The following is a 70,052-nucleotide window of genomic DNA, read 5'->3' on the forward strand; positions in this document are numbered from 1 at the left end:
CTATTTAGACATTATGGTGACTAAATAAGGAATTACTTAATTAAAAAACAAACAATAAATCAGTCAACAAGTAGTGGCATGGCTAGGGTTTTTGACAAACGTGCGTCACACAGCTCAGGGAATTTTGTATTTGACATCTTTGACACCACTACTCTGAACCTTGTCTCTGTTGAATGGAATTTTTCTTGGAAAGAGAGTAAAGAAAATCAGCAGCTCACTTTCGAGACATATTTCAGCCAAATTGTCAATCCTACTACTCCTATGTATTTCTCTGCAGCTTTTTTTTGGTTTGTATTATTTATGATTACTTTTCTTTTGTACATTTGAGTCTGTGTTCTGCTGTACCAATTGTAAATCAGTGTCCTCACCCCCACACAGCTCCACAGCTCAGCGATTGTGGTTTCAGTGCCAGGGGTGATAGCTCCCTGGTTAGCAGGATCAGTGGGTGAGGGGGGGGGGGGGGGGGGGGAAATGGAAGAGGAACTAGAGGACACCTGGCCTTTTCTCTCTGGGCGCTCAGACATGTCATGGCTTTGCCTTTTGACCAAATCCGGATGCAGGATATTGCCCTCCCACTGATGAAGCTTTTCAAGCCAGGATAGTGTATCAATACAACATCCAACAACACCCCCAGGATATCTGGTCGCAGTAGACTGTCCTGCTTCAACCCTGTGAGTGATTCTGATGCTTTTATATTTAACGGATGATTAGCTTTAAACCCAAATTAGGATCCTTCCCCCCAGGGTAATTTAACACCCTAAAGTGATTGATTTAAACCGTGATGAGAAGCATGGAGCTCTGTTGAAACATTGCTTTTGTAAGGTAATGTCACCATATTAAGACTACCTGAAAACCTTTAGATAACGTGAGAGTTAAAGATCAATATTAGGAGATAAAATGGTCGAACGGTTTAGCCCTATAGTCAGACGTCATAAGTCAAATGAGTCTCTCTTTTCTTTGCCTGCTTCATGTCTCTCATTCTCTTTGTGTTATAGGCTGAACGATTGAGTGCTTTAAGAACATAGCGGTGATTTGTTTTATGTACAGAAAAGTAAGAGCACCGGCGGCCCCTTTGAAGCCCCCTTCAAATTTATTGTTGTTTTTCCAGGGGAGGCGTTTTTTAAATTACGGCTCATTGTGAGTGGATCTGCTCCTTTGCTGTTTTTGGACAGGGGATTACATTTTATGTCTGGAAACAAGTATTAGAACATTTAAGGGAGAGAGTTTATAGGGATAACGTATTTGTCTTGAAAGGTCAGAGATCGTCTTGTGCCGGCACCTTGTTCTTCTGTATTTGATTATTATAAATTGTCCCAAAGCCAACTGTCCCCTACAGCAGTAACCATACATCATCCTAGCTTCTCCTGTGTGATGTGAAGCTTTGCGTTAACTCTGTCCCTGTGTTGCTCCTCCAGGCCATTGGTTTCCAACAGCTCTGGTTTATTTCCAGTTTTATGTTAAGGCAAGCTGGTAAATCACCTCTGCTGGTCGCACTGTTTTCATGCCAGAGAAACAAAGAACCCAAATTGGCTCTTACAGAATAAGAGACACCTTGCAGCGAGGCACCCTGCCGTGTCTCCTATTGACCGTGAGGGTTTACCTTCCCTCCAGCAGAAACAGGTGCTCCTTCAAAGTCTGAGAGTGAGAAGCAGCATCGGTGCAACTCTTTTTCTCTTTTTTTTTTAAATGAAACATTCATGTCAAAGATCAAATAAATTATAAAGGGCAGACCTCGAAATCTCAAAGGTTGTGGTTCAGGATTTGTTTGAAGTAAATCGCTGTCAAATAAATCGTACTAGTGGAGTTTGCTGCTAAAGATCTTGCATAATTCAAGCTGATTTCTTTAGAGTAGAGGACCAAAAAAACGGCATCAACTGATCAATCATGTTTGCTATCCTCCTGCATAACGTTATTAAAGCCACTGGATCGAGTTACCAGCACGTAGTGTTGGAACTAGCTTTTCAAGGTTCAAGGTTCAAGGTTCTTTATTTGTAATACGAACACAGTAGTGTCTTTGAAAATCTTAGGTCACAGGCTTCTCCAACAGTGCAACACAATAATACAGATAAACAGAAAAATATAGTGCAAGTAAATATTAAAAAGTAAAACAATTTTTAAATAGTTTAAAAAAGTGAAATAAGACTATATGCAAGCAGAATGATATATTAGATAAATAGATAAATAATTACTAAGTAGCAGATGAATGTTATGGATGTTGTTTCAACAGTTCAGGTGTTTAACAGTCTTATTGCCTGTGGGATGAAACTGTCTCTGAATCTGGTGGTTTTTGCTTGCTTGCTTGGAACCGAAGCAAGCATTGCACATTTGAATGATTGCTCCTGATGTTTAGCATGGTACAATGTTTACAATGTAAACATTCAGTACATTAGCATGCTAGCATAGTACATTTCTAACTACTGACGCTGATAGAATTGTCAATAGAAGTGCGAGAATTTAATCGATCCATCTTTTTTGACCTGGTGATTGGCAAGTATGAACGTTTGTACCAGATATCTTAGCAATCCATCCAATACTTTTAGAGACATCTCACTCAAAACTTTAAATGTGAACCTTATGGTGGCCATGGGGGAAATCAAGGGTAGGATTAACCCCTTTAGGAAACATTCATATTTGTACAAAATGTACATAAGCAACCCAGAATGTATCATCAATATCCAAATATGTCAGTAAAATCCCAAAATATCAATCTTATGGTGGTTCAAGACGAAATGTCAAAAGATTATCTAAGTCGAAAGTATTTCTCCTCTGGTGACCGTACATGTCTGTACAAAATTCCATGCTAATCCATCCCTTAGTTGAAGAGATATTTTGGTCTGGATCAAAGTTGTGAGCCGACCTAGTACAAGTGGAGTGATGAGTCCCATACCTGTAGCAGAGTGTGAGCCAATCCCTTTACTTTGAACCTGTATCACAAGGGATTACCGTTGAGATTTGCACTACACAGCAGACAGGAAGCTGTTAAAGACGAAGACCAACACTGCATCCTGACCTCTGACCCCTACATCCTGACCTCTCCTTCAATCTGACATGAGCCCTTGTCTACATGAAAGCTGTCCTGTTGACTCACCAGGGCTAATTTAGAGTTCCGGTGCCCCCGACCACTGTGAGGACAGACAGTCAACATGCCGGCCTTGTGGAGAACACTTGGAAGACAGACTTGTTTTCACCCAATACTCTTAACTCGTGTTTACTCTGGCACCTTGACATTTGTGTTAATCAACAACAAACACAGAAAGAGACGATCAAATGCAAAGCTGTGCAGAAGCGAAAAACAAGCTTGACCTCAATACTTCAAATTTGACATCAAAATGTAGTTGTAGTTTGCCCTTTTTCACCAATTTTGTCCAAACAATATGTTTTGTGTTATTGCAGTTAATATTAGCCAGTTGCCAAGGGCTTCAAATCTCTGCTGATGAAGTCTTAAACCTAGTCTAACAAAAGCCAACCTCACACTGTGCCACCTGCCACAGCTAAAGAGATTTTGGTCATTACTTGCTCCTTTTTAAATATCACCAAACATCGGCCCTTTCATCGTTCTAAGTGCGTGACCTCCATGTTCACAGCTTCTCTAACCGTGACTGACAGATCTTGTGAGGGTCAGTGCAGGACTAATTTTATACCACTGCTTTTAATGGGACCTAAAAATAGAGTGCTTCGCTGACCTCCTGTTCAGTCGGGTCTTGGCGGCTCATTTGAGGTCCACCTCCCCTCACACACACGTCACCTTGAACAAACTGCTTCTTTATTTTTAGACGCTCCCGAAATTAATTGAATTGTCTTGTTTCGTTCAATTTGTGCAGTGTTACGTAAGGGGATTACTCGGTTGTTATCACCTATGCCCTGACCATGGCCACCACACGGAGGAGGGAGGTAGAGACAGACTTGGGGTGGAAGAGGAGGGTAATGTAGTTAAGGTAGTTCCAGAAATAACCCAGCTGCGGGCCTAATTGTACATCTCTCTCGCCCCCTCTTCCCTCTTCAGCTGCATGCCAAGGTCTCTGACCTTATCATACACCTCACTGGTTCCGGAAGAATCCTTTCCGCCCCCTGCAGCTACCAAAGGCCCGGCCGATACACGGAGCACAGCAGCAGACCATCTCCAGCCTCAGACTAACAGCCAAGCGCCACAACCAGTTAGCAGTGATCCTAGCAGAGCGCCCAAGTGGCTCAAACTGCCAGGTATGTTCTAATCATCCCCGGTGTGGGCCCCGTGGCTCCTTAACAAAGCTTAGCCTTAGGACCCCAGGCCCCTCAGAGAGACCGGGGCCTCCAGGAAACCCTCATGTCACAGCAGTGTATACAGTCAACATGCTGACTCTGTATTTGCATCCTCTCCACTCATGCAAGCTTTCTGTAAAAAAGAAACATCACGCAGACCAAACACGACCATGTTTTGTTGTTTTTCTGACAGCGCCGTAAATGTTTGTTACTTTTCATGTGTGCGTGAGTTGCGTGTGGAGCATCTAAGAGGAATTCACTCGCTCTGTGTCCCCTGCAGCATTCCTCCATGGTTAGAAAGCTCCAGGGGCCACAAGGGCCTCTTGTCTCTAATGCATCACAGCCCTAGATCAAGCACAACGTGCATGCGAGCACATACATGCACACAAACTTCTGAGAACAGATGCATGCCATCAGATATTTATTATAGAAATACTCAAAAACAAATGTAATTGAAATGTTTGGGGTAGAAATTACACAAATGGCAGATGACGCCTGTATCGTCAGTTGGAGATTTCATGTCATATCCTGTCTTTCATTTAATTATTCTTGCTTGCGTGACAGAATATCTTGTTTTTATTTCCCTGACTTTTATAGCATAAGCCTTCGATCCTAAATGTAGCTGATGTGCAGGTTTTTACAGTCATTGTGATCACTCAACATAAACAGGACTTGAGTTTGGGCCAGAAAAGATAGGAGCCTTTACATGGCAGAAAGTTAGATATTTGGGAGAAGCTGTGTCACTCTAATAGAAAACAAGAACCACAGACGAATGAGTCGGGAATTAAGGAGTGAAATCTGACATAATCATCACTTAAAGGACTCTCAAGAACAGATGCAGACGACTCCACCCCAGACAAGCATCACCCTTAACCTTGATTACTGCAACTACATCCAATTCCATTTTTCTTTTCATGGATTAAAAACCTACAGTACATATGACAAGTACTCCCAGAACCGGAACATGCCTGTTTTTAGTTTATCATCAAGAATAATCCTGCCAGTCAATGATGCTTCTATAAAAGCAGTATTGATATTATTGGCTACAATAAGGCAGATATCTTCAAGTGATATCCTCATTGTCCCATGCGCAGTGCTGTCCAAAGAAAAGCCAGAATGGTGGAGACAGATCAGTGTGCTTCTCCTGGGAAACGCTTCTCACTCCAGAGCTTCTCCAAAGCGTCTGGACTGGCTGTCGACACTCCCTGCCTTTAATGTATGATCAAGAAAAAGCTTTAACTCATTACTCTCTTCAATGCCCCTCCCCATTCTTGTCCTAACTGCTTTCGTATGTTTAATAATACTGCTTTCAGTTGTAATTTGTTCCACTAAGATGCATAAGGAGAAGAGTTGCACAGTAGTGCCCTTAATTTACCAAGACTAAGACGTTCCAACAACCTGTATTGTGGATAAGAGAGATGACGGATCCAACTGGGTAATATGGAGAAAATTCAGTCATATTTCTCATCAAATACTTCAATTTTAATATTTCAACAATATTGGAAGGTTTACTGTTGGTGCTTTCACAAAATATTCAAATGATTACGTTTTTCATAGTCATTAGTTATGTGGATATAATGGCTGAGTTGGTCAAAGCAAATAACAGTCTAGAAAAATCTGAAAATTACATCCATTTACTATGCTATATGAATATATCCAAATGTAAGAGGATATTTATTCTCATATCAGGAAATCAAAATGAAATAGATGTTTTTCCGAGCCGTAGATCCAACAGAATCACTGTTTTTATTTAATCTACAAGGATTGATATTTATATTTCATCTCTAAAATGCTCCAGAAAGGCTTTATAGTGAGACACATCTTTAACACGTATTGCTTACTGTGGTTAAGTGGAAATGCAGTTCCAGTAAGATCATTTGGTGTCATACTTCATAATAAATAGTCATCTGGGTTAGCGTGTTGTCAAAGCGGTGGATCTGCATTTGTATATTGCACCAAACTGTACCTGCCGCTGTGAATGACTAGTTATAAACCCAACAAATTATTTCTTTACTGTTTTTTTTGCGCTCATGGCATCATTAAAATAAACTTAACTCGGCCTAACACACCTTCATGAAGGCCTGCTGTGGAAGTTTCTCCTGGGAAACACAAATTCAGTCTGGGCCCTACTAAAAAAGGTGCTGGGTCAAACTCCAGGTGCTGTGTCCTTGAGCACCTATCGGAGCCTGGACTCTTGAATTTAGCCGGAGTTGCTTCCAGCTGTATGTGAGCCATGTTTGTAAGCGTAGTGACTCACTCAAGAGACACACAAATAAATAGTGTGAGGTGTTGTACAGCTATGCTGACTCATAGTGAAGACATGTTGGTCAAATACACCACGGGTGGAAAACCATCTGAGGCCCTTGGGTTAGAAAAGCCCACATTACCCTCTCCCTTGTAGGCCTGACTCCCCCCTCTGCTGTGGTGAAAGGAGAGAAAGCACCTCTACTACTCGCCTCTTTGTTTATTTACCTTCAGAATTACACCCTGCTCCTCTTGGACCATGTTCCAATGTGTTTTGTTATGTTTCCTTTCAAACAGAATATCTATGCGTGTGGTCTCTGGCCATGTTTAGCTAGCACGCACACATTCGTGCACGCACACTCCCATTCAACTTTCCCCCTGTGCCAGAGGTCCCCTTTGCCCTTCCCCCCACCTCTAACTAAACATCGCAGGACAGCAAAAGGGAACTTCAAAGTGGCCGGAGGGGGTACTCCTTTTTTCCTGGCACTTGTCATCATCTAAGGGACTGGCTGCTCCCCTTATTACTCTAATTGCTTCCAACTGCTCCAGGAGGCTTTGATGAAGGGCACTATGGAGCATGCTGGAAGCACCTGTTGTTGCAGAGGAGCACAGGTGGGCCTTATTGGTGGTGGCATGAAAGGGTGTGCACAGTACACGCTGCTTTCTATGTAAAATCACTCGACTCAAATACATACAGAATGAAAATCTGGATGTAATCTCAGATTTAAGTGATTATGAAATTGCAGTCGTACAAAGAAAGATTAACATGTTGAATTGAAGTTGTTGGATTTAAACAGGAACAAGCAGGCAACACTCTGGCTCCATCTTGTGGCATCACCGTGCTAGAAGTCCATCAGCTGTGTTGGAAAAAAGAGACAGAGATTAAGCTGTGCATTGAAGCTATATGTCCAATTTCCAATTTTGAGTAGAATTGTATATGACCATCAGCTGCTACAATCAACTACTAGCAGTTTGAGCTGGTTTTGCACAGTATTTCAGAAACATTTGTTTAACTTCTCTTTAAATCTGTAAAGACAGATCAATAGACAAACAAATATCTCCAACCATTTTGATAATTTTAATGTATAAAGAATGTTTTATGGCAAAAATAACTGAATGTTACAAACCTCTAAAATACGGAGATTTTTTGCTTTCTGTTTATGCTATATTGGCTTTTGGAATGACAAATACATTTAAAGAAATGATTCATCACTAATACAAATGTAGGTAGGGCCTATATTTATTCTTATAATTAGATGTAATCATACCGTATCATTTGAAAGACCGAGGTTTGTCACAGAAATGATTCAGAATTCAGTACGTCCAAATAAGAAAAATAATATAAAATGCCCTGCTGGTCTAATAAACAAAAACATTACACGGCACACTGCAGCAGTTTATGATTATAATGTATAGCTCTTGAACCCCAATTTGATCGAGCTACTCACCAGCTGAGGCAGGATCTTTTCAAAGTGCTCGATGTCCACTTGGTCACAGTCCTCAGAAGCAGCTTGTTTCTGTGATCTCACAGCAGCCTCTGGAAAGAGATACCACATTCAAGGCTTCATCATAACACAACCTGTGCACAAATGTACCCAACAAAACTTCTTACCTCGGACAAATACTTTGAGTATCTCTGCCACGAGCAGCGCAGCATCCCCACTCACTGTAAGAGAGGGAGGGTTTTTGAGTTGTCAAGTCAATAATAAAAGTTTTGGGATATGTTATATCAAGACATTATATCCAACTCACGTCTGGTTTTGTCCTCCTTAAAGAAGCTTGACAAGAGTTTGTTTACTGTGTCCTGTAAATGAGGAGAATAGAGAACATTGTGCATGTGACGGACAAGAGAAGGGAGTAAATTGCCAAAATACTTGTCTTTCGGGATTGTTTATACCACTCATGGCAATTATTATAAAACATGTACACTTTAGGCAGTTTCTATAGCCCCTGATGTAAAGGAGGAGGGAGAAGAAAATTGTATTTTACCTGCCTCTTATTTTATCACAGCTGCTTACAAAAACTTACAGTAACGTGAAACCAAAATCACAATCAAAAGTCAACACAACAATCGACCATCAGCAAAACAGGTTACCCGACATCTTCACATTGTCTAATTATTCTTTCCTTATACCTTTTCTTAAACCTAAAGATGTTCATACACCCCTTTAAACCCCCTTGTGTGAATGTCCCCGCTGTACAGTGGGACCTTTATATACAGTCTATGTGTGGGACTGGTAAAGGATTTCTGATTCTGAATCTTTAAATTATGATAATCTATGTTTACAAATAAGATTAATACTAAGTAAAGTGCGCACTGTCATTAACACAAACCAGGCATACATTTTTAAAATGTCCTACTTGGTTTTCTGAAAAACAAACGGAGAACGTGAAAAACGAATAATCGTGTAACTTGCTGCTGCGTTCTTCCTCATGCCAAACTACCTTTGGAAAAAACGGCATTTTAATGGGATAATACACCTAACACAGTGCCATCCCTGAATATTGACAACAGATACGAATATTTTATATAACTTTGAACCGCTTTTCCATTCGGCATACATTTAACTAACTGAATATTATTTTAGCAAGGACTAAAGTGTAATCGTCTGAGAATAAAAAACAATGTATGAGCTACGTGCACAGGGTCAGCCTGAATGCTTAATTAAATCAAACAGATGCGGCAAGTTACAAGCAATATTCGTTATTATTTAACCCCAGCAGGTGAACAGCCGTTGTCTAAACATATTCTTCTACCTTTTTGAATCCAATGTCTTCGTTCTTCTCCGCCATGTTTACTCCGCTGTGAGAAACTTGGCGCTCTGCGTAGGGATTGGCCATTGATCTCTGACGTCATTTACCCCGCCCTCCGTAGACCGTAAACGAAATGTAATATTTTTATATTATTTTATATTTATATTATATTTAATTTAAGATTAGTTTGGATTGTATGATAGCTTTTCATACATATATATATATATATATTATTATTTTTTATAAATGGTTCTACATTATAATAAATATAGAAAAAGATTAGTTATTATACAAGTTATATTTGTTCAATAGTCATTAGTATTTCATATTATCTGTAATACAAGAAAAAGACAAAACTGAAACTGTAAAACCCATTTATTCAAGCGCAACAATGTTAGTCAACCATTAGCGTAACTTTTAACTGTGTTTTGCATAGAAATATAATTGATTAATGACTAATCATAATGCATTCATTAACAGTCTCTTTACACAGGGAGATAATATTCAAGCTATATTTGAACAATGCATACACCCTTGACAAACATGAAACAGATAATTGAATACAACTATTATCACCCATGGTCTATAGTTATCATAAGACACAACATAGAATCAAAGCAGTATGTATCAGAGCAACTCAGAATAAAAAAAATAAAAATAAAATAGGTGCAGTATATGTGTTTGTATGTAGCTGAGTATATGCTATCCTTGTGATGATTTTCTTTTGTTATCTAACTTCAGGCACAGAAGGCTACAGACAGTTAAACAATAAAAAAAAACGTTCGTCCTACAAGTTGCATTGCAGGTTTTACTCCATCTTGTCATCTAACCACTGAGCGTCTTCCAGGATGTAGCCCAAGCCCATTGATCGCCGTGGTCGAGGGAGAGCAACAGCTAAGGCAGCCTCCTTCTCTGAATCCTCGTCCATCTGAAAGACAGATTTTTATAGTTGGCCAATGAGGACTCAGTCAGCAAATCTTCACTTTATAAATCAAATATTGCTCATCAACTCGTCTTTCTATAAGATTTCTTTATGTCCGTAATAAAATCAGGCATGAGACCAGCTCTTCTCCAACAGAGACAAAAGACTCACCTTTGGACTGACAACACGCCTGACTTCGACATCGCCTCCAATGTAGTGAGGTCCAGCCCATTCTGCTCTGTCTGCTTCATCCTCTGTAGAAAACCTCACATAGGCCATTGCATTTTTTTCCCCCAAGTTTGGGTTCTTCTTAACCTTGGATTAAATTAAACAGGTGAAGGGTCGTTGTAAAAGTAAGTGACAATGTCCTATATCCAAAACATAGTTAAAAATATACATCAACTATGTCACAAAATTGTTTCATATGTCCATACCTCACACGCTGTGATGGTGCCCCATTCTCTAAAGTAAGCCCGTACATATCCTTAATTTAAGTAGGGAATCAGGTCTTTTACAATCACCCCGTGGTCCTGTAAAACAATAGGAAATCATTATCCTCATGGCATATTGCAGCAAATTAAAATTAAAACGTATTCATGTTCAATATGTTTTCAGAAAACATGTTTACCAGTTGATATGTTTGAGCCAAAGCCGCCATGTGTTTCTTTGGAAGGCAAATGTAAACTCTTTTTGGAGTCTTCATGTTCATTTTATCTGGAGGGAAGGTGAGATTTTGGAGAAAAAAAAGAACACAAAGTAAATACAATTAGAAATAAAAGGATTTCAAAAAGTACAAATGTGAACATTTTAGGAAATTAGAACATGAGAATATAGAACCCTTACCTACCAGAAGTAATTCCTGAGATGTTCAGCAACCTACTCAGACAGCTCAAAGTCCCCTGCTGTGGAGTTGGAGTCCTTTTAAGTCACAACAAGTTAATCTCTTGCCGGTCATTTTCTTGGAAATCCCTCTAGAAGTTACCAAACTTGTTCAGCAGCCAGTGGGGAAAGCATTTTAACTCCAAAATATGTTACAAGATAATGACATCACCAGAATGGATCCATAGGGTTTGCAAACTGCATTCTAACATGCTTTAAATGGTAGTAGATATATATATATATATATATATAATTGTTCAAACTCAAACTAGCAATTAAAGCTATCTTAAATGGTTTGCTTTTTTCTAGATATACTGTATGTACGTTTTATTGAATAAACAAACATACTCTTCAAAAGCAATTAACAGTGGTTGACATATTACTGTATAGCTTTCATTTTTGACTACATCTCCCTTTTTAAAACACCAGATTAATCACTTTTTGTTACCAAAGCATTAGTCGCGTAAAGTTCATAGATCACTATTCCGATTGTTTTATTCTCCGCATACATTTACATAATATGTTGAATGTGTGTTTTGTTTTAGAAAATCTGTTAAATACTAGAATAAAAATGGTGATTTGGAATGATCAGATATTTTAAAATAAAAGGATAATTGCTATGTCAAAGTTGCCAAAAAACATATCAAGATGTGTTCAAACTAATTTATTTTCATACAACATATTCAAGATCATTATGCATAAACTTCAACAGAATCTAACATAAAAGTATGTTTTGACATATATTATGCTAAATATCATATATAGTGCTAACAGCCGGTGTTAGTTCATGTTCTTCTATTAACCACTGCAAACATTGTGGAATATATTTGAAAATAGCACACATATTACTGGTTTGGCTTTTACTTGTGTTCTCATTGCTTGTACTTGAGTTTGCTTAACACCAGTGAGTTCATTTCTTTCAAGTGGTACAGAATGGTGTAAATGTTTAGAAGTAAGAAAGTGGTCGCACAATTTCCTTTCCAGCTTGAACGTGAGGTCAGTAAAACAAAAAAAGCGTGCGAACCAGAACATGTTACGACCACAAGGAGGAAATACAGCATTGCGAATACCTTCCTTATCGGTTAGGGGAAACCAGATTACTCCGTTCATAAAGGGCTTGCAAATTGGTGATGAGGAACTTTTTGTCTTTGCCCTCCTGCACACAAGAAAATAAAGAAGATATATTCAGAACAAGATTAAAATAGTCTATATGTATCTTTGATTCTAAGGCATGTAAGATAATGTCTAAACTACTATACAGTATGATGGATTTCCATGAAGTTTGGTAGAGTCATTCATTGTGCCTAGACGCTGAATAGTACAGACTTTGCTCATTGAACCTAATTCTTAGTCTTGAATACAACATGGTCCATGCAGAAAGACATTCCCAAAGGAGAATGGATGATTTATACCTGATTTAGAACCATAATCAGGTCTTTATTGAAATGTGATCTATTGACATTCACGTCAGCTTCAGTTGTAAGTTGTCTTATTAGCATTTTAATATGCTGGTAAACATCAGCATGTTAGTATTGTCATTGTTTGTGTGTTAGCATGGTAACGTTAGCAGTTGATCAAAGCCTAAGTACAGCCTCGCAGAGCCACTAGCACGACTGTAGCTTATTGACTTTAGTTTGATTATGCATACATTTTCAATTTGCTTTTGTAACTGACTGACGATCCTCCTTTGGCCATCGACAACTTGACTGTGAACATATATCATTATTCTGAAAAAAAATGACATCAGAGGAGATTATCATTATTCAGACAAGTTTGCAGCAAATGATTTGAGAGGGCATGACACATGAAATATTGACATCATCTTGTCACCACTTACAGAAAGACTCCATTGACGAGGAACAAGAACAGTGGGTGCTCCACCAGAAAGTCGTAGGCCTTGCTGAGCCAGAACAGGAGCGTGTTGGAGCTCTCCAGCTGCTGGACCCACAGCTTGCCCGATTGAAACATTGTGGTGAGATTCCTGAAAGGGCCACACTCTGTCGAGGGTTTAATCCTGTTGGCATCACACATGGATTCTTAATATATAGTGCAGTTTGCAAGTATGTGGACAATAACACATCTCCATTTTGTTTAGGTTTCAAACTCAAGCACACTGGATGTAAAAAAGGTGTAATATTTAACATTTGCACATTAAAATGTCCTGTGGACTACAATTTACATATTTTTGTCTACTGACATTTTACCAGATGATTCCAACAATTCTCAAAACCTGGATAAACCTGTAGTTTTATATTAAGGTAACAGTTTATTCATGTTTACAATAAATCCACATTTTATCCAGTTTTTAAAAAAAAAAACGTTTTCTTATTGACTGTTTTAAACAGAATGAAGGATTTTAGCCACCATACTATATTATCCGGATATTACTAATAATCACTGAATTTCAACTTGGTACTACTTTTAGTGTTATTATCTTTTACATTACCGAGCACATTTTCTTTTGGAGAGGAGCAACGGACGCAACCAAACTCATTGTTTTGTTATTGTGTTTGGACTAATGCTGGATAAGGATTTATTTTTTACCGTCATTATGTTCAAAGCCTGTTCAAAAACATGCATCCTTGAGGTCGGGTAATTCACACATGCCTTTCAGGAGGCAAACTGCTTGAGCATCACAGTCAATTAGAGTGTGGACATTGTGTTACACTCACATCCAAATGGTATAAGTGACAGACACAGCAGCGCCGAGATATGAGGGGAAGAACAAAAGACAAACAAACAGTGTTGTCATCTGACTGGCTCTCCAGGGCTGTTTTGATGCCTGACAGTTAAGCAATAAACTGCTCTGGGGAAGAAACCAGAAGAAGAATGTGAAGTTTGACATGCAAATCCATATCTGTATGACATGTACTGTATGAAATTACACCTGCTATACAAACCTTCTTCATGTAAAATAGCACAAAGAGTTTTAGGATCTGTACTGCAGGAAGCAGTGGAGCAAACAGCACCCCAAGCCTGGGAGAAATAAAGACCATTCATTTTTAATCAATATTGTTTTGGTTAAGTACAGTGGGGCAAAAAAGTATTTAGTCAGTCACCAATTGTGCAAGTTCTCCCACTTAAAAAGGAGAGGCCTGTAATTTTCATCCTAGGTATACATCAACTATGAGAGACAAAATGAAAAAAAAAGAAAAGAAAATCCAGAACATCACATTGTCTGATTTTTAAAGAATTTATTTTTGAAATTATGGTGGAAAATAAGTATTTGGTCACCTACAAACAAACACGATTTCTGGCTCTCACAGACCTGTAACTTCTTCTTTAAGAGCCTCCTCTGTCCTCCACTTGTTAACTGTATTAATGGCACCTGTTTGAACTCGTTATCAGTATAAAAGACACCTGTCCACAACCTCAAACAGTCACACTCCAAAATCCACTATGGCCAAGACCAAAGAGCTGTCAAAGGACACCAGAAACAAAATTGTAGAGCTGCACCAGGCTGGGAAGACTGAATCTGCAATAGGTAAGCAGCTTGTTGTGAAGAAATCAACTGTGAGAGCAATTATTAGAAAATGGAAGACATACAAGACCACTGATAATCTCCCTCGATCTGGGGCTCCACGCAAGATCTCACCCCGTGGGGTCAAAATGATCACAAGAACGGTGAGCAAAAATCCCAGAACTACACAGAGGGACCTAGTCAATGACCTGCAGAGAGCTGGGACCAAAGTAACAAAGGCTACCATCAGTAACACTACGCCGCCAGGGACTCAAATCCTGCAGTGCATGCCAGACGTGTCCCCCTTCTTAAGCCAGTACATGTCCAGGCCCGTCTGAAGTTTGCTAGAGAGCATTTAGATGACCCAGAAGAGGATTGGGAGAATGTCATATGGTCAGATGAAACAAATAGAACTTTTTGGTAAAAACTCAACTAGACGTGTTTGGGGGAGAAAGAATGCTGAGTTGCATCCAAAGAACACCATACCTACTGTGAAACATGGGGGGGGAAACATCATGCTTTGGGGCTGTTTTTCTGCAAAGGGACCAGGACGACTGATCTGTGTAAAGGAAAGAATGAATGGGGCCATGTATCGTGAGATTTTGAGTGACAACCTCCTTCCATCAGCAAGGGCATTGAAGATTAAACGTGGCTGGGTCTTTCAGCATGACAATGATCCCAAACACACCGCCCAGCCAACGAAGAAGTGGCTTCTTAAGAAGCATTTCAAGGTCCTGGAGTGGCCTACCCAGTCTCCAGATCTCAACCCCATAGAAAATCTGTGGAGGGAGTTGAAAGTCCGTGTTGCCCAGCGACAGCCCCAAAACATCACTGCTCTAGAGGAGATCTGCATGGAGGAATGGGCCAAAATACCAGCAACAGTGTGTGAAAACCTTGTGAAGACTTACAGAAAACGTTTGACCTCTGTCATTGCCAACAAAGGGTATATAAAGTATTGAGATGAACTTTTGTTATTGACCAAATACTTATTTTCCACCATCATTTGCAAATAAATTCTTTAAAAATCAGACAATGTGATTTTCTTTTTCTCATTCTGTCTCTCATAGTTGAGGTATACCTAGGATGAAAATTACAGGCCTCTCATCTTTTTAAGTCAGAGAATTTGCACAATTGGTGGCTGACTAAATACTTTTTTGCCCCACTGTATATCATGGTTTTTAAAAGATGTGGCGTACTGTTGTGTCCATTACCAGGTAAGGGTTTGTCCATATATGAGTTCCAGCACATTACGGGCAATGTCAAACACTGGCTTCCTGTTCCTCCTCAGCACGTGCTTGAAAAAGAGCCTAGAAGATGCATTCAGTGAAAAGTTTTAAAGCAAACAACAGGATGAAGTCACGTGAATTGAAGGTGAAGTACTGACTTGCCTCCACAGGAACTCTCCCAAGAAAGTGTAAAGCACAGTGAAGACAAAGTCCATGAGGAGCAAACGATACAGTTCTTGTCCCACACAGTTCTCCCAACACTGAGGACAACAGAAATATTAATGTAAGAGTCACATTATTAGAAGTAAAAAGGACAAACAGGAAATCACTTTTTGTTTCCCAATACTTTAGGAATGAAGAACATATGTCAGTTTCACTCCAGAGCTATGATTATGACAAGGATGCTTGTTACCTGTAAACCATGGTTTACTGGTTCCACAGCTATTCTCCCCAGCCAGCGGAAACATAGCACTCCAATAATACTGACTTTCAACATCAGGTTCCTGAGAAAACAATACGCAACATTTCTATTAGGCAACAACTATGCAAATAACTAGAAACTAAAGACAAAAGGGGAAATACAAGCCACAAGTTAAAGTGTGACTGACAGTAGATGCTGGGTCACTGCATGAATGTTGGACACTTTTACAGTAAGTCGTTTTTATGCACACACTATGTACAAATTACACACAAGTAATGTTGAAACTGCAGTGCACAAACATTGAGAAGTGGAGGGGATATTTAGTGTGCAGCAGTTTAATAAAAGTATGATAGAAGTTTTTTTTAAATAATTTTCCATGCTGTAATTTAACTTTTTTGTGACGAACTACAGAGACAATTTGTGCATTTCTATGTATTTTAAACATGTCTGGTTGTGATTCATTTGGGTGGTATACAACAGGAAATACAATCCAAAACTTGAAATGAATATTCTCACAGTAAAAACCAACGGGTGGAGGATTCAAGCTGAATTGAAAGCTCCAGATTGAAAAAGACTAGTCAATGATGTAGTGCTCTTTTTTTTTCCCTTTTTTTTTTTCTTCTTTTCAGTTATACAATAAACAGACATTGCTCCAGATAACAAACCGTACATCAAAACATGTAACAACAAACTACTAAACAAGACGTAACGGGGGAGGGGGAGGGGGTGGATGCAAGGATGACTTCCTAAGACAGCTGATTGTGACATACACAGGACATTACATACACAATACATTATACATTACACAGGAGGTGCCATATTGACAGGGTTAGATAGGAGAGCTGCGGACAGTGAACCGCAATCCTCCTGTCTCCCCTCAAAATCCCCCAGCAGAGAAGCTGCACGCTCTATGTTCAGTAGGTCCAGATACTCCCTCAGCCATGAGTTCCTAGTAAAGCAGGCTGGTTTGCGTTCCTTCCAGTTTAATAGGATGAGTCTTTTTGTGGCTAAACAGCCCAATGTCCAGAGCCGATCGGTAGTCCTTGCAAGATTGCCATCTGGCTTGAGACCCAGTAGACATGCAATGGGACATGTAGGGAAACTAACTGTTAAAGATTCAGACAATAAGGATATTACTTCTGACCAAAGTTTTTTTACCGCTGGGCATTCCCAGAGTAGGTGCAACAATGTACCTCGCTTGCCACATTCATGCCAGCATAAGTCTCTGTGTTTATTGTCCATCTTGGATTTTGTAACAGGGGTGATGTAAGCTCTAGACTATTGAGAATTTTGAACTGTATGATCCTGAATCTTACACATTTAGAAGAGAACATAGCTGACTGCCAAATGGAGTTCCATTGCAAAGCAGACAGAGAGATATTCAAGGCATGCTCCCAGGACAGTTGGACAGGAGAATAGGTATTCGGGGCAGCCCTAGATAATAATTTATAAATGTTAGAGACCACACCTGATGATATGATTGCTTTCTTGAGGCGCTGGTCCTCTTCCATACATGAAGCAGGCATGGCTCCCTCCTTACATTTTGTACTAATAATAGATGCTAGTTGTGTATATGATAGAAAAGATGAGCCTGAGAGACCATACTGATTTTTGAGTTGTTGAAATGGAAGGGTTTGGTCTCTATATATCTGTCCAATTGTAGTAATACCAGCCTTCTGCCAGATATTATTAATTAAGGTGCCTCCTCCTGCAGAAATACAGGGGTTACTCCAAATGGGGCAAGATGGTAAAGAGAGCCCCTCTATGTTGAGTCTCCTGTGCAGTTGTTTTACAATAGAGCATGAAAAGCAGATGATGGTATTATCCATTGAGGGTGGTGGTTTTGGGCATTACCACATTGATGCCAGAGATATGTTTTGGTTTACAGACATGATGGATTGCTCCACCCATTGCCAACTGCCTACCGAAGAGGCACTTTTGTACGCCCACGATAATGGATACTTTGCATTGAAGGACAGATAGTACTGGAATACATCTGGGACTCCCAAACCTCCCATTGATCTTGGAATGATCAACTTATTATGTACGATTCTGGGTTTTTTATTATTCCAAAGGAACTGAGTGAATAGGGATTTGATATCTTTAAACCATTTTAGTGGGAATTCAAGAGGGATAGAGGAGATAATATGAGAAAGCCTTGGGAGAACATTCATTTTCAAGGTTTCTGCTCTGCCCCATAGAGATTAGGCAACAACCATGCAAATAACTAGAAACTAAAGACAAAAGGGGAAATACAAGCCACAAGTTAAAGTGTGACTTACAGTAGATGCTGGGTCACTGCATGAATGTTGGACACTTTTACAGTAAGTCGTTTTTATGCACACACTTGGTACAAATTACAGACAAGTAATGTTGAAACTCCAGTGCACAAACATTGAGAAGTGGAGGGGATATTTAGTGTGCAGCCGTTTAATAAAAGTATGATAGAAGTTTTTTTTAAATAATTTTCCATGCTGTAATTTAACTTTTTTGTGACGAACTACTGAGACAATTTGTGCATTTCTATGTATTTTAAACATGTCTGGTTGTGATTCATTTGGGTGGTATACAAAAGGAAATACAATCCAAAACTTGAAATGAATATTCTCACAGTAAAAACCAACGGGTGGAGGATTCAAGCTGAATTGAAAGCTCCAGATTGAAAAAGACTAGTAAATGATGTAGTGCTCTTTTTAACTTACATTTTTTTTTAAAACACACATTGAAGAGAACATTTAGTAGACATACTCAAGCAGTTTTGAGCACTGTGTAACACATGTATTTATCAGTAAATACCAAAACTGTTTCATGCTTGTCCTATGTTTTTACATGCATTACGTTGGTTCCAAATGCATGCGAATTATCTTTTAAAATGTGTCTTGTCATATGTAGGCCTATTGTTGATTGTGTATTTGTTTTTCCACAGTTCTCCTTCTCACCTGAAGATGGAGACATAGACGCATACGCTGGGTGAGTCGTAATTCTCTACCCAAGTGCACAGGTTGAAGAGACCGGGCAGTAAGAGGTTAATGGCCGACACCACTGCAGGCAGCACCAGCTCCGTGTCTTTGAAGGGACTCTGAGTGATACAAGCCTGTGAAAGAATGGATAAATAACAGTGAGAGCTTTGGACAAACACATGGGCAGAGACTAAGAAATCCTTTATCCGTCCTGCAACGGGGACATTTACATGATTACTACAGCAGACAGATAAAGTGAGGGGAAACAAATTAAATGGCTGCATGCACACGTTATTAATAACACTATAAGTAAAACACAAAAACTAAATAGCATATATGTACACCATGGTAAAAGAAAAAAAATCAGCGGTGTATTTGTTTTTAAGAAAAGTGACTATGAATTAAAGAGTTAGCTGGTACTGTATGCCAATTGTAAATAAACAGCTAAATAGATATATAAATGTGAACCTGCAGGACGAAAATATGTTTATGAAAACATTTTTTTAAATCTGTATTCATATATGAATCACTTCATACTGTTTGATTTGTTTGCCGTTATTGAATAATAAAAAATCATCCCTGCATTGTTTTTGCATTCACAAGTTAAGTGGTGCAATTTGAGAATGTATTGCCCCAGTCTTCTCTGATGTTACACTGCAACCTGCGTGTGTGACACAAAGTCCAACCATACACAGTCCTGCAAGGCATAATGATATAGCTCCCCAACTGCTTCACTGTTTGTAAAAGTAAATAAATAGTATTTACATTTAAAGAATGTGTGCTCTGTGTTCGCTACATTTCCAGCCCCCACCCCTGTCTAACAGTACAGAAAGGCTTTAGTGTGTTTTGTGTCTGGCTTTGAGGGCAAACGTTGCAATGCATATTATTAGCACATTAAAATCATAAGAAACCATGCGTGAAAAAATAAAACTGCAGTTTGTCCTTTTTGATAACATGATGTCAGGGAAATACAACTTGTAATATTTCCCTCAGTATTTTGCCAGTTGATCAAAGTCAAACTGTTTTTTGGGAACCATTATTTTAGACAATCTCTTTCTCATCAGTGCAGTTTTTGGTGATGACAGAGACATTGCAGTTTTATTGAACATCAGTAGAGAAAATGTGTTAACTCTACCAGGAAAGCAAAAGGAGAAGTAAATAAGACTGCGTGAGAAGGTGCTTTTTCATCAGAGTTAATTTTGTCATAGTTGTGAGAGAATGCTAGACGGGCACGCACAAGCACTTATTTGAACGTGTTCTCTAACCTCTGATAGGTAGTGGACTGCCATGGCGCTCACGACAATGCTGATAAGACATATAACCCATGCCACCACGTGCACCATGAGGCGAGAGAGACGCTGCTTGTAGCTCTTTGCATCCTCTCCACTGGTCAGCTCAGACATCAGCTCCTGTTGGAAAAGCAGGAGTTTGTAAGGTCCGGATATCAACGTTTAAAAGAACTTCACCATCTGTTAAAACCTGGAAGAGCTCTGCTGTCGATTGTATTTAGAACAGGTTATTTATTTAAAACATGCCTTCATCAGAAGTGTGACAAAGTTAACCAAAACTTCCTGTGTGTATGCAAAAACTGAGATGGTGTGACTGAGAATGTGAAAGGGAACTCTACCATGTCAATTATAATCAAAAAACATATTATTTTGAAATAGACCAATTTACATAATAAGTAATTTTACTTTTGGTACTTTAAGTATATTTAGACGCTAATACATTTGAACTTTTACTTGAGTAACATTTTGAATGCAGGAGTTTTACTTGTAACAGAGTATTACACTCTGGTACTTCTACTCAAGTACAAGATCAGAGTACTTCTCCCACCTCTGCCTATTTCATATAAATTATTTCTTACTTTGAGCTGAGTGCTGATTTTCTCAGATTGCAGTCTGACAGACGTGTTCTTGCTGACTTTAAAGTCCCAGATACAGAAAATGTTTCCTGCCAGATTGCTGTTGGACTTGAGGACTTGAAAACTTCTCCCGAAGGACTTGGACATGCTGCAAGAGAACAACACAGCCGTAAAATACACACCACAGAGTAAATTAGATAAAAGTAACTCTCTTGTAGACCAACCTGTACACAAGGATGATGCAGATAATGAAGAAGGCGATGGCGATGGTAAATAAATATGCTGCAGGTATGCTGTATGGCACCATGTGGGGCTGGTGGGGGTCACAGATTGGCAGATCAGCTGTGTTAGTTGCATTGGAGTTAGCAGCCCGGCACGTTGTGAGGGTAGTGTTGGTGTAGAAGCCGTAAAACATCACACTCTGAGAGAGGTAACCCTGCCAAAAAAAAAAAAGGTGAATTCATTCAAGAGATGCTTCCCTGGACATCTTCAAGTCACCATTAAAATCTCACCTGTTCACCATGGCCTTTGACCCCTAACCCATTCCACTCCTACTGCTATTTATTTAATGTTTTGTATTCGGGATTGTGGGAAACAGTATTTCGATCTCTCTGTCTGTACACACAAACTGAAAGATTGACAATAAAGTTGACTCTGACTTTGATGTATCCTACCGTGCCTGTGAGCAACTCAAGGCCAGTGAAACTGTTGGAATGAGGGTCATGAGGAGGAGGGTTGACTGCTTGTGGAAAGACCAGGAACAGGCCATTGATAGTGAAGAGGAAGAGGTTAAAGAGCAGGAGGGTCCGGAGAAACAGGAAGTAGGATAGCACCCCGGTTCCAAAACGTCCGCTAAGTATCTTCATCGGTGAATGCCACAGCTGGAAGTAGCTGAGGACGGAGAGGCAGCTGAACATGCAGTGACTCCAAGTCTGAGGGGAGAAAAAAGTAAAGTGAAGGACTGATACACACAAATAAAAGTGGTTTTATTTAAGTTTGCACTCACCCTTGAAATGTACACGCCTAGACGCCTGTAGCATGCACTATTCCTTCTGATGAATGAACTCTCATCTATGTCCCTGAAAGCAAGTCGCCTGATTCAACAACAAAAAAATGAGAAAGAGTTATCACAGTGGCTTCATTTGAAGACAGTTGACAGTTCTCAGTGCCACATGTACCTGACTCTCATCTTATCTACCAAGCTGAGCGGCGTGGCTCGCAGCTTTCGCATGGCCTCGCTCACTGAGAGGCATCTGAGGTTGGACACCAACTGCTTTTCTGTAACCCAAAAGTAAGAAAGTTATTGAAGTTTCAGAGTTGCTACAGCCAACGCTGGCTGTCAGTTTGGTTTTTGTTCACCTTCAGCACTTATTTCCTCCATTTGTTTCTGAACAAAGTCAGCCTGGATTGGTTTGGAGTGGTGAGAAGAATCATGGGAGGAAGTCTGAGGTTGCTGAGATGAGTCTCTCGCATACTTGGGAATAACTGCATTTATCCCTGTGTGGACAAGAAGCAATATATTCAAATTTCTTTATTAGGATAAACCCCTTGAGGTGAATCACCTCGTTTTCAAGAGGGTCCCAAGAAAACAAATAACAAACAAGTACAACATACAAACAACATTCACACACATACATCGGAAGAAATAACCAAGAAATTACAAACATTCAGCCTAAGCATACAGCACATGGTAATACATTATAGGCGGTTACATTGAATGCATATCATTGGGTAGAGTAAAGTAGAGTAGCTGTACTATATATACAAAATCATAACAATAAAGACTTAGAAATAAAGACTTAGAAATGGGCAATAGGTGGGTCATCTCATGAGGAGATGGTGAAATAAGATGGAGCCTCAACAACCCTTAAACAATAAATAAAGTACTTCAGGTCATACAAAAACATTCAACCTTGAGGTGAGACGACAATGCACGCTTGAACAAAGTCAGAGTAGGGAGAGATCTGATGGTAGCAGGTAAGTTATTCCAATCAGCAGGAGCTTTAAATTTGAAGGCTCTTTTGCCAATGTCCTTTTTAACTAGAGGAACGGTGAAGAAGAGCTGAGAGGTATGTCTAACTTGGTGGATTGATGTAAAACGAAAGAGATACTGTTTCAAATATGGGGGATAATTAAAGTTGAAACTTTTATAAATGAACTCAAGCCAGTGCAAATGTCTTCTCAAATCAGGAGAAGGGAGATTGAGGTTTAGGTACAGTGCACAGTGGTGTGTATGGAAATCACAACCGAGAATAAATCTACACATTCTATTGTAAGCAATGTTTAGCGGGGCTAGAACAGATTTCGGAGCATTGAGATAAACAACGTCACAATAGTCTAATAAGGGAAATAGCAGTTGGGTAGCAAGTTTTTTCCTAACTTTTAAGGTAAAACAGTGCCGAGAGCGGTAAAGAGTACCGAGACCAAAGTTTACTTTATGCAGTATATGATCAATATGAGGTTTGAATGAAAGGTTAGAGTCAAGCCATACCCCTAAATATTTAAAACTGTCAACTATATGCAGAATTGTACCATCATTGCAAGAAATATCACATGAGCCAGTCAAAGATTTGAGTTTGTGTCGGGTACCAAAGATCATAGAGAAGGATTTAGTTTTGTTCAAAAGTAACTTGTTCTGGAATAGCCAGTCTTGCAGGAGGGTGAAATCTGACTGGAGTGAAACTTGAATTTGAGAGAGATTTGGTTTTGATGTGTAAATAACGGTATCATCTGCATATAGATGAACATTACAGTTTTGAAAAATGGAGGGCAAATTGTTTATATAAATGGTGAAAAGTAGTGGTCCAAGTGTAGAGCCCTGAGGTACTCCACTATGCTGTATAAGGAGATCAGAACTTTTCCCATTCAAAATAACACACTGTTTTCGATTATGTAAATATGAGCTAAACCAAAGTAATGCACTTCTAGAAAGTCCAATAGCATATAATTTATCAAGTAGTAAATATCAATCAATGGTTCACGACTTCACGTGTGTATATGAATATTGTCAACCCACAATAAGACACTGGAAGAAGATTACATCTCACCAACAGTGCGACTGGGCATCGAGGAGAGCACCTTTAAAGTAGCAGCTGACCAGTGATGCCTCAGCAGAGACTTCCTCTGCCCTGTGTCAAGTGTCTCGTCTCTCATGTGGCCGCTTGCAGTGAATGGAAGATCTTCTCTATTTGCACCTGTGCATTCCCTAAAATCGTCCATCTGTAAGGACTCAGGACACCTCTGGGTGCTGGCAGCAGGCTCTCTTATAAACCGGAAAGTGCCTTGACCGGCTTTGCTTCCTCCCATGTCTCTGAGGGAGAGGAAATAATGACCTTCATTACAGAAACATGTATACAGTATAAGACACGTTGCATCTGAAATGCATATTTTTTACCCGGAATTACCATGTAGAGATTCTTCATTTTGCTAAACAATTTTTCTACATCTTGCTGGGAAGATACCGAAAACTTTCAAGTGCCAGATTAAGAGTAAAAAGCCTCAAATATATCACTGAGTGCATGCAAAGATGCTTCAAACCTAAAGGCACTGAAAGCTGGGCCAATGAGGAACTGAACATGTTGTCATCTAAAACTTTAGAGCAATTCTCAACGCACTAACATTGAGGGGAAATCAAACTAAATATACTTTAAAAGTAAAACAATTTAATGAAGGACACTAAGAATTCCATTAATGTGTTAAGGTAACAGCTTTGTGTGCTTCTTAAGACAAAAATAAAAAACAAAGTTGATCAACCTGATATAGCAAAAAGATGCAGAGGACATTTCAGGTACAGCCAATAATCGCAAAGTAAAGCAATTCTGAAATGAAGGCTTAAAAAGAGGACTTACTCAAAGTCAGACTCAGAATCAGAATCTGTTTGACTAATGTTCACATTGTATGCCATGGTTCTTGATGATCGCTGTTGCAGCTACCAGCATCGAGTCTTCACCCTCAGTTACAGAGACGACCACAGAGCAGTGTTGCACTCTATTCTAGACACACCCAACACGTCAAAACACATGATACAGACTTCCTCTCTCTTTCTCTCTCTCAGCACAGCTGTGCCTAATTTACATTTGGTGCAAAGTGTATCTGTCTGAACCTGATGAAGTGCAATCAATCAAGCGTCTCTGACACGCCATGTACAGGGTTCATAGGGAAATAGTACATACAAAAAGAGTAAATAATTACCTTTAATTTTTTAAGTGCCTTTTCGAAACACAAGTCACAAAGAAAATAATAATTTAAACAATAGATATTGATGAAACACTGAGAAAACGAAATATAAAAGACATAATTGAGCAGGTATCAAAAACGCTTATTAAAACTTCCCTATTTATCCAATTATAATTGGAACAATTTGGATTGGTATTGTGGGGTTGATGTTTGACCTGAGTGTGTTGGAATCATGGGTGTATACTGCCATCCAATGGATACACTGAGAAACTGCAACGCTACATTACATTGGTCAAACACTCCAAAGTATTGGAATAAACTTTACTTTTTTATTCTGAGAGCCCAACTTTATGATGTAAAAATGTCTGTCATCATAGTAGGAGAATGCACCCACACCTGCTTTAATTGAAATACATTGCAGTGCATTAACACTTATTAATATTTAGATTATATTATTATTTATTCATATGCAGTGAGTATGAATACTATTAACATAGCACTCATTTTCATAGTAAGCCTATCTGCCTTTGCTGTTGCATTTTTGGGGCCATTCCAGTGATGTTTAACTTTGCGCCCTGTAAAATAAGAGGCTCTGCAACCTACTCGGCATGTTTTATCTCGAGTACCCTCATGCATCGTCCCATTTGTATATTATAAACTAATTCCCCCTCGGGTTACATAGACACTTTTAAGGTTATTTTTCACCAAATAATTCAAGTTAAAACACCACGAAAATCAAGACCGTAATTATACCTCCACTCTGAAGCTGCTGTTTACGAGGAGCACTTGAACACATCAGAGCAGGGGCGGTGTTTGAAAAGTTTTCAGGAAGCTGTTCTCACAAAACGAAACTGCCCTAACTTTGACAGGAACACCTTCCAGCTCGTCTTTTTTTTATCGCTTGAAGGATACTTTTTGTTGGGGAAAAAATGCAGAGCAGTGCTTACGGGGCGTCGTTGGCTGGCGGTGCTTTTGATGTAGTACATTTTGTAAAACAGCCTCAAACCATATTGCGATGCCTGAGCTGGGTGAGTGACTCCACGGAAAAGTTAGCATCAAAGTTAGCCAGCTGTCACGTCAATGTAACAGATGTGGGCTGCCAGGGTCGACACAATCAAAACAAAATGCTTCGTGTTAGCCTTACAAGCTGCTAACAGTGGATATGAAGTGGGCTTTTTGCTTAAATCATAAATAATAGTTAGAGAAAGCAACACAATTGATGATTTTCTGCACCACTTGTTGACATAAGCTAATGTTAGCTAGCATGTCCAGTGCTGTGTCACCACAATAACTGTGTTTTCCACGTGATGATGGACGATTGGTGTGCATTTGTGTTGCTTATTCTGCTCTGAAAAGTGGACATGGTTGAGATTAAACCCACAGAGGATGTGGCTCCTTTTTTTCGGGCGTGTTTTTCAGTTTGAGATCATGGATTCAAACTTGTACAGCGTCATCAGTTGCCCTGCAGAGTAGTTTTTATATCCGTAAAACTTCATAGGTCGATTAAAATCTTAGCCATGTTGTAATAATAATACTTTTTATTTACATCACACTCTTTACTACACTTGTGCTTTACAACAAGACAACAGGCAACAGACAACAAGTGACAACAATGTAAATGCATTACTAAAAATACACTTTTATAGAGGTTTTTAAAGAAGATGCAAAGTTTGCTGCCCTTGTCTTTTTGAGTAAATAGGCAAATTCAATTTTCCCTGACAGCAAAGGCATTGTCACCCTTGTGTTGACTCTAGATTAGTGCAAAAGACAGAAGAAAATCAGTTAAAGATCTCTCAGAGGGTTAGGATAGGGGGGTCCTAAGGCAAACAAGGGTCATAAACATCATCAGTAAGATTTTTTTAATGAGTTGAAAAACTGGTACAATGTATGATCAATACTGTTGACTTTTTGAAATATCTTGTTTTGTCTGACAAATAGTCCAATTTATAAGAGAACTCAGCAATTATTAAACATAGAAAAAGCATGAGAATCTTGAAACGAGCGTTTACCTTATTTGTTTAACTATTACTTATTAACCTAAATGGTTTCTGAACAAGGATCACTTTCAAAAGATATGTTACATTTTCTTATGCCATGTTTAATGTTTAAAATAGAATATGCCTCCTTATCTGAACTGGTTTAACAGATGTTATATTATAACTTTTGATGGTGAATTATTTCTTGTAATGGGCATCATGTGATGAGAGTCACACGGCTGCTTCACTTGAACGTGCATATTTCACACCCCCACCCCCCCCCCCCCTCCCCGGCTCCTAGCTTTAACCCTGTGTGTCTCTTCTTTGCAGTTATTCTCCATCGTGGTCTTTGCAACCATCACAGCAGAAGGCTACATCAACCAAACAGCGGACCAAAATGCCAAATGCATATTCAATGAGCACGACAGCGCCTGCAGCTACGGCGTGGGCATCGGAGTCCTGGCTTTCATGGCTTGTGTTGTCTTCCTCATAGTGGACGCCTACTTCCCACAAATAAGCAACGCCAAAGAGAGAAAAGTCATTGTTTTAGGAGATCTGGTCTTCTCAGGTGAGAGTCATGTTTCTCTCTAGACTGCTTGCACACAATACAGGAACCATGGCTAAAAACAGGAAGTGCAGCCTAATTGAGTGCAGCCTTAATTTAGTTTCATATTTCCTCCTATGCCTGACTATTTATTTCTCTGGTTTCATCAGAATCAGAAACAGGTTTATTACCAGGTAGGTTCACACGTGCGAGGAATTTGACTTGGTGTCGTGGTGCATACATAAAAGTAAAACAAGAATTAAAAACACAGGTAGAGAACTAGAGAAATATTTTAAAAAATAGTAAAATATGACAGTATTTACATTTGAATGGAATAAAATATGGAATACAAATTGGCAGTAATAGACAAAACAAAACAAGAACAGATATTGACATTGATATTGTGTATTAATGTAACGCATAGAGTCTGCATTGTGGCTGAGGTAAAGCGTCAGTGGGGTGGGGGGGGGGCGGGCCTTGTGTATGAGGCCGGTAGCGGAGGGGAAGAAACCATTCAGGTTGCCAAAAAACATTTTCCTCCTTTCTACAGGGGTTTGGGCGTTCCTATGGTTCATCTGCTTCTGCGTCCTGGCCCACCAGTGGTCTAAAACCCTCGACTCCACTGAGGCTATGGCTGGGGACGCCGCCCGGGCCATCGTGAGCTTCTCCTTCTTCTCCATCATCTCCTGGGTGAGCCTTTCATCCCCTCCGAGTGTTACCAGCCTTTGACTGACAAAATCCTATAATAACACACCACTCAGCTGGAGGAAAATGTGCCAGAGAGTAGTGTAAAAGCTCCCTTTACTAACTCTTAACTTCTCCCAACAGGGTCTCTTGTGCTACTTTGCACTTGAAAGGTATCGCCAAGGTGTCAATGAGTTTGAGCAGGAGTACAGAGACCCAGCCAATGACCAAAGTACTCCATACCCGCCGTCTCCGTACGCCAGCAGCGGCCCCACGGGCTACCAGCAGTCGCCTTTCTCCAACAACCAGGAGCAGCCGGGGGAGTACCAACCTCCAACCTACTGAAGGACTGAGACTCAAACGCATGAATCAGAACAGGAGAGTTTGCTTTTTAAATAAACATGTGTGCCACTGGTTTCATTTACAACTCAGACTGTTCTCTGCACTCCCACTTCCCTGCAGAACTTGTTTGCACATGTTTGGGTGCACTGAAGTGTTTTTTTAGTTAATCTCATTGTTGTAACATGTGTGGTGGGGTTTGTGCCACACAGAGCAGGTGGAATTATAGTACTTTTTTTTTTATAAGAGAATGTTTTGGCAAGAGAGAGTGATAGTGCGGTTGTTGTCTTCGTACCAAACCAACCACAGTTTGGACAGTGCCCTCTTTTGCTTAGCTTTATGAGTGCAAAGTGTCAAAGCAATAATTAGCCAACAGTTTAAGATTGACTCTGCTGCCGGGAAATTGGCTTTGCATTTTTGAGATGGACAATATTGTTTTTTAGTTTAATGAATATGTTACTGATTAGAACATATATTTTCTAAATGTACACAAGTTCAACAACAGTAGATTAGTGTAACACTCTTGTACATATTGATCTTTGACCTCAAAACAAGCCCATGTTACTAAACCAATGGGTGCAATGAAAACTCTGTAACTAGTGTAGTCATGTTTTTTTCCTTTCTTAAAAATCAACCACTGTAAAATGGCTTTTATGCACTGAAAATCACTTCTGTTAGGCAGTTGATTGCTCATTTTTGATCTTAGATTGTTCATTTTAATGTTAATTCTGCCACAATTACTATTTAGTATTAGTATAAGGGTGTTTTGTTTATATATGAAGGTTGCCAATACATTGAATTGCATCAGCTATCTCTGTAGAAGTGTAATGTGCCTTTCTTGAGTTCAGTTACAGTTTAAAAGAAAACCCTTTCACAAATGTTTAGCCAAAATGTGGTTTCAGGAATTCAGTGATGTTTTGCTTATTTGATATATTTATTATCTAATTTAATCTTTTCAATCAGAGAACATGACAATCAGACCATTCTTTTTTTTAATCACTTCTCCTCTTGCTTTTTCTAAACTGCAGTTGTGCCTTTGCATGTTTTGCAGTTTCACTGTTGTGCTCACGGCTTTACAATACTTCCCTGTTAAAGTGCCTTTATACAGAATTCTGTATCACACGCAGAATAAAAAAAGTTTTTGCTTTGAACCTCTGCGTCAGCTCTTAATTTATGTCCTCTTCTTGAGAAAGACCCGGATTCTGTGTAGGGCTGTGCTCCTTGGGCAAATATTTGAATAGTGATAGTGTTCGAGAATGTGGAGGAACTGTGGACAGTGTGCAGTGCCTATAAGAATGTAAAGAGTAAAAGGTATTATGTGTTTCAAAAGAAAATTAAAAACAAAAAAGGTGTATTCTCACATTATATATAACCATATGATTTTCAAAGTGTAAGGCGGGACTTCAAAAAGATTCATAGGAAGATCAGTTATGATTTTCAAAGTGTAAGGCGGGACTTCAAAAAGATTCATAGGAAGATCAGTGATTGGAAATAAAGAAAACACATTTTATTTAAATAAGTAAGCCAAGACACTGTACTAAGAGAATATGTGAAGAACCTGAATCAATGTTTCTTATAACACCAAATATTGTCAAACCTTTGTTTAACGATTGGAAAAAAAAGATGTGTAAGTTATTTTTGATGTATCGTGGAAACCAGATAGTTCACATGTTTTTCCGGCATAACTCGGTTAGTGATGGAACAATTTGATAATTGAAACTGTCTCAGTCAAATCCATACAGCTGTAATATCAGAGGTGGGAAGTAACTAAGTACATTTATTCAAGTACTGTAGCATACTTAAGTACAATGTTGAGATACTTGTACTTTACTTGAGTATTTCAATGTTGTGCTACTTTGTACTCCACTACAATTTAGAGGTACACTGTGTAGTCCGCTACATTCATTTAATTTACCTTTAGTTACTTTACAGATTTGCATACATTATGTGAAATAATCAACACTTTAATAAGACTTTAGTTACACCTGGAGTAAATTCACAATCTACCCTGCAGTATACAAAGTAATTAAAACTACCAGCTTTGATAACACTTTAATGCATCAATAATAATAATCAAAACATAGATTATATATTATTGTGAATTGGACCAATCTGCATAATGAGTGCTTTTACTTTTGGTACTTTTGATGCTCATACTTTTCTACTTTTACTTGAGTAACATTTTGAATGCAGGACTTTTACTTTAAACGGAGTACTCCTACACTCTGGTACGTCTAATTTCACTCAAGTACAAGATCTGAGTACTTCTCCCACCTCTGTGTAGTATGTCCATTTGCACATATTTTCCTTTCAAAGGATTAAGTTGACGACGCGTGGTTCTCAAATTTCCAACAGCACGTGAAGCCACCGCTTGACAAACCCTCTTCCACCCACCGCGCGCATGCAGTGCACGCTGTCGTCGTCATCAGTGCATACAGGAAGTAATGAACGGCTGTCGGATAAACGGGACACGGAGGAATGAGGAAAAGGCAGCCGAGGAAAAAAGACTTAGAATAATGACATCTGAGCTGCAACCACCGGCGGACTGCGAGCTGAACATCTAACACCCGCGGTGAGTAGAATACATGAGGGGGGGGGGGGTTCTCTGAACGCAGCCATTTGTGATGGCATCTGTGTTAACCTCTGCGCTGCCGGCAGGACAGGGTCATGAGCTGATAACAAACAATCAACACACACACACACACACACACACACACACACACACACACACACACACACACACACACACACACACACACACACACACACACACACACAAGAAGTTGCTGTGTGAGGGAGAGGAGGGAGAAAACCTGCTGCATCCCTTAACAACATAACTCTACTTACAAACTGCTGATCTTGTATTTAGACTACTTTGCACTGAATTTGAGTGGTTTGTGAAGTAAAGGCATGCTGATAGCAGGGTCCCAGGGCCACCTAGGGACTCTGGTGTCTCAAAACCAAATAAGAAATACTTAAATACGACTATTGTGGTTACCTTTATTATTCAGATGCTTCTGAATGTATAAATGCAACATAAAATCAACGTGTTACCCTAATGCACATCTGTTTGGGGGCGCCTTGACATCCAGAGGATTGGGAATCTGCCCTACGGTAATAAGTGAACTTTTATGGGCCTCACATATTCTCTCTGTGTCCTTGATCTGTTCCCTTTGAAGCCCACCTCCCCAGATGTCATCCTTTTGGGCAGCACAAAGCAGATTGACTCACATTTTTACATCAAGGAACCACCTGTTTTACAATTGATTATGTATTGGGACAGTACTTGTGCATACTGTGACAGCTCTTCTGTATTTTAGATGATGTCATGCTATTGTGAAAAATGACTATTAGAACAACTTTGATAAGCTCAGACATGTTCAAAAATGTATACTTAAATAGAGCTGAAACATTATTTTATTAATCAATAAATTGATCAAAATAAGATTAACTGGCATCCCTTTTGATAATCATTTACTTTAAAACATTTTAAGAATAACTGCAACTACTGATTGTTTTCATTATCCTATAAATGTAACCAAAATAATCGCAAAATATTGGGTTGGTTTCACAATCATTGAAAAGCAACCAAGTCATCTTTCTAGCTCTATTTTCAAGCAAAAAAAGGCCCCAAAAACGTCCAACTGCTACTATATCTTTAGGTGTTTGCACTGTCACTGCTGATGAAGTCGCCAGGTTTTTCTGGTTTATCCAGTTAAATAAATATGTATCTATTCATTATTAAATGGACGGCTTCCTCAGAGCAAACTGTTTGGCAACATCTCTGAGTTGATTCATTTCTAATGTGTCATGTTGTGTATGTTGTCACATCTCCTAACCCTACATTTTGTATTGCGTCGTTCCTTTAACTGTGCAACATTCAACATTTCTGTTGACTTTTAAACTTCTTATTGATTTTCCATTAAGCCTAGGAGTAGTTACACACATTTTACATCTAAAACTAAGTTTAGGGCCCTGTGTGCGGAACCCTGTTATTATCAGGCTGATCTCTGGCCTCAGTCCAATCACAGTGCTCACACAGTACTTATTGCTTCACAGATGTTGCATTCAAGCTCTCGTAGTGACCGCAGGTTTTTTTTTAGGAAACTTCTATTCAGTCTGCAAGGGTCAAAGCTTTCCACCTTTTTTGCAGATAAAGTTATTGTGCTGTTAAGAAAGGTTTTTCTAACCTCTGATACCTGGCCCTTTGTCGGCTACGATGAATGATAACTTCATGTATTGTGTTGGCGCCCTGAAAGGTTTGCCCGTTTGGACTGGAGCATAATCCAGGTCCAGCTAAAGTCCACCAGCATGGTAACAATCCTTAGTCATGGTTGAACTGCAAATAATCAGTGATCAGAAAGAGCACAAGACCGATTGTGGAGGTCTGCTTTAAGGAGAGAGAAGTACTCCTAATGACTCAGGGTCGGCTTTCAAGCAGCAGGAGACGGAGGGGTAAGCCTTTAATTAATTTGTTTCAGTCAAGGTTATTTCTGGGAGTATTTCAGATAGGATAGTTTCTTGCCTCAGAGTGCGAGGCCTGATGTCGCTGCTATAATGGGCTGCCGTTTGGCTCGGGAGGCCCCTTTTATGAAAGGGTCTTTCACCTCCCGTGCTCCTTTTCGAAGAAACGCAGCCATGTTTAGGCCACAGGAGTGCAAAGCTCCTGAGGTCGAGTTAAGAGGACCCTGGAATTTGTTTGGGATTAATTACACACATTCTGTATTTTAGTATTCCTGGTGGGGACCCCCGAGACACGTCACACTGGTCTGTTGGGAGTTTAAGCAAATATCAGTGTATGAAATACAGTTTGCTCTACCTCTGTAATGTCACAAAATGTATTTTATCCACGTTCAGGTGCAAACCTAAGTATCAGCACTACTTCTTAACTTAAACTTTTATCAAAAGAAGAAAGAAAACTAAGCAGCACTACTTCAATTTACTATTATTTGAAGATGTTTATCTTTGGATTGATTCTTCTTCATTGATCAACTAATCACGGACAGCATGAAAATAGTCCCTTAGATCTTCCTGGATCATTCATCTCTACTCTTCTTGCTTTGCCACTCATTATATGTAATGTAAAACAAACTAGAAACATCACATTTTCCTAATGTGTCTTTCATGTCTTTTTAGTTTCTCCTCTATGCTTTATTTTCACTTGTCTAAGATGTAAAACAGAAAGAGTTGTGGCATTATTAGAGATGTTTCCTTGAAAGACTACTTGGATAAGTTATTGCTTGTCATAATGGTTAGTAAATAACGCTTTAAGTGCTTGGGAAAGTGGTATGTGTGACATCTGCTGGTTTATTGTGTATATCCTGATGTACCTGTTCACAGCCGCTTCCCTTTTATATTCACTGAGGCTCCTCCCATTCTCCACGTTAACAGATCCCCCAAGTGGCCAGTGGCCACCTGATATTAACATAAACTGAGCTGCTTCCTGCTTCTTGTGTAATGTTTAACCCGGCATACACTCCTTTGTGTGAGCTCTCACCAGATATATCATGTATCTTACCAGAGTTTAAAATATAGAAGGATTTCTCTGGAATTAAGGATTTGATTGTCAAACGAGCAAAGGATTCTTCTTATGGAAAGTATGTGAGTACATTAGATTGATGAATCATGGACATGTCTCGTTGTAGGCTCAGCCAGAGGTGAGGTTTGAAAAAAAATGTTTGGTCTTCAGATCAATTATTAGTATGTTTTCTTTAGTCACTGATGGTTTGTTACAACTGTGGAAAATAGTTTTACAGATATATATTTTTTTTTTGCTCATGTAGGTATCATACAATTTGATTTTATTCAACCTTTGTTTAACCAGATAAAAAGCATTGAGATAAAAATCTCATTTACAATGCTGACCTGGCCAAGAAGGCAGCAAGGTTACACATAACACTGAACAGCAGCTGGTGGTAAGGACCTCAGACAACTCCCATTTAAAAGAGGCTATTGGGACAAGTGCCGTCAGTTTGAGGCGTGATTGAAGGTCCTTCCAAGACCAAGGACCATATAAAAAAGACTCCTTTTTCCAGCCTCAGTCCGCACAGCAGGTACCTGAAACCGTAGCCAGGCACTGGATCTGAGGTTGTAAGAGTAACAAACTGGAGCAAATCTGGCACATATGTAAAGTGGAAGTTTACCTGAAATGGCTTTATACAATAATAAAAACCCATGCTGCATCCTACGCATACTAAGTGAGGACCATCCAGTTAGGCTCTACAGTTTGCAATGATGAGTCCTATAGGGTGCATTTGATGTAAATGTAATTAGATCAGGGGTGTCCAAACCTTTTTCACAGAGTGCCACATACAGAACAATCTACGAAGGGCTGGGCTGCTCACTAGAGGTGAGGTTGATTACATCATAAGTTAAGTTAGAAGTTAGCCAAATCAATCAAATGTAGGTAAATGATGCCATGTACTTGAATATGCTTTAAGAATAAACCGCCTACATCACAGATCTACATTGGGTTTCATTTATTTTGTTGGCAGCTCATTCCTTAAAACAGAAGCCTCAAATTATGATATTATAAGATTATAATGAGGGGAAATATGAAGGGTATTTCAAGCTTGTTATAGGCTATTGGGCTTTTTTCTTATCAACTTAGATTTGTTAGAAAACATTTTAAAACTTCAATTGACTGAATTTATTTGAAAAGTGGACTTATTAACACATGAATACTACTGAGTAATATATGTTTACATATATGTTGAAGAAGTACAAGACGAGCACAAGTTTCATTTTGTGGGCCATATTCCATTATACCTTTACAATCTGCTGAGGGCCGATTCAAAATGGCTCATGGGCCGCATTTGGCCCCCGGGCCGTAGTTTGGACACCCCTGAATTAGATTGAGCCCTTGGGTTTGTTTTAAGTATTTCCTGACTACTGCAACTGTATAGCTGTATATCCAGTGGTATACAGCTGAAGTTACTTGCTCCTGGTAAAATATTATCCTGGGTAACCTGAATTGTGACCTATATTTGAAGAGAAATAACCATTATTAACCAATTCAATTTTTAAAGAACAAATAACATTCTTCCTTTGCAAATTTAAAATGTAATTCATAAGCAACAAACACACCAATGCTCAATGTAATCCAGTCCTACACAGCCCTACTAGTGTCCTATATGACCAGTAGTTTTGGTTGCACAATGTTTGATGGATATCTCTACGTTGACTGACTTTATGACTATTCTCCACTGTTGCTTTTGTTATTTTATGTTTTACCATTATTCCATTATGTGGGATATGAGTGGCCTCTGTTCAGAAAATGTAACAAGTCTCTCTTTGAGATAAAGGGGAATTGAAAGTTCAACCATATTCTTCTTCAGTGATTAAAAGGAAAGCACACCATTTAAACAAAGAAACACACTAACACCTTATGTAATTGCTGTGTTTTGTGCTTTTGCTGTCGCTAAGTGGCCAAAACAATCAGTTATTGCAGGTGTGAGGTACATAGACATTGCAAAACCATTGAGTAAAGTTGAAGAAAGGGAAGAAGATGAATCACAGCTGAGCCGATGTTGTAAAAAGTACGGTCACAGTTACCACTACAGTGTGGCCTTAGGTTGAGGGTCAGATAGAGGTCAGTCCAAAGCGGCTCAGCCTCACAGCTATCTTATTTACATTAGAGAAATACAGGAATGTTAACACTTGTAACACAATTAATCAAACTGTTTCTAAAACCAGTCCGATAAAAAAACACTCTCAAAACAGTATTTGTGTTTTTGATTTTTTCTTTTGTATGTTTTAAACAAACACGATAGTTTTCAAGATGTGTTTACTAGTGTGCTTTAGAGGTGCTGGTAGACATGTTGTTACTTTTTGACGGGCTATGTTTCAATCTTACATTTCCATTACAAAAATAGGAAATCATCTTTTTTTTTGTAGTCTTGGCCATAATACAACTAATTATATTTAGCAAAAATGTCTAAGCATTACTTTAGATTGTGTGTCTATGTTCATGGCTTCAAGAAAAGGAATCATGGTGACCCCTCTGACTTGGTGACACACACACACACACACACACACACACACACACACACACACACACACACACACACACACAGGGAGAATATTGTTATATTTCAGAGGACAAAAAAGAGAGATGTTGATATAAAAATACACTAAAATGACTTTCTTACACATTTAAAGCATTAAACAAGATTGAAATAATGCATTTACATGGACATTAGAACTTGAGATAAAGTTACCCTATTTGCATATTCCAAACTGTGATTTTGACAATGGATGTATGCTTGGATGGATGGACAACAAAATGTACCTGTTTAAGTATCTCTGGTAGGAGTAAAATATAAGCTATTATAGACTAGTATAAACGGAAAACCATCAGTGTATCCAGCAGTCAATCAATAAATAACTGTCTTTTTATTTGTGCTGTCCTGCTTTGTGTTGTACAAGTGGACTTACATTCTCTCTGTATCTTCCTTCAGGTCGATCCAGGCCTCCGTCCCCCATGCCTGCTCCCCCAGGCTTCACACGACTAGAGCAGGATGAGCCTATGAGCCCACTGCGTATCTCTGTCGGAGGCCTCCCTATGTTGGCGTCCATGGCCAACACCACTGACCCTCGTTTCCGCCTTAAGTGGCGGCCCATCGTGGCGGTGGCGCTCTCCCTGGGCCTGCTCCTGCTGCTCTTCATGCACCTTAGCGCGGACTTGCGAGCCCGGTCCTACGACTCCCACAGTTGGAAGAGCGGTCACAGTGACACGCAGCAGTCCAATGTCGGTTACAATGACACCTACCCTCTCAGTCCGCCTGAGCACACGCCGCAGGGCACTCGCTACCGCGTTGGGGTCATTGCCGACCTAGACACAAGCTCTCGCAGTGACAAGAAACTGACTTGGTTCAGCTACATGCGGCGGGGACATCTGTTGGTGTCCCAAAGTGGCGACAAGGTAGCAGTTGAGTGGGATACGGACAAGGTGGTGCTGGAGAGCCACCTGTCGGAGAAAGGGCGGGGTATGGAGCTGTCCGAGCTGGTGGTGTTCAACGGGAAGCTCTACAGCGTCGACGACAGGACGGGGGTCGTCTACCGCATTGACGGCGACAATATCGTGCCGTGGGTCATCTTACCTGACGGCGATGGCAGCGTTGCCAAAGGTCAGCATTACCCTCCTCTGATGCTGCTAAACGATATTTTACATTAGTATTTCCATTTTATGCTTTTTTTAATAATTCAACTCCACTTCAGCGAGACTAAGCCGATACTTTTTACCCCACTGCATTTTTGTCAAGGCTCTTTAATTAGTGGTTGTCTACAAGTCGTGAATAGCCAGATATGCTCAGAGGATTTCATTTGAACGGCTCTCTGTAGCCCAAAGAGGTAAACTAATCCATTATTGCACAAAACAAGCAATAATTGAGTAAAAATCATCTCACGATTCCTCAGATCTATGTGTTGACCCTCTGAAGGGGCTAGAGACCTAGTTTGGATACTAGCAACACCTCAACCAGCTACAATGGCAAAAAGGCTACAATGTCAGTCTTACTACTCCAACAATATGTATATTATTTATATTATTAACACTGAACCCTAACAGCAGCTGCTTTTTCCGGATAATAACAGCTTTCATTTGTACTTAAAGTATATTCCACTGATTTTTATTTTGTGCTTCACCTTAAAAATGATCTTGACTGCAGGGCTTTTGTTTTTAATCGAGTGTTTCTGTGTTTAATTGCTACTTGTTTTATTTCTCCTGAAAGGGTTCAAAGCGGAGTGGCTGGCGGTGAAGGACAAGCACCTGTACGTCGGTGGTCTGGGGAAAGAGTGGACCACCACTGAAGGCGTGTTTGTCAACAACAACCCAGAGTGGGTGAAAGTAGTGGGCTTCAGAGGGGACGTACAACATGAGAACTGGGTTCCCAAGTACCAATCTCTGAAGTCTGCTGCAGGGATAGAGCCTCCAGGTGAGGATGTCAATCAGATCTCACTCTCTATTCCTTTGTGTATTTGTCTTTGTTGACACTATACCGTATATCTCTAAATCCTTACAGGGTATCTCATCCACGAGTCAGCAGCGTGGAGCGACACCCTGCAGCGCTGGTTCTTCCTCCCTCGCCGCGCCAGCAAGGAGCGCTACGAGGAGACGGCAGACGAGCGCCGCGCCTCGAACCTCGCTCTCAGCTGCTCGCCAGATTTCAAAGACATCATTGTAAGTCGGGTGGGTCCGCTCAACCCCACTCACGGATTTTCCTCCTTCAAGTTTGTCCCGAATACCGACGACCAGATCATCGTCGCTCTCAAGTCAGAGGAAGACGCGGGAAAGGTTGCCACGTACATCGTGGCCTTCACGCTTGACGGACGCATCCTTCTACCCGAAACCAAGATCGGGGATGTTAAATATGAGGGGGTGGAGTTCATATAGACTGAGATACCTGCCACTGCACTGTTCTATTTAGTTTACAATCCAGTCAATGTTGACGTTACTGTACTCACCGGTCCTCGATGAGGCACAACTCCAACCCTAAAGGAGCGTCTTCAGTACAAACAGACAAACTATGGGCTGAGATTGTAAAATATGGTTTTGGGTTTTGAGAAATTGCCAATCAACACAAACAATGCCAGCATGTCTTGAGATGGATCATCTTTCTCCCAATACAAATGTGGTTCCTCAACAGTACTGTAGCCTTCTTATAATGAATGTACAAAATATCGATTTACTAGACCCTGATTTATTTTCCATGCACATAATACTCTCAAAGGGTCGACGACGGTGTTTGCCCTTTGCTCCATGTTAAATATCATTGTGTACACACCCGTCATGTTATTTCCAATGAAATAACTAAAGGCCTGCTTTTATTCTTCATAAACCTCAACATGATTTGAAGGACGTTTTGTTGAAAAAAGGAATTATGTAATGTTTTTGTTGGGATGACCTTAGTAAAAACCTTGATACTTATTTTCTGAGTCTTCTTTTAGTTACACTGTTTAAACTGTTTAAACTGTTGCTTGTTTAAACAAATAAGTCCCACAATAAGTTAGACATTGTTCTCAAACAAGTTGAAACTGGTCCAAAAACTGTTATGCAATGCAACAGCCCAGACTGTCAGCTTTAATTTGAAACGAAACTTGGGGAAAAGAGCGGGAAAGGAGAAGTGAAACCTGTTTTTGGCAGGACTTAAAAAGAAGTGAAATTGGTGTGACAGACGCCAGACGAGAGAAGCACATTTTGAGACAACATCACTTCATAACGAGGGACAAAAGGTAAATAAGTCTTATTATATTCAGAATCAGAATACCTTTATTCCTCGCACAGAGGTGAAATGTACAATAGTTACAGCAAAGAGCTGTAAACAACTTCATTAAAAGAGTTTTTCTAGTAAAATTTGACCTTTTCATTTGTGATGCACACATTTTAAGTTAAGAGTGGGGGGTGGGGTACAGGTGCTATTTTCACTCTTTCAACAGTAAATAGATTGATATGCACAAAAAACGACACTAGTTTCACTCTTGGAGCTTTGGGTTAAGGGTTATTAAGTTAAAATCTTAAATTGTGAAGTACAGTAGAGCATATTTATTTGACTGTCATCCTCTATGTCAGAGTCCCACACTGGCGGTTTGAAAATGCTCGCACATCGAAACTGTTTCAGTCTGTGGCTTCTGCTGCTTCTCTATGTCTCTGGAAGTGCAGTGAGATTGAGCATGTTCGGTGACGGTGAGTATGTGAACTTAGCTTTTAGCTTGTTTGTGTAAAAACTATTTAAATGCTTTTACTTTTGCCTGGAAACATACTTTATTAGTTTTAAATGCAGAACTGTAAACTGTTTAACATTATTAGAAATATATTATTTTCCCTTCACCCTCAACACAGACTGTAGGACGTCATCCAAATGTTTGTATAGCCTCTCTGCCTCGTTTAATATTCTACAGAAAGCAGGAGAAACCCCGCGCCACGGGAGGGTGATGTGAGGCTGTTTGGAGGCGGTGTCTCGGAGGGCCGGGTGGAAATCTACCACGATGGGAAATGGGGAACGGTGTGTGACGACGGCTGGGACATGGCTGAGGCCCAGGTGGTGTGTCGTCAGCTCCACTACCCCGGAGCTAACTCTGTTGTCATTGGGAAAAACTATGGAAAAGGTGACCTCTATTTCCTGTTATCCGCCACCAGAGGGCGGTGAAGTGATTGTAATGAGTGGGGAGATGTGATACCACCACACATTCAGAACATGTCACTTACAGCTCTGGAAAAAATGAAGAAACCACTGCAGCATTAGCAGTTTATCTGGTTTTACTATTTATAGGTATGTGTTGTTGTGTTGTGTTTTATTCCATAAACGACTGACAACATTTCTCTGTTGGAATTCAAAAGACACTGGAATGGAATGGCTGCCATACATGTAGAGATTGAGATTTCAGAAAGATTTGTATCGGTCTCTTAATTTTTTTCAGAGCTGTATAATGTGTTACTGCTAGACCAATTAACAATGTATTTCCTTTCATTTTACTTCATAGTGTCTGGACCTATTTGGCTTGATGACTTGTCATGTCAAGGCACAGAGAGCTATCTGTCAAAATGTACTTTCACAAGCTGGGGAGCAACTGACTGCTCCCACAAAGAGGACGTTGGAGTTATTTGTGAAACAAGCAGTATGTATCTAAACTTTATCAAATGTGCATGCAGTAAAAACAATTTGGATAGTCCACTTGAAAATAGTTAAGAGTATTTTTATTATTTTTATTTTTAAATGTAGCAGCGTTATTAGTTGAGATTCAACAATTCTGCTTTGTTTAACAGATTATAGAGTAAAGGTTGGGTCACTAGATCAAGTATATGTAGCAACCTTTTTTCCAGACACAGATATTCAGATAAAAATCAGGTGCTGGAGAAAATAATATGTAAGAGACAGGAAAAGTATAGTCTGCAAACTTGATCAAAGTTTCTCAATTGTTACTTTATTAAATATTCATTCCAGTTATTTGTGGTTCCAGACTCAAGCCTGACGAAAAGTGATTCTCTTCACTCGCTGGACAACAGCATCAGTCTCTCTGATGAGCGCGGCCAAATCTTTGACAGCAGTAACGGCTGTGACTTCCTGATCTTAGTCCAGAGTGCTTCTGAAAACTTACAGGACGACGGGACCCAGGAGGTGGTTGAGACACAGATATGTGCGCACAAACATATACTTTCACAATTCCCGCTCTTCAATGCTTCGGAGGGGATCAATAACATCACGGTGAACGTCGGCCAGTCTTGCCAACCTCATGTCACCACCTTCATCAGGTATGCTGAAATGACTATGGCTTGTATTGATTCAAGATACAAAACTCATATTGATATCACTAATTTGTTTTGTCATCATGTAACAAAAAGCACAATGAACGGAATACATCTTTAAGAGTCTATTAAATATTCTACAATCTCTATAGGTACATTTACACCCGCAAGGCGGATATCGCCTTCTCCTCCGTGCAGTGCCTCCACTGGTTAGCTTACACGTTTGGGGTAGAGGAGCTGCAGGAGGACACAGGTCGGCTGTTCTCTAAAATCCTACCAGAGGATGCCTCGTTCCAAACCCAGGTGTCCCTTTACAAATATGCAGTGGAGACTGGGGACTTTGTCCTGGAGGAGAACTGTCTTCAGTATCTGGCCTGGAACTTCCAAAATCTGACCATGTCCCCTGCTTGGACCCACATCTCCATTCAGCTCCTTAGATCCCTTCTGCTCCGCTCAGACTTGGTGGTGCCAGATGAATACGTTCTACTTCAAACTGTGGAGAGCTGGATCGAAGAGAAGGGCAACTCGACCCCTTTTGACACCCAGCATGAACTGTTGAGTCACATTCGTTTCCCTATGATCCCTGCTGAAGCACTGTATGACCTGGAGTTCAACTCTTCTCTCTACAGTTCTCATAAGAATTTGTATCAGGAAAACCTCTTGGAAGCATACCAGTTTAATATGCTGCTCTTCACTAATCTCAAGTCCAACCAAAAGTTCAGCACCGAAAATGATCATTACCAGACAAGGATCTACACCGCTAAGCCCTGGAGCACTGTAATAACTCCATTCATGATGACTACATTCATGATGACTAGGTATAACAATCATTACCAATACAATCAAATCCAAACCCAGCTTAACGTACCTATCCACAACAGCCTGATCTTCAAGAACAACCGCATCAGGTGGGGGGTTAATGTCTTGAGAAACCAACAAGAATGTTCAAACCAAGGCTTGAGGTGCAGCTCATTCCCTGTGGCAAGGCTGTATCCCCAAGAACGCCCCCAGAACAAAGACATCCTGTTTCGTAACCGGCTGCTGCTGATGTGCCAAGGCAAGTACATCTGTCAGATTCAGGACTTCAAGGACAACCTGGCTTACATCAATCTGAATGAGACCCAGGGTCTCACCTTTCCCTGTCCAGATGACCAGTTCTCCTACCACTTTGTAGTGAGACCAGGGTATGTCTGATCCAAGGCTGATCAATTTGTCATCTTTTTCTTCAATATAGAATAATGAAGCTACGAATACTCTGTGTGATTTTTCCCTAATTACTCTCTGTTGATTATATACACTTAGCTGTGCTTTATTTCAATTATCCTTTCCTGATTATTTTTTAAATGGCAAATAAATAAAGTGATCTCTATATCATTTGGGTTTGTCTGCACTTTGTTTTTCACAAAAGCAAGGGAAAATATAAATCCTAACAGGAGGAGTTTATCCAGATGTGAGACACAATAAATGACACATTTTAATATAAATGTTAAATAAAATCAGCAGCCAATTACCTACCTTAGAAGATATATGGAAGCCGGGGGGGGGGAAAGCTCACCTGGCTTTTACCAATGATGACAAATTTGAGACCAGAAGTTTCCTGGAGTCTCAAATGGCAACTGCCCCATAACTCCCCAAATTATTCAATTGTTTATTTTACGTTGAATGATCAAACAAACTATACAACAATTTCCAGTCTTTGTAGCCTTATGTGATTAATATTTCCTGATTTGATTTCTATTTTGGATTTCTTTGGGTCAAGTTTCACTTCAAAATAATTTGTTTTCATTCATAACAATCACCAATTAAAAATTCAATTAGATTTAGTCAATGTTGGTGCTAATTTCATGACCTACTGCACTCTCTGGATTTTTTCTATTTGGAGAATTTGTATCAAAAAGAGAAACATAGACATTTTTAAAATACATATCTTTCAAATGGTTGTACCTTGCTGAAACAAGGTAAATGTGGTTATCCTCAGTAAAATATAAAATCATATAAAACATTTAAAGGCCATTTTTATCATCCCCCTTCTACGAAACAGAATGAAACAACACACTTTAAACCGCTTGACTTCATCTTACAACATCAGGTAAGGCACTGATTCTGAAAGGGGTTTGTGTTTACTCGGCTTTCATTACGGATGATATGCATGTCCTTTATGTGAATCATGGACACTTCCCAAGCAATTGAGTGCTCACCACTTACCAGACGATCCCTGAGTCTATATACACACACACACACACACACACACACACACACACACACACACACACACACACACACACACACACACACACACACACACAGTCACACACAATCACACACAGTCACACTCAGTCACACTTTGACAACATGCAGGCCAACATGCCAGGGCAGGTGTGTTAGACAGCCACAATTAATAATACAGTGACTCGTGGGTTTCTGAGAAGTGTAACTGACTGTTGCCGCACTAACGCATGACATGACCAAAGAAGATTGATCAGTTGATCATTACATGATCAATGTGTATATTTAAAGGTGACTACTTTACGTGCGCTCCTGGTAAAGGGTTGTACAATCATAGCAACTGTTCAGCTGGATGGAGGAGAGGGTGCTGCATAGAGTGATTCATTCACAATGTCATTCCAGATTAAGTAAACAATGTAATGTATTCACCAGGGAAAGTTTGATATTTCATAATTTTGTTTGTTGTAACCTTATATATACAGTCTATGGTTGTAACATCGGGATGCAATTTGATTATTGTGTCATTCAACCAACAAATAATTACTTATGACCTACTTTGTTTTTTTAGGTCTACCCCAGGCATTTGATATTTTTGGTTTAATGAACAATGATTCATGTGTTCTTATTGAACAGCTCAAACCCCACTGCCCTCCCAAACATTTCCTATTTCACCTTTTGTTATAGAAACCGTGATACTTGTGACGAGACAGACACGCAATGAAACGTAAAACTCTCATTCTGTCATTTTAGCATTATATTTTCTGATCCTAAAGTTGCAGTAATATTTATTTTCATATCAAATAAGATAAGATATACTTTTTGATCCCAAATTTGGAAACGTTTCCGTTGCAGCAGCATGTAAAACAAAGTATTAAAGGGGACCTATCATGCAAAATGCAGTTTTGTACGTCTTTTATACATGAATGTGTCCCCGGTGTTCCAGGGAACTCACCAAGTGTCAGAAAACACAACCCTCTCTATTTTCCTCCATACCCAAATCTCTAAAAAAGGGGGTGCAAAGGATCTGATACAGACTGATCCAGATTTGAACACTTTTATGTCGTCACAGAAGTTGCGCTAGGGCTATTGGGCCAACTCCACCAATCAGGAGGAGACAGCCACGGACATTGCCGTTCGAAAGCGCTGGAGAAGCTGTAGTACATATTTCAGGCCACCAGATGGTGCTCTCACAGAATCCGAGCATGAAAGGCAGTGTTAAATTGAGCGAAATGAGGAATGGATAAAATGCATGATCTGTTTGGTATTTTGAAAAATAAAAAGGATAAATATGCCTTATATAGGTATGGTCCTACACTATATTATTAAAAAATAGCATGATAGGTCCACTTTAAATTAGAAATAAAAAAAGAGTAGAAAAAAAACAGTTATACAATATGAAAATCTCAGAATGGAAGGTAAAACATAAAAAATAAATAAGTTGACCCTATGTGCCCCCAAATAATTATTACCTAACTTCAGTTCATCTCAAATGTAGAAATCGGTTAATCATCACTAATTTATTTTCTTTTAAGGCCTGCAACTTTACTGTTTTTATTAAATCCACCAACCTTTTCACGGCAGCAGTTTTCTGCAAAAAAGCTCTGATAAACCAACAATACGTTTCCTAAATGACAGACACACAAATTAAGCAAGTAGCTGTTAAACATTGTGGCCATGGAGAATCTAAAGCCGGATATTTTACTCGGAAGATTGTGAATAGAGCTTAATGGAGGGTAATTATTAGACTAAGATTTGTCTGGGGAATGCTAAATTGCCTCACAAATCCACAGGAATATGTGAATGCACATGTCCTGCAAAAACATTTTGAGATGGGATGAGGTGATAATCTGTCAAAGAAATAAACGTATGCTGATTTAATTACAATCAACAAGAATGTTCTTCTAACTGGGTCAGTTTCACTACAATCTTTTGAACCTAAGGCAGACATGAGGAAATGGATGGAGGTTTAAACACTTGCACAACACCAGCTTGCTCACCAGTCAACGCGATGCCCCAGACATTCTAGTCATTCACTTAGAAGAAATGACTACGATAATTAAGTGAGTTAATTAAGTAAGTGAAAGTTTCTGTGAAATGATGCTTTGTGGATGCGACAAGCCAACTCATGGTGACGAACTCATTGTGACGCCAAGCTGCAGACAGTGCAGGGCATTTGACCCCACAGTCAATTATGTTTCTTTTGTTTTTAAGCAGATGTTTTTCTCCTAACTCTGAGGTGATATGTGTCCACGCTGATCTGTTCTCTCACATTGCCACCAATAAAATGTGAATAGCTGTACTGATGCATGGAAAATGATGGGAATTACCCCTGGGTCGAGGCTGGGTCACATCAAAACAAAACGGTTACGAGGAGAAGGCGTACATTCAGATAGTGGAGAAGTTATATTTTGGTCAGATAATGTGGGATGTGTGCAGGCAACAGGGCTGGGGAGGTGGGAGTCAAAGGATGTGGGTCACTGCCACAGCACCCACCAGTTCCCGCAATGAGACCCTATTTTTCCGTCTTGCCGGGCACTTCCTTTTAAGGGTATTTCTGGCCTTGCAAGTCTGTAATTTAAAGCATGGAGGTTCAGGCCATTCCTGAGCCCCTTTTGGAGTTTGTAGTGGCTAAAGTACACATTTGGTAAACTGAAAATAAATGGAAGCTTATTTTAACTAATTTGGTAATAAATGTGTCACTTCCTGTAATGTGTCTTGGTCTCTGATCCACACCCTGCAGTTGTGTTGTCGTCCATGTGTTCATTAACTTCCCCTTTGATTAAGAGTCATGCTTCTAACAATTTGGAAATGTTCCTTATCTCCAAAGATAGGGAAAATAAAAGTCTGAATTTTCCTTAAACACGCCGAGTACATGAGTCATTACAAGTTGGTTTTACCATTTTCCTCGGTGCTCCGACTGTCTCCATGCCTGGTTTACACAAACATGAAGTAACAGAACTGTGGAAAAGCAACCAAGCAAAAATGCTCAACTATGGAAAAGAGTGGAAATATTTGCCAGAGTGGCCAGAAGACAGTTTGTGGACAAATATGATAAGGCATTGAAGCAGCCACAGCAGATACACACACATACTCTCTCTCAATTCAATTTAATTCAAAGGGGCTTTATTGGCATGAAAGTTAAACGAAACAATGTTTCCAAAGCATCAAAATAATTAACAACATTAACATACATTTCAAATTTTTACACATTATTGATATATATATATACAGTGATATAATTACACTTCAACACACGTGTGTGAGTGTTTCTTTGGGTGCGTGGGTGTGTGTCTCACTCACTGTCCCTCAGGTTGTGGCATGACATGTCATGTCATGACATGACATGACATGACATGTCCCTCTCTCTTTCTCTCTCTCTCTCCATTAATTATCATCAGCTCTAATCATCACACACACAATGTCCTCACTTTGATGTCTTATTTCTAGCCAGAATCAACACGGGAGGACCCAAAACCCAGATCTTTTTCCTACATTTCCAACAGAGGGGCCATCCAGTTATGCTCATGAGTAAGGGATGAGAAACAACTAAAGAATTAGAATTTGGCTCTGGGTTATAGGCATTGGCTGATGATGACCCTGGACCCACATCAGTATTATTTAAGAAGTTAATTGTAATTAGCTTGAAAGGTTTCAATGCCTGTAATCATCTTTAAAGTGAAAATTTATCAAATAACATAACTGAATGTGCAGCTCCCATTGGCTGAACATTAGCTTTATACAATTTCAACTCATTGTTTAGCTTTCCAGCCCACATCTTACTGTTGTGTTTCAATCTCTCATAGCGGCATTTTCGGCCCAAGTTCTCCATAAATAAACTCTAAAAACCCAAAGTATGCTACCTGCTCAGCAACAATCAGCACACAGAAAGATTTAGCAACAAAAAGTAAACACTTAGCAGCTAAAGAGATAAATGTTTCCCTCTGAAGTTGGTAGAGACCCTAAACAGACTGTAGATTGTAAATGTGCCGCTACACATGAATGATAATGTTGCTTCATACTGGATTTGTAATAATTACAGGGGTAAGAAAGTTCACCACATCATCTGAAAGTCTGACCTTATGTAATTGCTCTGTTTACTGTGCTTTTGCTGTCGCTAAGTGGCCAAAACAATCAGTTATTGCAGGTGTGAGGTACATAGACATTGCAAAACCATTGAGTAAAGTTGAAGAAAGGGAAGAAGATGAATCACAGCTGAGCCGATCTTGTAAAAAGTATCGTAAGGTCACAGTTACCACTACAGTGTGGCCTTAGGTTGAGGGTCAGATGGAGGTCAGTCCAAAGCAGTTCAGCCTCACAGCTACTATCTGTCAGGGAATAATTTTGCCTTACATGTTTACCTTTTGCTCTGTGACGCAGCTGACCAACCGTTATCTCCCATAAGGACGGGCTGCCCTAGCAAGTTGTTGTTGTTAACAGTTTATGACCGGGCAACTCTCTTTCAGAGATAGTTATTGTTGTGGGACACCTGGAACACATCCTTCTCTGGGTGTAGATGACCCCGAGCCATCAGCGACAACAACTGTGATTTAGTGTCCTCAGCTGTTTAGTCTATCGAAGAATGTTGATTATTACACTCTGAACTAGTTAAAACCTCAAGCTACAGGAGGGTTCTTCAGAATTGATTGTGGCATCTCAACCGTGTGGTCAGATCGTGGCCCGTGTCATATCTTGTGAAATCTCCGGCTGAAGCTCCAAATAAACCGACATTGTTTGCCATCAAAGCTCCAGCTCTCCTCGTGTCTCGCTGAGTCCTGTTTCCAATTGCTTCAGAAGTTTCCCCCGCACTATCTTATTTACATTAGAGGAATACAGGAATGTTAACACTTTTATCACAATTTATCAAACTGTTTCTAAAAACAGTCTGATAAAAAACCCTCTCAAAACAGCAAGTTGGTGTTTTTAAGTCTTTCTTTTGTATGTTTTAAACAAACACGATAGTTTTCAAGATGTGTTTACCAGTGTGCTTTGGAGGTGCTGGTAGACATATGTTGTTACTGTTAGGGAATAATTTGCCAGTGTCCTCTTTCACCCTCTGACACAGATGCTCCAACCTTGAGCAGCTGTTATCTCCCTTAAGGACGGGCTGCCCTAGCAAGTTGTGACCGGGCAACTGTCGGTCAGAGATAGTCATTGTTGTGATGGGACACCTGGAACACATCCTTCTCGGGGTGTAGATGACCCCGAGCCATAACCGACAACTAAAGTTGATTCAGTTTCCTCCGCTGTTTAGTCTAACTAATGAAGAATGTTGATTATTACACTCTGAACTAGTTAAAACCTCGAGCTACAAAGGAGTTCTTCAGAATTGATAGTGGCATCTCCTCCGTGTGGTCAGACCGTGGCCCTGTGACATGTCTTGTGAATTCTCCGGCAGAGGCTCCAAATAAACCCTCAGTGTTTGACATCAAAGCTTCAGCTCTCCATCGTGTCTCTCTTTGTGTCCCGACTCCAATTGCTTCAGAAGTTTCTCCCCAATTTTACATTTCCATTACAAAAATATGAGATAATCATTTTTTTGTACTCTTGGCCATAATACAACTAATTATATTCAGCAAAAATGTCTAAGCATTACTTTAGATTTTGTGTCTACGTTCATGGCTTCAAGAAAAAGAATCCTGGTGATCCCCCTGACTTGGTGACACACACGCACAATCAATACAGTACACTTATGGTCTAAATATATAGGATACAGGACTGGAGATATAACTTTACCTTCCATTTTTGGGTCTGCAAAAGCCCAACATAGTGTCTGCTGACTTTTTTCTGCTCACCAACATAATAACCTAATATACTGTAGGGAAACACCAGCCATAATGAGTTTTCCAAGTCGTTTAGGTAATTCCTTCTTTAAAGCTGGTTAGGTTTATATATTACAAATTGAGTTCACGTTACATTTAAATATCGTTATTCTTAAAGGGATTTTAGGTTTAGATTTGGGGAAAACTCAAGAAAAAATGTTCAAAGCGGAGAATATGGTTAAGGCCAACTGCGACATTTGAAATGGCCCTCAGCTAAATTCAAAAAGCATAATGGAATATTGACCACACCTGGAAGTTTGCTTTTCTTACATTTCACTTCCTAAATGTATGTGAAAAAATATATAATATCTGTTTTAACCTGTTTTAACCTGTTCTACCAATACCGGGAGGAAAGCGCGTCATCTGCAGGAAACAGCGTCTGAGGATATCTTAATATTCAATAAACTTTTAATGTTTTATATCCATGTAACGGGAAGAAACTCAGCTAACTGATCTTTTTTATTTATTTTTCAAAAAACCCCACAAAGCTAGCGCTGAGCTTATGAATTAGCCACGAGCTCCTGAACAACAACAAAAATCCGGCGTTTTATCCAGTTTGTACACAACGAGTGAGAAACTTAACAAGCAGCAGTGGTCCACTGAAGAGACCAGCTACCTACTGGGAATCTGGTCTTCCGAAGAGGTACAGAGGAAGCTGGAGCACAATCGGCCATTGTTGTTGTTGTCGGTGTCAGCTGTGAGGGGTTTCCGCACGGTTTGGCTTTATGAAGCAGGTACGCAAACGGTTACGTCATGACGCAAACGATGACGCAATGACGCAGCACCAGTCGGACTCTGGGCAGTGTGAAAAGAACCTGAAAAGCTCTAGCACGGAGCTTGAACCGGAGTTGCGTTGGTGTGAATGAGGTATGTGTCCCTTTGAAATGATTTCTGATTAATCCATAAGCAATAAACCTGCTTTTCCGTTTCCAGATGTCAGAGCGAGATGCAAACCTGCATGCGCGAAGCCTCCACCTTTTTTTGTTAACGTGTGGAAATTCCCCTTAGATTCTATTGGCTCTAACGGTCAAAAAGAAAACACCAAAATCGACCAATGGGTCCCAGAGAAACGGTAAAACCCCCATTTCAACCCAAATCACCTCAGAGGTGGAGTTTTATTTGCTAAACCTCTCTAAAAAGGTCAAATGTCACTTGTTTTGCATCAATCTTGACACAGGGTACTTATTATATGTTGTACTTTGGACTCCTAAAGCTTTTAGCCTACCTTATCATCATCCAAGGGTAGTTTTCACTATAAGTACAAAATAATGTTTGGACGGACACTATCATTTACAGTTTTTTACTATGTTCAATCTGAATTTTCTTAAAACATAAAAAACATCTATATTGATTCTGACTTTTCTACATCGAACTCACAGGTTTATCATTACTTTGAGAAAAACGATTATTAATTTTTCCCTTTTAGAAATGTAGTTATGGTCATTTGTTCTGAAATGTCATTTTCGAGCCTGTAAAACAGACTCAGTGCTTAACAGGTTAAGGAATGAGCTTTTTGTTACAAAATAAATTAAACCCTATGGAAAGCTGTAATGTTTTGTTTTTTTAGAGCATATCCAAGTATTACGCTAAATGTACCTACATTTGATTGATTTTGCTAACTTATAGGCCTACCTTAACTTGTGAGGCAATAACTCACCTCTAGTGAGTGGCCCAGCCCATCGTTTTTTTGTATGTGGCCATCAGTGAAAAAGGTCATAATACATACAACTTTCCAGAGGTGTGGGCTCGAGTCACATGACTTGGACTCGAGTCAGACTCGAGTCTCCAATTTGATGACTTGAGACTCGACTTGACAAAATCACAAAACACTTGCGACTCGACTTGAGCCTTCTGACTTGAGGTGACTTGATAATTTAATTTAGAGGTCTCCAACACACCGATCCGAGATGCCGCTAGAAGAGCAGACTCCCGTCTGGGAGAACAGAATCTTCAGCCGGTCCTACTCTTCCTGAGAATCCTTGCAGGCAGGGGCGGGTCTTTATTTAGCTACCATGCGGCCAATCATATGCGAAGACACACTATGATCATACCATTATGTGAAAGAAGGTTCGGGGGCACAGCAGGTGTAGTGGTACATGCCAGCTGCACAGAGCGACGGGGAGACGGATTTAAATGCAAGCGCGTCGGAAAAAGTCAAGAAGTTTGCGAAAACCGAAAAAAGAAGCAGCATCTGGCTGCATTTCAATGATATTGGAGAAAGTAAAGCTGAGTGCAGGATTTGTAAAAATGAAAATAACCTTCAGAGCAGGTTTTCTCTTTGGTGACCACTCAGGATGTATTGTCAGAGGTGGGAGAAGTTCAGATGTACTTGAGTAAAAGTAGCCTACCAGAGTGTAGGAATACTCGGTTACAATAAAAAGTCCTGCATTCAAAATGTTACAAGTAAAAGTACAAAAGTATTAGCATCAACATAGTTAAAGTAACACATGCAGAGGGATCTAGATTCAGGTGTTCTTTTCCCCATAGAGACCGCCTCGCAGCACATTATCCCTTGCATAAAGATATTGTGGGTCCCTTATAACATGTTGTACACAGTGGAAATAAACATTCTGGTTACCTCAACATCAGGGATCTTATACATTAAACTCCTTCTGAATCAAACCGTCACGGTAGCCTTACCTTACTTATCCCTCTTAAAATAGAAGAAAAACACGTTACTTTACCAGCAGAGAAAATAGATTATTAAATTATTAATTTGACTAATAAAGAGCAGTTTGATTATTAAGTATTATTCTGTTGATTGATGTCATTACATTTGGTGAAAAGCACATAATGACTTGTTTAAGACTCGTTTTGTGAACGTTTGGGACTTGGACTTGACTTTCCCATCCTGACTTGAAACTTGACTTGGACTTGAGCGCAAAGACTTGAGACTTGACTCAGACTTGCAAAACAATGACTTGGTCCCAAAGAGAAGAAAAATGCATGTGTATGTGTGTGTGTCCCACCCCTCCATGCGACAGTAGTTATTGTGACAGAAAATGACGGGTTCGCGGGTGGATTTGAACACTTTGGGAGCAACTGACCTCCACAGAGCGGCAGCAGCTCACTGGCTGAGCCCCCAGCAGGGGAGGAGTCTGCCGCCAGCCTGCATTCATAAAGCCCGGCTGCTCCTGACGGTAGTGGAAAACAGATTTGGAGGAGGAAGTCTCCGAGTGCACTCTTCAACAGGAATGAACTCCCTCTCATGCCGTGTGCATCTCATACTCTGACTACTGGACCGTCTGTTATTCACGGGGATACTTCTCGCTTAAGCTGGTCTTCAAAGGGTTCTTTCACGTTTTCTTCCACTACTTTGAATCAAACAGCTTTCTAAGACGACCTGGACAGCCAACAGTTGTTTTGTCACTCTGGCCATCCTGTTTCTGTGGCGGGGGGAAGAGGTAGCAGAAGCCTGCAGCTGCTCCAGGTATAAAGCGCATCCTCAGGAGAAGTTCTGCAGCTCGGACGTCGGTAAGTCCACTCACTGAGCCAAGTGAATGAATATGATGCAGCATTTAGTAAGTATAGTATGTTTTTATCATAATCATATGTTGATATGTTAGCCTTGATAGCAACAGGAATGCCCTTAGTGTTATTTGCCAGTTCATCTGACTTTTTGTTGATCAGTATAAACACCACAAGAAACATAATTTAAAAGTTGTTACAATATTGCTTACAAAAGGATTTTTGCCACATCAATGGCTTTTATTGAGGCTGATTATAGTTAAAGTTATTTATAATATAATTAGAGGCAATACAAGGATATTGCCTCAGTTTCTTTGTGGATAATCTTAACAAAATTGCAATTAAAAGCAAGTAATGCAAACATATGAAAACAATACTTTAATAAAATAGGATTAGAATACAAATGTGGAAAAAAACAACAATATTGGTATCTCATCTGTTGAATAAACTATGGATGGAGTAAGGCTCATCAGCATCATGCAAAATGAATCCTTAAATCAGTGGTTGAGGGGTTTATGGTGCACTTCCTTAATAACTACTAAATGGCAATTTAATATGCTCTTTCTTAAAGGTCATGTTGATCCTTTCCCTACATTACATAATAGAAAACAGCTTGTTGCTGCATCAACACAGGCCTTAAGCTAACGGAGTCTCAACAGTGACCAGCTTGTTTAGCTTTTTACATTTGCCGAGGGTCTTTTTTCTTGGTTGTGAGCCGGCTGAATGTGCGGTATGTATACAGAAGCTGACTTATTCAAAGGCTTCTCTTTACCATTGGATTCCTTGGCGCTGGAGGGTAAAGAAATCCCATTATCCTGGGGGAGAGTTTGCTGTAAAGAAGGGGAAAAAAGTGCAGTAGTTCCTCTAACCTTTCGTCACTAAAAGGGGGAAGAAAATTAGCTGAGATGAAATTTAACATTTACTGTGATTTCAAACGGATCAGTTTCAACACTGAGGTTGGCTCCTAATGTAACATGACCTTTACCCCTCTAACCCTGCTTCAGCACCATGGATAGACCCTCCTGCTTAAATAAACCATCATTCTGTTAGGATCAGCCTTTCTGGCCTGAAGGCTCTTGATACTTAAACAAGTTAATCTGTGACGTTTATGGAATGTAAAGTCACCGTGGCTGCTTTAGAGAAAATGAATGGGTGGCTGACTTTGCAAAAGATGCTTTGTTGAGCTAGCAAATCCAAAATGAAGTTGGTTATTTACCATTGGCGGTTCTGCCTTTTTAAATGTTTCCTTCGTTTAAATGTCTTATTTAAGTTCCTGGTCAACTCTCGATGTGATTTTTATGAAGATAAAACTAAGTTATTTGGATTAAAACTTCGTTAGTAGTAAGATATTGTCATGAGAACCCCCTACCTACACTGTCAGAAAATTGTCTTATGTAATAAATATTACTTTAGTTAAATCGACTATTTCTGGGAGTCTATGGAAAATTACTCAAGAACATGAGCTCCTTGCAATCTAAGTTACAGTGAAACCCTTAATAATAGGGAAGAATAATCAACCTTTTCATAAATGACTATTTGTATGCAACCATTGAAAAAGGGAGGTAAAATATAATTCCCAATGAAAGATACAAGTAGGTTACAGAGTGAAATCATTCATCTTAACCTGTTAAGCCCGAGAGACCCCGGTACCGGGGCCCTCCCGCAAAATCTTGCAGGAAACAGTGTCTGAGGGCATGTTCATTTAATAAACTATGAATGTTTTATATCCATGTAACGGGACGAAACTCATCTAACTGATAATTAAAAAAAATTAATTAAAAAAAACCCACAATGCTAACGCTGAGCCTCTGAATTAGTAACGAGCGAAAAATGCTAACAGAAATTCACTCACAAAACCTTATTATTTATCTTTTCTGCACATCCAACACATCGTTTCACATCGTGAGATGACACAGAATTGATGGGTGCAGACATTATCACTCAATGATAGGGCTGCACGATTTTGGGAAAAAATGTAATTGCGATTTTTCTGACAAATATTGCGATTGCGATTCGAATTGCGATATTTGTTTTTAAGCGACCCAACGGAGGTTTATTGTAAAATGCGGCCATAACTCCGGCTAGGAAGGTCGTATCAACGTACTCCCGTTTCTAGCACCCCCACAGCCCGAGCTACGAGTGAAAGAACTAAACTTACATGAAACTTCCGTTGGGTTGCTTTAAAGTCAAGCTTCAGTTTAAGATTCACCCTGTAATAGAAACATGTGATGGAGCATTACTAACCGGACTCAGATGGTTTGTTTCACCAAACCATCTAGGAAAGCTCCACTGGAAGCTGTGACGACCCCTGCTTCACTGCCTATGCTGGTGTGGGTGTGCCTTTGTGTGTGGGTGTGTGTGCTTCTCTCTCCCTGATTGTATCCAGGTGCAGCCTCTCTCCAGGTGCTCCCAATCTGATCAGCGCTTCCATAAAGGATCTAAGTAGGCTGCAGTGGCTCTGTCTCTGCCCGGGGAACGTAGGAGGAAGAGCAGCCCGGAACAGCTATCCTCCTGTGCTTGTTAACCCTGTTTGGTGGTCGGTTGTTTTGGGGAGTGTGAATAAACTCCTCTTTTTTCCATACTCACGTCATCGTCTCATCGCTGCGTTTGTTATGGCTGAGAGCCACGCCGTGACAGCTGGGGGCTCATCCAAACCGGTAAGATAAGCTTGGGTGCGTGTGAGTTAGTTCGTTATTTTGTGTGGGGTTTCTCCTGATAGGTGGTAGCGACGGTTCCCTTGGGAACGTTGTGCGGGCTGTTAATGTTGTGGTGAAAGTGGCTGAAGCTTCGGTTTGGGGGCATGGCCGTGGTCGCAGTATTTTTGCTAGCTTGCTAGTCGCTTTGCTCGGCCAGCGGTCTTTAGTGCATAAGTACCCGCCGCAAGTAACCACATGAAGACCAGGGAGGAGATTAGTTAGCGGGTGTCGTAGTTAGTGGGGAAACTCCAATCAGTTTTTTTTTCTTTTCTCTCTTTTGTCTCACTGTAAGCTCGGTGTTGCGTTGTAGTATGGCAGAGGTAGACGCGTTTATTAGTGCTCCGTCTCAGGAAGCCCTTGAAAATGTCTCAATGGAGCAGCTGCTCGTTATTGCGGAACCTCTATTGTGTCGGTATTACGTGAAACGGGAGTGCTTCCGGAAGTTAAGGAGGGGGTGTTAAAAACTCTGTTGTAGGCTAGTTCACTGTCCTTTGAGCAGCAGAAGGAGATGATGTTGTTGTTGTTGTTGCAGCTGAGTCATGACAAAATGAGGTATGAGATGGAGTTTGAAAAGGAGATTGCAGTGGAGAGGATTCGGCAGGAGACTGAGAAAGCCAAACTTGATATGGAAGGACAGCGTCTTTCCATGGGCAGAGGTAGTGCGGTGTTGGGTGAGCGGCACGGTGAACAGGTGCCCAGGTGCCCAGGTCTCCTCAGCGGTTCGATGCTAACAACTTGTGCTTGTTGCCGCAATTTAATGAAAGTGATCCTGACACTTTTTTTTTGCTTTTTGAACGGGTGGCTAAAGCTAGGGATTGGCCGGATGCAGACTGTGCCCTGATGCTTCAGTGTGTACTCACAGGAAGAGCACAGTCCGCATATTCCGCGTTGTGTTCGGAGGATAGCTCTAGCTATGTTAAAATAAAATTGGCGGTGCTTAGAGCTTATGAACTCGTTCCAGAGGCTTATCGACAGCGTTTTAGGTCCTTTTAGGGTCAGACTTATGTGGAAATGGCGAGGGATTTCTCTGTTAATTTTAAACGTTGGTTAGCTGCTCTGGACATCACTTCCTTTGACAATTTGGGTGAACTCATGATTTTGGAACAGTTCAAAAACATCCTTCCTGACAGCATTGCAACCTATATAACAGAACACAGGGTAACTTCGGCATCCGAGGCTGCAGTAGCAGCAGATGAGTTTGTGTTACTGCATAAGGGCAGGTTCGGAGGGCGCGCTGGAGATCTACCTGTATTTGGGGGAAGTGGAAGGTCTGTTGATGTTGGGTCATTGGGGATGGATCTAAAGAAAGTGGCTTGGGAGAAATCTGAGGATACTTGTAACTATTGTCGTGAGAAAGGCCATTGGAAACCAGACTGTCTGGTGCTTAGAGCAAAATCCAAGGGAGGAAGATTTGTGGGTAAACCGGTTGCGTTCGCTGCTCCTGTGAGTAGCTGCTGTGTTGACGAGGTGCTTACGGACCACTGATGTGGACCTGAGGTTCTGGCATCCTATGCTCCATTTATAAGAGACGGCTTGGTGTCATTGGTGGGTAGCAATGTCAAAGTTCCAATTAAAATTTTGAGGGATACAGGTGCATTTGACTCCTTTATCGTTGACTCGGTTCTGCCTTTGTCTGAGGAAAGTGACACTGGTGACACGGTTCGGACTCGGGGGATGGGATTAACGGTTTTTCCTGTTCCTGTTCATAGGATGTATCTCGACTGTGACCTTGTTAAAGGGGATGTAGCTATTGGGGTACGTCCATTTTTTCCAATCGAGGGGATACATTTCATTTTGGGTAACGATTTGGCAGGTGGTAGAGTCTGGGCTGATGGCCCGTCTGTGTTGTTAGTCACTGGTGGTCTGATGGAGTCAGCATCTGAGAAGCGCTCTACAGTGGTGCCAGACGTTACGGCCGCGTGTGTGATCACACGGGCTAGGCCCAAAAGGGATCAGGACTTGCTATCGCATGGAAACTCAACTGACACAGTGGAGGTTCCATCTTTGTCTGGGTTTTCGGTGTTACTTACACACCATGATGTGGGAGAGGAGCAACGTCAGGATGCTTCGCTGAAAGGCCTTTTTGACTGTGCTGTGCCAGTGGCAGAGAGGGAAAACTCTTCAAGTGGATACATGTTGCCTAATGACTTGTTGTTTAGGAGATGGAGGGCTGTTGATGGTGCGGGGACTGAGGTTTTCCAGCTGGTGGTGCCAACTAAGCTTCGTCCTCTTGTCCTGAAAGTCGCACATGATGAGTGTGGACACTTTGGGGTTCGGAAAACATATTGGAACATCCTGAAACACTACTTCTGGCCACGTCTTAAGACAGATGTGTCGCAGTATAGTAGAACATGTCATGTGTGTCAGCTGACAGGCAAACCAAACCAGAAGATCAAACCAGCACCACTACAGCCGATACAAGTGGTAAGTGAACCATTTACACATCTCATTGTGGATTGTGTGGGCCCTTTACCATGTTCAAAGTCTGGTTGCAAATATCTGCTGACTGTGATGTGTCAAACCACTAGGTATCCAGCGGCTTATCCTTTGAGGTCGATTACAACTAAGGCTGTGGTTAGTGCCGTGTCGCAGTTTATCTCAATATTTGGTATTCCTAAGGTCGTTCAGAGTGATCAAGGCTCCAATTTTTCGTCTCACATGTTTGCTCAGGTGTTGAAGCTTTTGAAGATTAAGAAGAACCAGGCAACAGCTTACCACGCCCAAAGTCAGGGTGCTTTGGAAAGGTTTCACCAGACATTGAAATCCTTGTTACGTGCTTACTGTACTGAGCTAGATGGAGACTGGGAGGAAGGTCTTCCTTGGTTGATGTTGGCTGCAAGGTAGGCGGTACATGAAGGTACGGGGTTTAGCCCTAATGAGTTGGTTTTCGGACATGCTGTACGGGGGTCCCTTTGCAGTGCTGAAAGAGTGTTGTGTGGACACTGAGCCACGGAGCTTGGTGGATTATGTGAATGGCTTCAGACGTCGTTTGGTTGTTGCTTTGAGTATGGCACGGGAAAAGTTGTCAGTGTCTCAAAGTAAAATGAAGGAGTTGTATGACCGTCGTTCGGCACGACAGGAGTTTAATCCAGGTGACCAGGTTCTATCACTTATGCCTATTGTTGGTTCCCCATTTCAGGCTAAATATTCAGGTCCGTACACTATCATTGAGAACACTTCTGATTTAAATTATGTTGTGGCAACACCAGAACAAAGGAAGACTAAACTCCTCTTTCATGTAAATCTTCTGAAACCCTACCACAAGCGGGAGGTTAACACGGACACAGAGGTGGAGAAGGATGAGGTGCAGCCGGCTTTTGCAGTGACACATGGTTTGACGCATGAGGGAGATGTAGTGCCTGAAGCTGATGATAGTTTGCTCTGTGGTCGTTTGAGAAATTCGGAATCGCTAGATAATTTAGACGGGTTGTTGTCTCATTTGGCGGAATCAAGACGTGAGGAACTCTCAGCAGTGGTACACAAATATCTGTGTCTGTTTGGAGACACTCCTTCGCAAACTGAGCTGAGCATGATATTGATGTTGGGAATGCTCAGCCGATTAAGCAACATTTTTATCGCATGCCACCAGACCAGGCGTCTCCATGTATTTTGGTGCCAAAGCAGGATGGGACACCTAGATTCTGTACTGATCTAAGAAAAGTGAATGCGGTGACAAAATCTGACTCTTTTCCTTTGCCACGTATGGATGACTGTATAGATCAGGTGGGGTCCGCAAAGTATGTTAGCAAATTTGATTTGCTTAAAGGGTATTGGCAGGTCCCCTTGTCCAAGCGGGCACAGGAAATAGTGGCATTTATCACACCATCTGGACTTTATTCATATAAGGTAATGCCGTTTGGGTTAAAAAATGCTCCCGCTACATTCCAACGTTTGATGAATCGCGTGGTGTCGGGTTTAGAGGGTTGTACGGTGTATCTAGACGATTTGGTAATTTGCAGTGATACTTGGACTGCTCATGTTCAGCGTATCGAGAGGTTGTTTGAACGGTTGGCGGAGGCACATCTGACTATTAATTTGGCCAAATGTGCCTTTACAAAGGCAACAGTGACATATCTTGGCCATGTGGTGGGTCAGGGTTGTGTGGCTCCAGTTCTGGCCAAGTTCAGAGCAATATCTGAATGCCCACAACCAAAAAGGAACTCCAGAGATTTTTGGGTATGGTGGGTTACTACAGGAGTTTCTGTGAAAATGTTTACACTTTAGTGTTTCCTTTGACTGAACTTCTTAGGGCTAAGGTAAAATATACTTGGTCGGTCGACTGTCAGAAAGCGTTTGATAGGGTTAAGTCTCTGTTGTGTTCCTCTAAGGCGTTAGCGGCTCCATGTTTTGATCGTCCTTTTAATCTCCAAGTAGATGCAAGCCAGGTGGGAGTCGGTGCGGTTCTGCTCCAGCTTGACAAGGGGGGGTGGAGAGACCCGTCAGTTTCTTTTCAAAGAAACTTAACAGTTACCAAAGGAATTATTCGGTGATTGAGAAGGAAGCGTTAGCACTCATTTGGGCGTTGCAGCATTTCACTGTATACAGGACTGTCTCAGAAAATTAGAATATTGTGATAAAGTTCTTTATTTTCTGTAATGCAATTTAAAAAAAAAAAAAAAAAAAAAAAAAAGTCATACATTCTGGATTCATTACAAATCAACTGAAATATTGCAAGCCTTTTATTATTTTAATATTGCTGATTATGGCATACAGCTTAAGAAAACTCAAAAATCCTATCTCAAAAAATTAGAATAGTTCCTCAGACCAAGTAAAAAAAAAAGATTTATAACAGCAAAACACAATCAAACATTTGAAAATGTCCATTAATGCACTCAGTACTTGGTTGGGAATCCTTTTGCACGGATTACTGCATCAATGCGGCGTGGCATGGAGGCAATCAGCCTGTGGCATTGCTGAGGTGTTATGGATGCCCAGGATGCTTCAATAGCGGCCTTTAGCTCATTAGCATTGTTGGGTCTGGTGTCTTTCAGCTTCTTCTTCACAATACCCCACATATTCTCTATGGGGTTCAGGTCAGGGGAATTTGCAGGCCAATCAAGGACAGTAATGCCATGGTCAGTACACCAGTTACTGGTGGTTTTGGCACTGTGGGCAGGTGCCACATCATGCTGGAAAATGAATTCCTCATCTCCATAGAGCTTTTCAGCAGACGGAAGCATGTAGTGCTCTAAAATCTCTTGGTACACAGCTGCATTTACTCTGGGCTTGATGAAACACAGTGGACCAACACCAGCAGCTGACATGGCTCCCCAAACCATCGCTGACTGTGGGAACTTCACACTGGATTTCAAGCAACTTGGATGTTGCTCCTCTCCAGCCTTTCTCCAGACTCTGGCGCCTTGACTTCCAAATGAAATACAAAACTTGCTTTCGTCTGAAAAGAGGACTTTGGACCACTGTGCAACTGTCCAGTGCTTCTTTTCCTTAGCCCAAGTCAGACGCCTCTTCCGTTGTCTTGAGTTCAGAAGTGGCTTGACCATGGGTCAATACGGCTATTGTAGCCCATTTCCCGGACACGTCTGTGAACAGTGACTTTTGATACCTGGACTCCAGCTTCAGTCCACTGTCTTTGAAGCTCCCCCAAATTCTGGAAGCGACTCTTCTTCACAATGCTGTTAAGGCTGCGGTCATCTCTCTTGGTTGTGCAGCGTTTCCTGCCACATTTCCCCCTTCCAACAGACTTTTTGTGGATGTGCTTTGAAACTGCACTCTGTGAACAGCTTGCTCGTTGAGAAATTTCTTTTTGTGTCTTACCCTCCTGATGGAGGGTGTCAATGACGGTCCTCTGGACAGCAGTCAGATCAGCAGTCTTCCCCATATTTGTGATTTAGTTTACTGAACCAAGCTGAGTGTTTTTCAAGGCTCAGGAAACCCTTGCAGGTGTTTCGAGTTAATTAGACGATTCAAGTGATTCGTTGAACACCCTACTAGTATACTTTTTCATGATATTCTAATATTTAGAGATAGGATATTTGAGTTTTCTTAAGCTGTATGCCATAATCAGCAATATTAAAATAATAAAAGGCTTACAATATTTCAGTTGATTTGTAATGAATCCAGAATGTATGACATTTTTGTTTTTTTAATTGCATTACAGAAAATAAAGAACTTTATCACAATATTCTAATTTTCTGAGACAGTCCTGTATGTGGGAGCAGGAGGACCAATTTTGGTTTACACAGATCACAATCCCCTGACCTTTTTGCATTCAATTAAGTGTCCTAACCAAAGACTGACGAGGTGGTCTTTGTTTCTTCAGGCTTACAACCTTGATGTTAGGCACATTAGGGGGTCTGACAATGTTATTGCTGACGCGCTGTCATGTGCCCCATGGCACTAAGTATGGTTAGGTTTGACCTTAATGTATATATATTGACTGTCATACTGTGATAAATCTTTCTCGCTCCGCCCATTCTTTTTAAATAGTGCTTCTCAGATACTGGTGTTGCTAAAGGTGTGGCTGGGCGTTGAAGGAGAGGATTGCTGTGTGAAGGTGGTGTTTTTTTCATTAGGGTCCTGGGGGAGTGCCATATGTGGGGTTTTGTTTTCCATGACCTTTTGGTTTGGTTTGGGATGGGGTTGGTTGGTGGTGCCGGTGGCCCTGGGGACACCGACTGCTTCACTGCCTATGCTGGTGTGGGTGTGCCTTTGTGTGTGGGTGTGTGTGCTTCTCTCTCCCTGATTGTATCCAGGTGCAGCCTCTCTCCAGGTGCTCCCAATCTGATCAGCGCCTCCATAAAGGATCTAAGTAGGCTGCAGTGGCTCTCTCTCTGCCCGGGGAACGTAGGAGGAAGAGCAGCCCGGAACAGCTATCCTCCTGCATTACATTACATTACATTACATTGCATTTAGCTGACGCTTTTATCCAAAGCGACTTACAATAAGTGCATTCGACCAGGAAGACACAACCTTTAAGAAAACAGAATCATATAAGTACATCAGGTTTCATAGAGCCAAACATTTCAAGTGCTACTCAACTGGCATTTAGAAAGCCAGCCCTTTATTAGTATATAAGTGCTTTGTTAGTAATTATATCGCTCGAAGTGGAGTCTAAAGAGATGAGTTTTCAGTTTGCGTCGGAAGATGTGTAAGCTATCTGCTGTCCTGATTACAATGGGGAGCTCATTCCACCATTTTGGAGCCAGGATAGCAAACCCACGTGTTTTTGCTGACGGGAACTTGGGTCCCCCTCGCAGTGCGGGTGCAGCGAGCTGTTTGGCTGATGCAGAGCGGAGTGCACGTGCTGGGGTGTACGGTTTAACCATGTCCTGGATGTAGGAAGGGCCAGATCCATTCGCAGCATGGTAGGCAAGTACCAGTGTCTTGAAGTGGATTCTAGCAGTTACTGGAAGCCAGTGAAGGGAGCGGAGGAGCGGTGTGGTGTGGGAGAATTTGGGAAGGTTGAAGACCAGACGAGCCGCTGCATTCTGGATGAGCTGCAGAGGTCGGATGGCACATGCAGGTAGACCAGCCAGGAGGGAGTTGCAGTAGTCTAGGCGTGAGATGACGAGAGCCTGGACCAGAATCTGCGCTGATGTCTGGGTCAGCTGGGGACGTATCCTCCTGATGTTGTAAAGCGTGTATCTGCAGCAGCGGGTTGTAGCAGCGATGTTTGCAGTGAAGGACAGTTTGTTATCTAGGACCACACCCAGATTCCTTGCAGTCTGAGTCGGGGAAACAACAGAGGTGCCGATGTTGATTGTTAGGTCAAGAGTGGGACAATCTTTTCCCGGAAGGAAGAGCAGTTCAGTCTTGTCAAGGTTGAGCTTGAGGTGATGAGCAGACATCCACCGAGAGATGTCTGCTAGGCAAGCAGAGATGCGTGCGACGACCTGGGTCTCTGAGCGGGGAAAGGACAGAATTAGTTGGGTGTCGTCAGCGTAGCAGTGGTATGAAAAACCATGCGGGCTAATGACAGACCCGAGCGAGTTTGTGTACAGGGAGAAGAGGAGGGGACCAAGAACCGAGCCCTGAGGGACCCCTGTAGTTAATTGACAAGGGTCGGACTCGGACCCTCTCCAAGTAACCCTGTAGGTGCGGTCGTTGAGGTATGAGGTGAGGAGGGAAAGTGCAGTGCCTGAAACTCCAAGTTCTTGGACAGTGCGAAGGAGGATCCGATGGGTCACCGTGTCGAATGCAGCAGACAGGTCCAGAAGGATGATGACAGAGGAGAGGGAGGCTGCTTTAGCAGTGTGCAGTTCGTCAGAGACAGCAAGGAGAGCAGTTTCTGTTGAGTGACCTGCCTTGAAACCGGACTGGTGCGGATCCAGAAGGTTGTTCTGATGGAGATAACAGGAGAGTTGTTTAAAGACAGCGCGTTCAAGTGTTTTAGACAGGAATGGGAGGAGAGAGACGGGCCTGTAGTTAATAACATCAGACGGATTGAGAGTGGGTTTCTTAAGGAGAGGGTTTACTCTTGCCTCCTTGAGACTGTTTGGAAAGTGACCAGAAGTTAGAGAAGTGTTGATGAAATGGGTGAGGAATGGTAGAATATCAGGAGCGATAGTCTGAAGGAGGTTTGAGGGGATAGGGTCCAGAGAACAGGTGGTAGGATGGGCAGAGGTAACGAGGGTAAGAACCTCACTTGGAGAGAGAGGGGAGAAGGAGGTCAGTGTGTGGGTGAAGGGAGGGTCTGGTGACCCAGCGGTGAGTAAAGGTGAGTCAGAAAAAGAAGAGCGAATATCATCAACCTTTTTTTCAAAGTGGTTAACAAAGTCACTTGACAGAAGGGAGGAGGGGGGAGGTGCTTTGGGGGGGTCCAAGAGGGTGGAGAAGATAGAAATTAGTTTTTTGGGATTGGAAAGAAAGTGCTTTTTGCCTGAGAGATGGAAGCAGAGAAAGAGGAGAGGAGAGCCTGATAGGTTAGGAGGTCGTCATGGTGTTTGGATTTCCACCATTTCCGCTCTGCTGCCCGAAGGATGGTTCTATTAGCACGCAGTGCGTCATTTAGCCAGGGAGCAGGAGGGGACTGACGAGCCGGCCGCGATGTGAGAGGACAGAGAAAGTCCAGAGAGGATGAGAGAGTCGAGAGGAGAGTTTTTGCAGCAGTGTTTGGAGGCAGGAGTTGGAACGAGTCAGAGGAAGGGAGGGCTGAGAGCACCGATGAGGCAAAGGTAGAGGGGGAGAGGGAACGGAGGTTACGGCGGACAGGAGCAGAGTTAGAAGAGATTAGGTTGTTATGTTTGGAAAGGGGTAGAGAGAATGAAATGAAGAAGTGATCGGATGTGTGGAGCGGGTTTACAGAGAGGTTAGAAGTAGAGCAGTTCCTTGAGAATATGAGATCAAGGACATTGCCAGCTTTATGAGTTGGTGGGGATGGAGACAGTGAGAAAGCAAAGGTGGTTAACAGAGATGTTAGTTCAGATATCTTCCCTGTCTGGAGGTTGAAATCTCCGAGAAGTACAGCGGGAGGGCCAGTTTCAGGGATGTGTGAGAGGAGATTATCTAACTCCTCCAAGAAGTCCCCCAAGGCGCCTGGTGGACGGTAGAGAACAACAATGGTTAATTGTATAGGATCGGTTACTGTGACGGCATGGAATTCAAAGGTGGAAGGAGTGAAATTAGGTAGCTTGAAGAGGGAAAAGCTCCATTTGGGAGAGAGCAGGAGACCAGTGCCACCTCCTCTGCCAGAGGGTCTGGGTGTATGGGAGAAGGAATATGCTGTGGAGAGAGCTGCTGGGGTGGATGTGTTGGATGGAGTGATCCAGGTCTCCGTGAGAGCAAGGAAATCCAGAGACTGCAGGGAAGCGTAGCCAGAGATGAAGTCAGCCTTAGGGACAGCTGACTGGCAGTTCCACAGGCCCCCTGAAACGAGATGTTGGATCTCAGTGGAGCATGTGGGATAGACGAGAGCAGGCCGGTGAAATCGATTAGGAGAAACACGGGGCCAGTGATAATTGCGAGAAGACACATGAACAGGAATGCAGAAAATACACATGATTATAGCATGAGGGGCTAGAGAACCCAAGAGAATTGAATAAAACTAAATAACACCAGCGATACTTGGCGCAATCAGAGTAGGATTTGCCTCCTCTTTGCCTCCCACAGGACTCTTAATGTCTTTGTCAGTCTTCGTCTGGCTGATGCTGAGCTGACGCTCCAGGAAAACGCAACCTAAGATGGATACCTGATTGCTCAGTTCTCACAGCTTTGGGGGCACGCCCCTGTAATTAGTTAACTATTTTCTGCTGATGGGCGACAGCAGAGTCTTCCTACCTATTGTAATGCACACTTGAGGGGCGTGACTCACTGAGACCTGAGTTACAGCTGGAGTTGAGCAGATCTGAGATTTTAAAATCTCTCAGAAATCGCCGTTTTAGCTACAATAACTACAGAACAATTATACAGAGTAGAATAAATGAAACAGAAGTCTATTTAAACAAGAATATAACTTACAGTGATTGCTGAGTCAGTATCGATAGTGTCCTCACCGAGTCTGGATGCACACTGAGTTATTCTGCATAGTGCTTGTTAACCCTGTTTGGTGGTCGGTTGTTTTGGGGAGTGTGAATAAACTCCTCTTTTTTCCATACTCACGTCATCGTCTCATTGCTGCGTTTGTTATGGCTGAGACACAGCCATAACAAAGCCATTTGGAAAGGGCAGGCACTTTCAGAAATACTTGGTAGGTGATTGGATCAATCTGTCTATCACCTTCTGTCATGGGCCGCTTTTGATTGATTAACAATGGCTGGTACATGTGGAGCACAGCACTTCTGATTGGTGTGGATGACTGACACACAAGAAGAACAATTAAAAAAATTTTTAAAAATCGCTGGCTTTGCGATTTGATAATCGCAACATTTCGAAATTTCGATTTAAAATCGATTAATCGTTCAGCCCTACTCAATGATACGGACTCGCGACTTTATAAACAAAAACAGACATCAAAACATGTGGCGCTAGGTAGCTAAAAACGCTAACATGGCTCACCTGTGTCGTAGTCTGGTCAAACGTGGTCTTCAATGGCATTAAAACGATAAAAACGCTGCTGAAGTTAATCCATAGGTCAATGCAATGTGTCTGTGTCCCTTTGAAATGATTTCTGATAATCCATAAGCAATAAACCTGCTTTTCCGTTTCTAGATGTCAGAGCTAGAAATAGCTTCACTCTTGTGCAAAACTGCGTGCGCGAAGCCCCCACCTTTTTCTTTTAGCATGTGTGTGAGTGGGGAGATTCCCCTTAGATTATTTTGGCTCTAACGGTCAGAAAGAGATGTCAATCACCAAAATCGATCAATGGGTTCCAGAGAAACGGTAAAACCCCCGTTTCCACCCAAATCACCTCAGAGGTGGAGTTTTTTAAACCTCTCTAAAAAGGTCAAATGTCACTTGTTTTGCATCAATCTTGATACAGAGTACTTATTATATGTTGTACTTTGGATTCCTAAAGCTTTTAGTCTAACTTACCATCATCCAAGGGTAGTTTTCACTATAAGTCAAAAAGAATCTTCGGACGCACACTATATTTTACAGTTTTTTACTATGTTCAATCTGAATTTTCTTTAAAATAAAAAAACATCTATTTTGATTCTGACTTTTCTACATCCAACTCGCAGGTTTATCATTAATTTGAGAAAAAGATTATTAATTTAACCATTTTAGAAGGGAAGATATGGTCATTTGTTCTGGGAATGTGATTTTCGAGCCTGAGACCTGAAAAGCAGGCTCAGGGCTAAACAGGTTTAATGGGTTAGTTTCCACCACTGCTCCGAATTGACCTCAGCATTCAGTGTTTTACTAGACCCTATGTTTTTTCCCTCTCAAAAACAAAATACCAGCAGGTCAGCTATGGTTGTAAACATGTATTTCCATTTGTCTTGTAAAACAGACAGAGAAAAAATATTTCCTCATTAATTGAAATCCATCCCTTGGGTCCTTGGCTGAGGCAGAGGAATGCTGTTCGGTCATTATGGATTTGCAGTTTATTCCACATTTTCTCTGTGATTGTTAAGTGTACCTGAGTCCCTTATGTGAAAAGATAGCTAATCTTTTTAGAAATGAAAGAAAGACAAAACTAAACAGAATATGTGCATGCTCTCACACCAGAGGCCTGTACTACGAAGCTGGATTTTTGCTTAGGGAAAAGCTCGGGCTTTCCGGTCCTACGACGCTGGTTCTCTTTTTAGCAGGATAGATCTCCATGGTAACTTATGCTGTGCGGCTAACCTGCCCCGGAACAGGTTAGGTTGCAGGCTAAGAGCTCAACTCAGTGAAAGCACTGCCTGCTGACCAATCAGAGCTCAGTGTGCGGAGTTTAAAGCGATGAAGTCATAATACAGGACAAAGGAAATACAGAAAAGCTGCCGTTGCAGGAAAGACGGCCGGCAAAAATCACCGACTGTGTGAAGGTGAACATTAGAATATCACCTCCCATCTTCAGAGCAATCTGACTATTATAACATTAGCGTAAAGAAAGCTTACTTAAATATCTGCCACAACATAAGTAACCGGATCAAAGTAACATTAAGTACAGTCCGCGGCATATCACATCATAATGTGTCATATATTTCCTTATCTGAGTCAGCTGAGTCATAAACCTGTTAATGTATGCATTCAAACACTTTTTCTTTTACCAGCTGTATTCACCTTGCAGGTGCAACTATGTGGCTTTTATCCTGGATAAAGTGTTTAAGTCATGGATGTTTAAAGTTTAACTTCTTCATATTTGTCTAATATTATAGTTGACTTTTCGTTCAGGAAGTATGACGCTGCGCTGTCAGTACCTTCTCAATGTTTGTGATTGGTCGAATGCTCCAAATACCACCCCTTTCATGTGAACGCGCACCTAACTTGATAGGGCACGGCTGGCTTGAGCGATCCACTTGATAACCAGCATCGTAGTACAGTTTAGCGACAGCGCGTATGTTTTGGATTAGGCCAACCGGCAAACTCAAACATATCCAGGTTAGGAAAATCCAGCTTCGTAGTACAGGCCTTAGCTGCTGTATACTCCAGCATCTCTGGTTTTAATGCATTACATCGATCGGTCAGGCAGGTTCATTTAATGTTATAAAGCTCACCTGTCCTATGTGCAATACTCAATTGGAAGCAAGAAATTAAAAAACATTAAAATGTAGTAATAATAATAATGTTGGATTAAGAAGAGGAATCGTTTGAATGTGTAATTTTGTGTTTGTCGCTCAAAGTCTTCCCACTTTGCGGCATCTCAGAAAGGAGAACAGATGTACAGGCCCTGCAATACATGACATGCCAGTGCTTTCTCATCCTTCCCTCTTCGTGTTGTCAAGAACTCCAATGACCACAATGCTGCCTACACAATAATGTGTTTATTGTTTAGTAATAGCAAATTAGATGGTTCCCTTAGTCCCCAGTTTCATGAAATGTATGTTGTGTACAGGGCTTGGTCAGCCTGTACAAGTGAACAAAATCATGTCCTGCTGGAATTAGTTATACACTGCATATCAGCACAGGATATCAAGTCTAAGCTTCAGGAGTTAAACACACACTATACAACCTCAAGACATGTTTTAATGTGTTTGTACATTTGAGCTTGTTTTGGATTTTATTGATAATTGTTCATGATAAAAGCTGGAATGTGGATGTTCTGAAAATAATGAATGAATGGAAGAAATCATTTGTCTATTTAAGCATTTAAAGGGATAACCCTCACCCTCACAAAGCTGTCCTCAAATTATACATGTTCACATAAACCCAGTAATTCACAGTAGTTTACCATTATACATTATTCCTGTAGTGTGTACAGCTTTGTTTTTCCACGACTTCTGCTGCACACAGGACATTTGCATTTTCCTGTCTTAAGATTCAATCCTCCCACTCTCCTGTTTAATGCCCTTTACCTCTTCTCCCTGAATACTTGTAGGTTTGTGACAGTATTGCTTTGAAAGGCTTCTCCTTGAAAAAACACTAT

General features: G+C 40.9%; 5 protein-coding genes and 2 long non-coding RNA genes across 16 annotated transcripts in view; 4 read left to right on the forward strand and 3 right to left on the reverse strand.

Moving 5' to 3' along the window:
• Nucleotides 1-7,179: 7,179 nt before the first annotated feature.
• Nucleotides 7,180-9,349, reverse strand: cenpx (centromere protein X). Its single transcript, XM_079645131.1, has 5 exons — nt 9,241-9,349; nt 8,236-8,287; nt 8,096-8,149; nt 7,932-8,020; nt 7,180-7,340 (listed from the first exon to the last, which is right to left on the reverse strand). The coding sequence occupies exons 1-5, from the start codon at nt 9,322-9,324 to the stop codon at nt 7,326-7,328; spliced, it is 294 nt and encodes a 97-aa protein (XP_079501257.1). The 5' UTR covers nt 9,325-9,349; the 3' UTR covers nt 7,180-7,325.
• A 245-nt stretch (nt 9,350-9,594) lies between these two features.
• Nucleotides 9,595-11,249, reverse strand: LOC307016412. Of its 2 annotated transcripts, none has more exons than XR_013801797.1 (5): nt 11,007-11,249; nt 10,788-10,873; nt 10,594-10,689; nt 10,331-10,474; nt 9,595-10,165 (listed from the first exon to the last, which is right to left on the reverse strand). It is a non-coding gene; the product is annotated as an uncharacterized lncRNA (long non-coding RNA). The 2 variants fall into 2 exon arrangements; XR_013801798.1 differs by having other exon boundaries at nt 11,003-11,249.
• A 438-nt stretch (nt 11,250-11,687) lies between these two features.
• Nucleotides 11,688-25,016, reverse strand: tmc6a (transmembrane channel-like 6a). 7 transcript variants are annotated; one of them, XM_079641947.1, is made up of 18 exons: nt 24,818-25,014; nt 24,017-24,279; nt 22,329-22,466; nt 22,148-22,247; nt 21,976-22,063; nt 21,644-21,901; nt 21,194-21,405; nt 20,973-21,117; nt 20,371-20,514; nt 19,085-19,239; nt 16,137-16,227; nt 15,887-15,984; nt 15,710-15,805; nt 13,939-14,014; nt 13,711-13,844; nt 12,876-13,052; nt 12,687-12,765; nt 11,970-12,194 (listed from the first exon to the last, which is right to left on the reverse strand). In XM_079641947.1, exons 1-18 carry the CDS (start codon nt 24,871-24,873, stop codon nt 12,114-12,116), a joined length of 2,391 nt encoding a protein of 796 aa, XP_079498073.1. In that variant the 5' UTR covers nt 24,874-25,014; the 3' UTR covers nt 11,970-12,113. The 7 variants fall into 7 exon arrangements, 5 of the variants coding, with proteins under 5 accessions (XP_079498071.1, XP_079498073.1, XP_079498075.1 ...); XM_079641945.1 differs by lacking the exon at nt 12,687-12,765 and having other exon boundaries at nt 11,688-12,194; nt 24,818-25,015; XR_013801173.1 differs by lacking the exon at nt 13,711-13,844 and having other exon boundaries at nt 12,134-12,194; nt 12,876-13,035; nt 24,818-25,016.
• Nucleotides 25,017-25,940: 924 nt separating this feature from the next.
• syngr2a (synaptogyrin 2a) lies at nt 25,941-29,839 on the forward strand. The gene is made up of 4 exons (XM_079642301.1): nt 25,941-26,173; nt 27,452-27,689; nt 28,216-28,355; nt 28,494-29,839. The coding sequence occupies exons 1-4, from the start codon at nt 26,075-26,077 to the stop codon at nt 28,692-28,694; spliced, it is 678 nt and encodes a 225-aa protein (XP_079498427.1). The 5' UTR covers nt 25,941-26,074; the 3' UTR covers nt 28,695-29,839.
• A 1,191-nt stretch (nt 29,840-31,030) lies between these two features.
• cant1a (calcium activated nucleotidase 1a) lies at nt 31,031-39,615 on the forward strand. Of its 3 annotated transcripts, none has more exons than XM_079642636.1 (4): nt 31,031-31,260; nt 37,148-37,816; nt 38,420-38,623; nt 38,711-39,615. In XM_079642636.1, the coding sequence occupies exons 2-4, from the start codon at nt 37,171-37,173 to the stop codon at nt 39,079-39,081; spliced, it is 1,221 nt and encodes a 406-aa protein (XP_079498762.1). In that variant the 5' UTR covers nt 31,031-31,260; nt 37,148-37,170; the 3' UTR covers nt 39,082-39,615. The 3 variants fall into 3 exon arrangements, with proteins under 3 accessions (XP_079498762.1, XP_079498760.1, XP_079498761.1); XM_079642634.1 differs by lacking the exon at nt 31,031-31,260 and adding an exon at nt 33,003-33,143; XM_079642635.1 differs by lacking the exon at nt 31,031-31,260 and adding an exon at nt 34,098-34,285.
• Nucleotides 39,616-39,759: 144 nt separating this feature from the next.
• Nucleotides 39,760-43,305, forward strand: LOC307014613 (galectin-3-binding protein A-like). Its single transcript, XM_079642633.1, has 6 exons — nt 39,760-39,920; nt 40,258-40,371; nt 40,587-40,793; nt 41,169-41,303; nt 41,646-41,937; nt 42,084-43,305. The coding sequence occupies exons 2-6, from the start codon at nt 40,281-40,283 to the stop codon at nt 43,123-43,125; spliced, it is 1,767 nt and encodes a 588-aa protein (XP_079498759.1). The 5' UTR covers nt 39,760-39,920; nt 40,258-40,280; the 3' UTR covers nt 43,126-43,305.
• Nucleotides 43,306-54,657: 11,352 nt separating this feature from the next.
• The window catches only part of LOC307015743, a 16,679-nt gene continuing 1,284 nt past the window's right edge, over nt 54,658-70,052 (forward strand). Inside the window, exon 1 of the long non-coding RNA XR_013801626.1 lies at nt 54,658-56,101. This is a non-coding gene — a long non-coding RNA (uncharacterized lncRNA). The remainder of the gene's footprint in view (nt 56,102-70,052) is intronic.

The sequence above is a fragment of the Notothenia rossii genome, assembly GCF_949606895.1.
Source record: "Notothenia rossii genome assembly, chromosome: 8".
Taxonomy (NCBI): domain Eukaryota; kingdom Metazoa; phylum Chordata; class Actinopteri; order Perciformes; family Nototheniidae; genus Notothenia; species Notothenia rossii.

Excerpts from the sequence above, each read along its gene's own strand:
- tmc6a (XM_079641945.1), bottom strand. The coding sequence starts at position 24,873 with ATGGCATACAATGTGAACATTAGTCAAACAGATTCTGATTCTGAGTCT. Across the intron at positions 22,064-22,147 it reads GTAGATAAGATGAGAGTCAG|GCGACTTGCTTTCAGGGACA; the intron begins GTACATGTGGCA and ends TTGTTGAATCAG. Across the intron at positions 19,240-20,370 it reads CAGTCCACTACCTATCAGAG|GCTTGTATCACTCAGAGTCC; the intron begins GTTAGAGAACAC and ends ATTCTTTCACAG.
- cenpx (XM_079645131.1), bottom strand. The coding sequence starts at position 9,324 with ATGGCCAATCCCTACGCAGAGCGCCAAGTTTCTCACAGCGGAGTAAAC. Across the intron at positions 8,150-8,235 it reads TAAGGAGGACAAAACCAGAC|TGAGTGGGGATGCTGCGCTG; the intron begins GTGAGTTGGATA and ends CCTCTCTTACAG. Across the intron at positions 8,021-8,095 it reads ACTCAAAGTATTTGTCCGAG|AGGCTGCTGTGAGATCACAG; the intron begins GTAAGAAGTTTT and ends ATCTCTTTCCAG.
- cant1a (XM_079642634.1), top strand. The coding sequence starts at position 33,104 with ATGACTCAGGGTCGGCTTTCAAGCAGCAGGAGACGGAGGG. Across the intron at positions 33,144-37,147 it reads AAGCAGCAGGAGACGGAGGG|GTCGATCCAGGCCTCCGTCC; the intron begins GTAAGCCTTTAA and ends ATCTTCCTTCAG. Across the intron at positions 38,624-38,710 it reads TGCAGGGATAGAGCCTCCAG|GGTATCTCATCCACGAGTCA; the intron begins GTGAGGATGTCA and ends AAATCCTTACAG.
- LOC307014613 (XM_079642633.1), top strand. The coding sequence starts at position 40,281 with ATGCTCGCACATCGAAACTGTTTCAGTCTGTGGCTTCTGCTGCTTCTC. Across the intron at positions 40,372-40,586 it reads ATTGAGCATGTTCGGTGACG|AAAGCAGGAGAAACCCCGCG; the intron begins GTGAGTATGTGA and ends AATATTCTACAG. Across the intron at positions 41,938-42,083 it reads CATGTCACCACCTTCATCAG|GTACATTTACACCCGCAAGG; the intron begins GTATGCTGAAAT and ends CAATCTCTATAG.
- syngr2a (XM_079642301.1), top strand. The coding sequence starts at position 26,075 with ATGCAGAGCAGTGCTTACGGGGCGTCGTTGGCTGGCGGTGCTTTTGAT. Across the intron at positions 26,174-27,451 it reads TATTGCGATGCCTGAGCTGG|TTATTCTCCATCGTGGTCTT; the intron begins GTGAGTGACTCC and ends TCTTCTTTGCAG. Across the intron at positions 27,690-28,215 it reads AGGAGATCTGGTCTTCTCAG|GGGTTTGGGCGTTCCTATGG; the intron begins GTGAGAGTCATG and ends TCCTTTCTACAG.